The 69041-nt window shown below is 52.9% G+C and overlaps 2 protein-coding genes and 3 long non-coding RNA genes across 10 annotated transcripts in view; 3 read left to right on the top strand and 2 right to left on the bottom strand.

The window, feature by feature from the left end:
* Window positions 1-1573, bottom strand: part of LOC125281103 (uncharacterized) — an 18403-nt gene extending 16830 nt beyond the window's left edge. For both annotated transcript variants that reach the window (XR_008961286.1, XR_007188160.2), the window contains exon 1: window positions 1038-1573. This is a non-coding gene — a long non-coding RNA (uncharacterized LOC125281103). The remainder of the gene's footprint in view (window positions 1-1037) is intronic.
* Window positions 1574-15945: 14372 nt separating this feature from the next.
* Window positions 15946-22330, top strand: LOC130544733 (uncharacterized). Its single transcript, XM_057318119.1, has 2 exons — window positions 15946-16148; window positions 18223-22330. The coding sequence occupies exon 2, from the start codon at window positions 20916-20918 to the stop codon at window positions 22011-22013; it is 1098 nt and encodes a 365-aa protein (XP_057174102.1). The 5' UTR covers window positions 15946-16148; window positions 18223-20915; the 3' UTR covers window positions 22014-22330.
* A 694-nt stretch (window positions 22331-23024) lies between these two features.
* LOC125281020 (uncharacterized) lies at window positions 23025-39295 on the top strand. Of its 3 annotated transcripts, XR_008961267.1 has the most exons (4): window positions 23025-23358; window positions 23657-31559; window positions 32091-32236; window positions 33668-39295. It is a non-coding gene; the product is annotated as an uncharacterized LOC125281020 (long non-coding RNA). The 3 variants fall into 3 exon arrangements; XR_008961266.1 differs by having other exon boundaries at window positions 23025-23308; window positions 23657-32236; window positions 33668-34183; XR_008961265.1 differs by having other exon boundaries at window positions 23657-32236; window positions 33668-34183.
* Window positions 26443-36393, bottom strand: LOC123000286 (uncharacterized). Of its 3 annotated transcripts, none has more exons than XR_008961270.1 (4): window positions 36306-36393; window positions 34248-34314; window positions 33084-33712; window positions 26443-32136 (listed from the first exon to the last, which is right to left on the bottom strand). It is a non-coding gene; the product is annotated as an uncharacterized LOC123000286 (long non-coding RNA). The 3 variants fall into 3 exon arrangements; XR_008961268.1 differs by having other exon boundaries at window positions 34248-34513; window positions 36306-36392; XR_008961269.1 differs by having other exon boundaries at window positions 34248-35505; window positions 36306-36389.
* An 18652-nt stretch (window positions 39296-57947) lies between the features above and the next one.
* On the top strand, window positions 57948-61223 carry LOC130544750 (zinc finger protein 135-like). Its single transcript, XM_057318198.1, has 3 exons — window positions 57948-58176; window positions 58297-58472; window positions 60421-61223. The coding sequence occupies exons 1-3, from the start codon at window positions 57948-57950 to the stop codon at window positions 61162-61164; spliced, it is 1149 nt and encodes a 382-aa protein (XP_057174181.1). The 3' UTR covers window positions 61165-61223.
* The last annotated feature ends 7818 nt before the right edge of the window (window positions 61224-69041 follow it).

Below are 69041 nucleotides of genomic sequence, written 5' to 3'. Positions count from 1 at the left end.
CACACTTCCCGGCCATGCCAGCTCCCTTCGGCGTGCGCCAGCCTCTACCCACCTTGAGCGGGTGTCCTGTGGTGCCTGAGCCAATGCCCGGCGATTTCTCTGTGGGGACCCTGCCTCGTCTGTGTGGTATTTTTCTCTGAGTTCGGGACCTGTCTCTTGTCTTTGATGAAGTTCTTAATTGGAATGCAGTGGAATTCGCCTGCCTTTTTCCCTTTATGATGTCCCCGTGTGTGCCCTAACCAACCCTTCCTGGGCTTGAATGTGTAAAGATATTCAAAATCTTGCTTTTCACATACGAGCGCTTATCCATCTGGAAGCAATCTTCCATGTGTTTGGTTCAAGGTAGGGATCCAGTTTCACTTTTTAATGTGCGTGACCAGCTCCCCGGCACCGTTTGCTGACGTGCACTTGAGCCCCGTCAGGCGCCAGGGTTCCATCTGCTCGTGGGGCTGCTTCTGGGCTCTGTGTTCGCCCCGGTGGCCAGTGCCACGGCACCCTGGTCTCTACAGCTTGGTTATAGGTCTGACGCCCTGTAGGGCAAGCTTCCCTGCCTTGTATTTCACTCACTCAGTACACATTTATCGAGCATCTAGTACGTGTCCGGAAGTTTCTAGGTGCTGGAAAAATGTCCTTGAAAAACATCTACCTTCTTTAAGCCTACATTTGAATGGGTTGTAATATTGGGGAGGGGTGGGCTATAAGCTTAGTGATAGAAGGTTCTGGGGAAGAAAGAATCAGGCGCATGAAGAGGGGTGGGGGTGGAGGCTGCGGTTGAAAGGGACAGAGCCAGCAGAGGGGCCATCTCTGCACAGCTTTCCCGCTGACTCTGGCAGGGATGCGTGCCTCTCACTCAGCCTCCCCTTCTCCCTGTGCTGCAGAGGCCGGAGGGTGGTCCTGAGAGCACTACACCTCCTCCGAGCTTCCCATTCTGGCCCCAATGACCCCAGCCCCCTCCTGTGTGTTAACACTTAGTAAGCACCACTGTGTGCTGGGTGGTTCTAGCCGCTCTCTGTTCTCAGGGCCCACGGTGCACTTACCCTGGTGTCTCCAAACCCACCACTTTCCACGATTCTGCCTCTGTCAGAGGGGGTTGCCCAGATCCACACTGTTGGGGTGTGGATTGCAGCTGCAATGCTCCCTTGGGCTCAGCAGCCGCCCGTGAGCCTGGGAACTGCTGTGCAAGCGGGGTGTCTGGTGTCCTGCGCCCGAGGGCGAGAGTCGGGCCCAGCCTCAGCCCGCAGCTCTGCCAGCTCAACGCCAGATCCAGGAGCGGCTCTCCCTTCTCTTCCTTTTCCCCGTTCGGGTTCTGATCACTCGTCTGTTTATTCCACGTGTGGATTCTCCAATCTGCAGTTCTCTGGGCGGTGAGGGCCAGACCCTGCCAGCTGCTAGCCCTGCAGCAGAAGCCTCCCCGTGGCTGCAACGCTCCTAAGACTGGGAGCGAGGGTTCTTGGGACCCAAAGGCTGGGCCTTCAGTTCAGTCAGTGCACTTCTCAGCGTTCGCATTGTCCTACTGACAGCAGATCTGCACCACACTCCTTGTTCCTTTGCACGCAAGGTTGCTACTGCAGGAAGAAATGTTCTCAGTGGGTGGCCCCTGGGAAGCAGAGCCAAGTGCTGTTTCCTCAGCGACCCGTCAGTGGTGCCGGGGATGAAGGAGGCCCAGGCCTAGCGGGCACCCGGCCTCGCCTGGGGCCTTGGGGACACAGCCCAGAGACAGTTTCCCTTCCTGGGAGCAAAGCTGCTTTCCCCTTGAGCACAGTGTTTTCCCAATAGACGAATGGGTCAAGGTCATAAGCAGGTAGTTCAGAATTGTGAGAATCCAAAAGGCTAATAAGTATATGGAAAAAATGGTCTCACCTGTGATCAAAGAGACACAGAGCAAACCAGCTAGGCCTTTACGCCTTTAAAAAATGTTATTTATTTGAGAGAGAGCAAGAGAGCGTGCACACAAGCAGGGGGAGCAGCAGAGGGAGAGGGAGAAGCAGACTCCCTACCGAGCAGGGAGCCCGCTGTGGGGCTCGATCCCAGGACCCCGGGATCAGGACCTGAGCCGAAGGCAGACGCGTCACCGACTGAGCCCCTCAGGCGCCCCAAGGCCTTTCATCTTATACTGTGTGCTGGAGGTTGTGGTCACTGAGAGTCTGGTCCTGTGCCATTTTCAGGGAAGAAGTCTGACCGTGTCCTTGAGAAAGTGCACACCTTTGGACTTGTGCCTTCTACTCTGGATAAGGCATCTCGAAGAAAACAGAAGTGGACAAAACTTAGGCACCAACATGTTCTCACAGCCTTGTTTATAAGCAGAGAGATACGAGTTAGTGTGCCCAGTGCCAGAAGCACAGCCGAGTCGGTTCCTATGCCTCTGGCCATGGTTTCAGCTGCAAGGGAGCAGACGGCGTGTCTATGAATGATGGAACATAGGCAGCACATAACAACAGGTGGGATGCGGTCCGAAGATTAGGGAGGTGGCCGTGACAATAAAAAGCATGATGGGAAAATCCTGCCTGCGTTGGAGAGCGTTGCCAAGGGCAGGAGGGAAGCATCTGTATGTTGATGGGGTGGTGGCCAGAGCGCATGCATTCATCAAAATTCACAGAACTGCACTTAAGATCTGTACATTGTATTATGTATTATGTATTATTATGTATCTGTGTTACGTATGTTAATTATGCCTTACCAAAGTCAATTCAAAATATGTAGTGTAAAATTCCATGTGGAACTTCCTCCCACATTATAAAACATAGGAAAAAGGCAAAGGAAATATCCCTAAATACCCTAATGGTCCTTTGGGGATGGTGGGGCCTGGGGAAGTGGGTATTTTCTTCTTCAGACTTCAGTTTTCTGCATTGTTGTGGGTTGAATAATGCATCTCCTTCCAGACATGTCCATGTTCTAACACCTAGGCCTGTGACTGTGACCTTATTTGGAAAAGGATCTTTGCAGGAGTAAATAAGATCTTAAGATGAGAACATCTTGGGCCACTGGGTGGGTCCTAAACCGGATAACGAGTGTCCTCATGAGGGACAGAAGAGGAGAGACACAGAGGGGAAGCCATGTGATGAAGAAGATGGAGATGGAGTGATTCAGCCCAGGGACGCCTGGAGTCCCCAGTAGCCGGGAGAATCACAGAAAAACCCTTCCCTAGAGCATCTGGATGGAGGGGGGTCCTGCCAACACCTTCATGTCAAGCTTCTGGTCTCCAAACCTGGGAGAGGATGATTTCAGTTGTCTTAAGCCTCTCCGGTTTGTGGTCAGCTGTTAGAACAACCCTAGGAAATGAATACAGGCATGGAAAACCTCTACGCCCAGAAAAAAACGTTTACCTAAAATAATGAAAAGTAGAAAACTCTACAGAGGATAAGCCATGCCGTGTTCCAGGGGTCAGAGCACCTGGGGCTGCTGCCTGGCTGAGTGGGTGGACGCCGTCCCCTCTACCCTGAGCTGGCCCCACCTCCTGGGCTCCTGCCCTGCGTCCCTCCTTGGTTCCCCGTGTCTTCCCAACCCCTGCTGTCTTTCTCCCTGTCTTCCTTCCTTTTGTCTGCTTTCTCTTAACAGATTATGATACAGAATAAGATTAGCTTTAATGTAAAATGAAGGACAATTTGTGTGCCTCAGTCTTGGTTTTAAAGTTGCTCTGACCTCTGCTTCCCTTGTCTGCACTTCCGACCTTGGCCACATCTCTCCTCCTGGCCCCACCCACCGGGCCTGGCCCTCTGGTGCAGCCTCCACCCTCCAATGAAGACAACTGGCTTCAGGGACCGTTTTCTTCCTGCAACTGCTTTTCCCAAGGATCTCTGACTGCTCCTGTCTGTGGGATTGAAGCCCAGCTCCATATCCTGGTAATCACTGATTCCAACACATGTTCCCGAGATCCCTGAATCCTCATTTACTTCTCGCCTACGCAAACCACCGAAACCCATCCCCTCCCCATTCCCTGAATGTCCCCACTCCTGATCCCCACCTAACAGCCTCACTCCCTTGTTTCCCAAGCTGAATGCTGCCTGCTCTGACCCTGACCAGCATACTGGCTTCTCGGTCTGCTCCCGTCTGTCCCTCCAGTGCCCACCCACCTCCAGGCCAGAGCCAGACCATGGAGCCCGTGGGCTCCCCTCAAATCTTGCCCTCAGCTGCTCCAGGCCCCTAGTGCCCTGCACCTCCTGCGGCCCAGTTGGGGTTGGGCCGACCTGGGTTCAGGTCTTTCCTCAGGGTGCCCAGCTCAGCACACATGAGCTCTTACCACCAAGGGCGTTACTGTTTTGTTTTCTCACGTGTTAAGTATTTAATGTTTGTTGAATAAATGTTTGCTCTTTGGTACTAAGCGGAACAACACCAGTTTCTTTGTGAATGCTGGGGAGGCCACGAAGGAGGTGATATCAGGAGGGTTAGAAGGGCTGGACCACAGGGGGAGGGAGGGATGGCCCACAGGCCATTTACCCGTTCCCCCAATGTCACCTCCTGGCCTTCCTGCTAGGGCCTCGCTCTCACCACTCGGATGAGATGGTGTCTCTGCCTCAGCTCCTCTGGCCTGAGACTCAAGATGGGTGCACACGGTGGACAGCGGGAGCAGCAGGGAGCCCGTGATGCCTGCGGGTCAGGCCGAGTACGGTGGACTTCGCTGCGGGTGGCTCTCTGAGTCAGAGGCTGAGGTTCTGTTGGGTTTCTCTGTCTGCTGGGGACCCAGTTCAAGGTAGACATGGGGCCTCCAAGAAGATATGCTGGCCCATGGTCATCTTGTGTTATGCCAAGGGGGGAGGGTGTTTTTTTTTCAGAATGGAGGTTTTTGTGTTAATACCTCTCTGTATTTACCTACAGCCTAGGGCACACCATGAGCTCTCAAATACACCTGTGCCGTCAGAGACAGATGGACTAGGGTGGACACTGGGCCAGGCCAGGGCTGAGGTGCCTTCTGGGTGGGATGGGCCCTCTGCCCAATACACTGCCCGCTGTGCTCTAGGCCTGCAGTGAAGAAGGCTGGGAGAGCAGGGTCTGCCCATCCCCCTCTGCCTCAACCTCATTAACCCTATGGGCACAGGCTTCATCCAGAAGATGCGGGCCTGCCTTAGCTGGAGGCTCTGGAACTACCCGCAGAAGAAATGAAGAAGGAAGAATTCAGGGAATCCTCAGGCAGGACAGACCAAACTCTTAGAGTTGAAGCCCCCAGATGGTTGAAAGCATTGAGGCCCTTCCTGCTGGGTGCTGGGAGGGGCTGTTAGGGGCTGGGAGGGGCTGGGGGGCATCTTCCATCACACAGGTCTTCCTCTGCCACACTGTGTCCACATGAGGCTGACATGGACAGACCCAGGGAGCCAGGTTGGTGGAACCACGCTGGTTCCTGGACCGTGTGGGGGTGGGGGTGGTGGGTCGGAGCTTCAGTGAGTAGGCAGAAAGGGTCCCGAATTTGTCCTTTGCGAGCCAGGAGTCCTATTTACCTGAAATGAAAAAATGGTTTTAGAACAGTGGGTCAGGGCCCAGAGGGGGACCAGCTCTGGCTAGGTGTCCGGTTCTCTGTCTGTGTGTCTCGTCTGGCGTGGGTGTGCACTCAGGTCTCACCAGGGTTTAGAGTGTGCAAACCAGGACCCTGTCTCAAGTTTCGCCTGGTTGGCGTGGGCTCAGGCCTTCTGTGCTGGTCCCTCAGCCCCGCACTCAGGTGCCTGACAACGTCTCCCGCAGCAGCTCCCACTGGAGCATCACTGGCCTTTGCTCGCGGGCGGGGTTTGCCCTCTCTAGACACCTGTGAATCCCAGCAGCCTCAGCGTCCTCGCACCAAACCCAGAGGAGGACCTAACTCTTCCACACAAGAGGGTCAGGAGGGGCAACCTCCCACCACTCGGCCTACGAGGGCAGGTATAGGTGCACGCGGTGCCCAGGCTCGTCTCCCGCTGTCCAGGAGGCGAGGGAGGGAGGGCAGTCAGGCTGGCTGAGCAGGTTACATAACAGCTCACACGTGGGTTTACTTTGGCTGCTTAAAACCCTAAACCCTGTGCAAACGGCCCGCCCTCCTCTGGCCGTTGGAAACCCTCCCTGTTGGCTCCGCAGATGTGCTCATGGAGACGGTGCTGAAAGACACAGCTGCGGCTGGATGCCTCTGTGGCCGTGCCACGTGGGCTGTGACCTCCTGTCAGCTGAGCGAGGGTCCCTGGGGAGTCTTGGCAGCTTTGGGCCGCACAGATGCCTTGGAGCGAAGGCTGGGGGACGGGGGTGCGTGGGGCTCTGTCAGCTCTGCCTGCCTTCCCTGCCTGGTGGGACCACAGCTGACTCCTGCCTCTCTCCTACGTGGTGAGGGTCTCTCTATTGACCTGAAAGGTGTCTATTACTGTCACTATTTTCTGCATGGAGTATTGGGCTTCCTCCCAGCCGCCATACCACTCTATCTGCCTCTGCCCGTGGGTCCCCTCGCCATGGCATGGAATCAGCCAAACGAAGCCCACGGAAGGGCTGGTGCTTGATAACACACCAGTGCCCTCTATGTCCAGATACCTGAATTTCATAGGAAATATTGACATAATTCTGACAAAGGAATGAATCTCTAATGGTGAAATACCAGCTTGTGAGAGGGGACATTTCTGAATGCAGACCCTTCTATCGAAGAAGATATCAAATCTCACATAGGGCCAGGGCTGGGGTCCATATCCAGAGAGAATATATTTACAGAGCAGCCAAGGACTGGTCTTTCCATGTAGGTGGCTCATCAGAAAAGTCTCCTTTGGCTAGACAGTGACGTGAAGGCTTAGGACGCTCCTGCCAAGTGGTCTCTGTCCTCCGTGTTTGGGAGAGACCTCACCCGTCGTCATGTCCGGGGAGGAGTCTGCTACGGCTCCTGGTACAGCCTGCAGCCCACTGTCAAGACTGGAAAATCCCCTTGGTGGGGGGGCTGCTCTAGCAAAACCGGCAGCTGTGACAGCAGGCCGCCCAGTGCCCTGCCCAGTTCACAGGAAAACAGGGACGGGTCTGGGGGACACGGAGGGCCCCATCCAGCCTCACCGGGGCCAGCAGCTGGAAGTTCCCTGCTGCTTCTCACTCCGGAGGCAGTAACTCCGTGAGTTCAGGCGTGTGGCAAAGTCACGGGTCTTGATTTTTCCCGGTCACTCTGGATGTCAGCCATCACCATGGGGCCTCCAGGAACTCCCAGAGGCACTGCCTTCGCATCCTCCGTGGCCCCTGGCCCTTTCAGCCTATCTAGCCCATCCCTCCGTGGACCCACTTTTGAGAACAAAGGCCTGTGTGCTGTGGTACAGGACAACCCAGACCTCCGGGACACACGCGGGACACTTCGTGGCATAAGGAGGACCGTTTCCCTCGGGGCTCCGACTCTGAGTCCCCACTCCTGAGACGTCTGTGGAGGACAGGAGCTCCGTTGGTCACCGTGCTCCAGGCTTCAGGGGCACAGATGAGGAAACCGGGGCTTCTCCGGGTCACTGCGTGGTGGGGCGGAGGTTGGGCAGCAGGGCCCAGGCCGGCTGCCCAGGATGCAAGTGCAGCAGGAGCCTGCCGAAAGCCTGCACGTGAGCACAGAATCCCAGGTGTGGAGGGAACTCTGCTCCTGCAGCACAGGACAGCAGGCACGGAGGGTCTGGGTGGGATTGGTTTTCAGCTTTGCAGGACTGGGCACAGGAGTGACTTGGCAGGTGCTGGACCTGGCTTATTTTCCACTTGGCCCCTTTTTTGATAGAATTTATAATAGCTATTTGCCCAATTCCAAATGCAGTATGTAGCATGTACACTCTGAGTGAAGTAAAGATGTACTTTGTTTAAGAGGAAGTGCTCTGCGGAGAAGGTGGGCTGAGAAGGATATAACTGAGGCCCCCAGTTGGGCTCTGGGCTCCTGGCTGCTAGGACACCAGCATAGATGGGACCCTAGAGGCCAAGACTGCGCTGGCCTTAGACCCTCCCCTGGGGAAGAGCTCACAGCTACCCTTAGGCAGTTCATCTCTTAGTGGAGGGACCCTTTACACGCTCCCAAGTCATCCCCATGCTCAGAGCTATGGCCTTACCCCCCACCTCCCCTTTGGGACCTTGGGTTTCAGCTGTGGTGTCACCCAGTTGCTGGAGTCCCTGGTGGGAAAGGAATGGGCTGGGGGCTCTGGTTTGCCCAGAATTCCTTGTGCCTGCCCAGATGTGGTGTCCATTTGTGGGTCCCAGGGCTGAGCTGGGGTGCAGACCCTGGGTCCTCTACTCAGCCTGGCCACGCCTCATGGAGCTTTGGTGGGAATTAGGTTAGCAGACAAATGTGAAGAGCTTAGAACAGAGCCTGGCCCATGGTAAGCAGCCTTGTGTCAACATTTGCCGCCCGGATCAGGTTGTCCCTGGAGTGACCGACAGTCCAGGGATGGGGCAGGACCCATCGGACAGGAGACGCACATGTCTCAGGGAGAGGGGGCAGCACACCACACGGGAGGGCCTGGCGTCGCCCCGGCAGCGCTCACAGCCTTGTGCCCCTCCAGGCCACCTCGGATTATTATGGCCTCAGACAGGCAGGACTCAGCCAGGAGCTCCAGCTCCGGCCTCCTCTCTGCTACAGCACTGCTTCCTTCCAGGCTGGATGGCCGGGGGTGACTGCCCTCAGGTCCACGCCGGGAAGGCTGAGCGGGGCTCGGGGTGGGGGCTGAGAGGAGGCTTCTGCCTGCCCCTTCTGTCCACGTGTGTATGCTGTTTCCTGACAGAAACCCTTAACACAGCTATGCTGACTCGGAAGTATTTTTATTGTTGGACCCTTGGATTTCTTGTTTCTCTTTCTCTACATGGCCAAGGAGAGACGAGGTGGAATTTTCCAGATTCTTCCGGTGCAGCTCTCTTCGTCTCCTTCTTGCAAGGCTTTTAACTATTATTATTATTTAAACATGTTTAGCAACAGTCTGACAAGTGCCTCACGCAGCCTGCTGGTGCCTGGTGCTCAGCCCTGCTCTCCACCCTGGTTCCCCAGCCCGCCCTCGGTTCCGGCAGCCAGCAACCAGGCCGGGCGCAGGCCCGAGCGCCAGACTCATTATTTCATTTTGTCAGCATCGTGGAAAACATTTGCTTTCTGGGAGGTGACCCTACTTTCAAGCGCCAACCTTTGGAGAAAACAGGACATGAAAGCTGGTCTTGGCTTTGAGGCCCAGACAGGCCTGTGTCCTCACTTGCAGCTTGTGGCTCCATCTGGCTCAGGAGCCCCACGGGGCTCAAGTTCATCCAGAGGTTCCCTTTCTTCCGTAAGAGCCACGCCCAACTGGCCACTGAACGCGATGAGTCTGAGCTGACTGCCCCCTGCACACACTGTAGGTCACTGCCTGGCATGGCTTCCCCCCAGGGGCCCGGGGTCAGGACCCACCCTGATGACTGGACCGTGGGCAAGGGGACACAGGGAAGCAACGCTCCAGTGCAAAGCAGCTTGCTCCAACGCCTTGCCCGAACGGCTGGAGGTCAGACCAGGCAGACTCTGTCCTTCTGCCTGGGGAGGGCTCCTTCGCACTTGGGTCTGCCCAGGCTCCCCAGGGAAGGGTAGGGGGCACAGACCCTGGGACAGGCCACAGGGTGACTTCAGCCTGCTTGACAGGTCACTGAGGCTGCCGTGGCAGAATGCCTTGGTTTGCCAGTCCCACGACACCAGATAGAACCTTTTGAAGCGGTTTGACTGAATTTAACCGTTTTGTCATTTCAGTGAACGCAAGGCCTCTTTCATAATGCCAGAAACCGGATTCAACAAACACTGACATCTCCTGCAGAGACCTCACGTGGAGACACCAGCGTGGCCCCAGAGCTCCGGGGTACTCGCTGTTAGGGAGACAGACATGCAGTCGCGTCCCATAGACACAGGCCAGAGCTGGGACCCGCAGAGTCGCACCAGAAGGCCTGAGTCTGAACCCTGCCTCCCCCCCGATGGGCCTGGAGCCTGGAGCAGGTGTTCAGATCTCCGGTCTTCAGGTTTTCATTTGCAAAGTGAACTTAGGGATGGCGCCTCCTTTATTTACTCATTGGGATCCAATAGGGTGGTTGTGGAGGTGTTGCCACAGAATTAACTGATGAGACAGAGCAGGACAAGGAGTCTACAGCTTCTGACACCAGTTAGGGGCTGATACAGTGAACGCACAAGAAACTCCTTCTTGTCCGCAAGAAAAAGACGGAAACTCCAATGGAAAATGGGCAAATGGCATAAACAGGCAGTTTGCAGAAGGGCCGAAAGCAATGACTGAGCCTCAGACACGGCGGTTATCCAGGGCTTTGAACTAGGGCGCAGGGCGGGTGTGTGACCCCTGCGGCGGGAGCGCGTGCGCTGTGAGAATGGTCCGCCAGCGAGGGATGTGGCTCTGCCAGACCCAGAGTTACACACCACAGAGAGCCAAAGCCCCCATTTCTGCCCAAGGTGGAGAGCAGGGCTGGGTTTACTCCCCTCCTGAGAGAGTGACAGTGCAGTTGAGCCCTGTGTTGGTCCAGCCCAAGCAGGAGGGTCCAGCAAGACCAGGCCGAAGTTTGCAGGAAGGAGCACATTGGGCAGCTAGGGTGTCAGTGCAGGCCTCCCACAGCATCTGCGGGGAAGCAGAAAACAGCAGGAGCACAGATAGCACGACTCTGCTTCTCTTAGTTCAAAATGTGCATTCACAACGGCTGTCCACATTTTGCAGCAAGCACGTCAGAGCAGTTGACTTTGGGCAGGAAAGAGCAATGGGCCTGGGCAGTGGGACTAAAGGGCCTATGCAGTAGAGAGGCCAGTGCTGACCACCTTGTCTAGAACCAAGCATGGTGAGCTTGGGTACCCCTGCCCCGCAGAAAAAAAGAGAGGGGGGGGGAAGTGCCTGTCCTGGTGCGAACGGCAGAGTCAGGATGAGTGACAGGGACCTCCTGTGTTTCTGAGAGTCTGGAACTTAGACACTGACATGGAAAGGGGCCAGAGTCGGTACTGAGACAGGAAATTGGGCCATGAGGTTAAGGTCTTAGGAGGCATGTAGATGGATCTGGCCTGTCCCTGAGTGGAGGGCAGAGGTGAACGCAGTCAGTGCTGGCCGTGGCACAGTGCTTAGCCTGTGGTGCCCCGGGCAGGGGAGGTGGGGAACTGGAGCACTTTCAAGAGGGACTGGGGTGGGACTGGCTTGGGGCTGGTCCATGTGGGGTACAGAGAGGAGAGGGATGCCCTTGGTCTCTGAAGTTCTTATTCACATAACTGGATGACACTGCGAGGGGTCAGTTTCCAAAGGACAGAGATGGGTCTCATTTGTGTGCTGGGAGATATCGCTGGGGGTCGCTGCAAACCCTAAAGCATGGGGAGGCCCCTGGTCTTGTCTCTGACAGCTGTGGGTCCTGCCGACCCCCACTGGTCACCCGTCCTTACTTCGCTCATGCCACACCAAGGCTTGGGGCTTTGTTGAGATTCTGGAGCCAGGATGCCAAGCCTCCACTTCCCTAGGCCTGTGTGCAGATGCCCCCTTGGGGCCCCAAACATCCCAGCCCAGTGGGGCCCCTCCCTTCTTCAGGCACCCCAATGTGCATGCAGCCTTTACCCTTTTTGGCATCAGAGCCCAGACTCTCACCCTGCAGGGTCGCTTGAAGACAAACTAGCCTCTCGAGCTGGCCTGTGCTGAGGAGGGTTAACCTGGGTGTGGGGAGTGGGCCTGGTTTCCTGTGTGATGTGACCTTTATGGCATCCCTGGAGGACACTTGGGGGTCACCTGAAGGTGTGGAGAGCTGCCCTGACCTGCACATCTCCCAGTGGCGGTTGTCATCATCTGCCCCGTGCCCCAGGGCCAACATGGCATTCTAGCCTTTCCTGCACTGGGATGATTTCAAGATGTGGGTCCCTCCAAGAAGTGGTTGTTGACAAAAAACATCAGGAAGAAATGCACAAGGCCTGTGTGGCCCCAACGGAAGTCCATTCAGTTTGAGGGCCTTGGTCCATCCAGGCAGAGACAAGCCACCCCAAGCTGCGCAGGGAGTGTGAGTCCCGTGGGAATGGCTTTGCACTTCCGCTGGGAAGAGTCTCACAGCACGTGGTCCCTTGCCATCCAGCCCCCTTGTGCACACAGGGAGCAAGGACACCGGCTCCAGGCAGGACCAGGTGGGCCGCTGTGCTTGGCGAAGCGACCCTGCCCTCTGGGAAGGCCCCAGGCCGGGCCCTCAGGGAAGTGCCATGGTGAGAGAGGTGGGGGGTGTTCATCCACCATTTGGGCATGGGAACCCCGGGAAAAGGAAAAGCCTATAAATCTAAATCCTATCTGCTTCCCCTTGAATTTATGATAATTTGGACAAAAGTGAATTGGAGTTTATCTTTTGTGTTAGGCATTAGAAGCAGAGGGACTGATTTGCTATGCAAAATATGAATATTAAAATTGTGTTGCCGACATCAAAACTGATTAAAAGCTTGTTTTCCAAGCAGAGAGAAATGCTGGCTCAGCGGTGAGCACCATATGCTGGAAAAGAGAAGTTTCGTGTTTCTCCAAACGGTAATCGACGCTGCTGTTGCTCATTTGAGGTCAAGGGCTGGGTCTCCTCACACATGTCCTGACACTCGGCCTCCTCGTGTTTCAGGGCTGTCGTGTCCGCGTTCAGCTCCTGGGCGAGCTCGCGCTCCATCTCGGGTCGGCCTGGGCGGCGCTGGCTTCCGGGGTCTCCCCTTCTTTCAGCAAAGCGCCGCTGTGGCGACACCCGGGGCTGCGCAGGCTCCCCAGCATCCCGGCTGGCTCCGGCCAGGACGGAGTGTGACACGCCCGCCCGCACGTGGTCACGCCCACGGGCACCGGCCTCCCCGCTAGCAACGAAGGCGCCGTCTGCCTCCCACCGCTCTTCGCCGCCCACCGCCACCTCCGGAGGCTTCTCAGGAGCCACTGCCGTTCAGGCCGTCTGCCAGCAAGCGTGCGCTCCTCTCCGCCTCCGTGGCGTTCTGAGCCTCGCCGTCCTAGCGTTTCTGGTTCTCTCCCGCGGTATCGAGGCTCAGAGTGAAGTGACTGGCCCAGGGCCACACAGTCAGGAAGGGACTGAGCAGGATTTGAACCAGATCTGGTTCCAAACCCCAGACTTTCTTTTGCTTTCCACGAAGCCTTCCTCAGACTGGAAGTGGTGGCCACGGCTCCCAGAAGCGCCTCCCTTCCTAGGATGAGCCCTGTTCACAGGGCTGGCTCAGCAAATGTGTGGGACGCCGGGTTCCTGGCAGGTCAAGGGGGCGGAGGCCACAGAAGGTCTCCTGACAAGAGTAGGGGCAGAAGGCTCCTGGATCCAGGGTGGACACCCTCCTGCCCCATCCTGCTTCCCGTGGCCTGGCTAAGGTGGGCGTGGAATGAAAGCCCTCGCTGACAGAGATGCTGGTGTCTGTGGGCAGCGACTTTCCCCGCCCTGTGCATCCCGCTGCCCTCTTGGCACACCTCTGTTTATTGTCTCTGCATCAGCTCACACCCCTTCCCCTGGGCGTATTTCCTTCATAACAGGATGGCGGACACGGCCACGGCTCAGGGCTGTTCCAGTTGCCGAAAACACAGAGAGGAGCCCTGATGGCAAAACCCCCGGGTGGCAGAGGCACCCACTCATCAGAGTGGCCCCTGTTTTCAGGCGCCTTGGACAGCAGCCAGCAGCCGTTTGGGAATGTCATCCAGAGCAGACTGGCCTAGAGGCCGGGGTCTGTGCCGGGTTCCCCCACCCCCGATGCTGAGTCTCCAGTCTCCATTTTATTCATAATTGGTTGAAAAACGGCCTCGATGTTTAATCTTGCAAGTGCCAGGATTTCTGGGCTCCCTGCATTTCCTCTCAATTCTGCTGTAAGTTTGCCCATTCCTTTCTGAGCTCATTTTTCTCTTGAGATACTTTATCAAATGCAGTGGTAACAACTAATTTACCCTGGTGATATTTTGCTTGGAAAGCTCTTTGCCCGAAGCAGGACTGTGTTAGGTGTGTTTCCTGTTTCCTGGGTTTATTGCAGGAACCAGTCTCCCTGGTTTTGTCACAATTACGTAACACAGAGTTGTCGTTTTGCAGCTCCCTAAAACAGCTTCTCCATGAGCCCGTCAGCCAGGCCCATATGTTTCAGGCTTTATCGTGGCAGCATTTTGGTACCTAGCTCTGTGTGGTGAAGGACCCACCAATGCCCGTGGTTTAGAAGAAATGTTTGTTTCTCAATTACACGTTTGTGTCGACGGCAGAGTCTGCCTCAGGCCCCAGGTGGGGTTCAGGTCTGCTCCTTGTCTCTCCGGGACCCGGATGGAGAGCCACCAGCTCCCCTTGACATGTCCTTCTCGTGGAGCAGGCCAGGGGTACAAGAGGATGAGCAGAAGCACGTCTTGCATCTGAAACCTGTGTTCAGAACTGCTTCACCAGCCTTCTGCCGACACTCCACAAGCCGGGGCAGTGGGGCAGCCAGGGGGGAAGCCATCTGCCGCAGGATGGGCTGCAGGATGGGCTAAAGGGCGAAGGCTTAGCTCGAGATGAGGTTTTCCAAAGCCATGGCCTCAAGGTGGCCCCGTCCCTCTGGTCCTGAAGCCCTTGGTTTGCAGAGCCCAGGTGGAAGGATGGAGTGCAGGGCTGGGCCAGCCTGGCATCACCACTTACCTGCTCTCATGAACTGTCCCGGCAGGCTGCTCCTCAGAGGCCCCGAGCTGCAGCTCTCTCTGCTGTGGCATGGGAGGGGGGCATCCCCCTCGGGCACCCAGGATAGACAGATGGCCTGTCCTCGAAGTGCTTGCCTTGAGAGAGACACTGACAGACACCACATCTCAAGCCTTTGTTTCCCCTCCATCTGGGTGGGTGCAGGGGCACTGAATCCAGCACGGTCCTCGGTACTGAGTGCTAGTCATGGACGCACTCTCATGTCCCTCGCATCGCACATCTCAAGGGAGACACTGGATCTGGGCAAGCAGAGGGGCAGGTGGAAGGCTGCAGCCTGAGCAACCCAGCCTCAGGGAGCCAGAGAAGCGTCCAGCCAGCCACCCCCAGGCAGGCTGGGGTCTGGGTGTCAATGATGGCAGGAGGACATATCCCTGCCCTGTGGAGCTCACAGGCTCTAGAAACAACCAACAGCTCTTATTACTACACCTGCAGCTGCCTTCTCATGTCCTTGCTTGTTGTGCTGGACATTTCCATAAGCAGCATTCAGCACACTGTCTGTGGTAGGCTGACTTGGCCCCAGAAAGATGCATCCCTTTCTTAATTCCCAGAATCTGGATGGGACCTTACTTAGCAAATGGGTCTTTGCAGGTGTAATGAAGTTAAGGGTCTGGAGATGAGAACATCCTGGATTATCTGAGTCAGTGGCATGTGTCCTTACAAAAGAGGGGAGGAGATTTCAGATAGGAGAAGCCACATGGAGGCAGAGCAGGGGTGGGGGGTGCAGCCACAAGCCACGGAGTGCACCATTGGTTGGGCAACCTGTGTGCGTGTGTGTGCTGTGGCCATGTATGTATATGTGTGCAGGATGTGTGCTTGCAATGCTGTGTGTCCACGCGTGTTCTGAGGCTTGTGTGTGCACAAGGAGCAGTGTGTGTGTGCGCGTGTGATCACAGACAGTACCGTGTACGTGTGTGCATGCGTGTGCGTGTGTGTGCTGTGGCCATGTATGTATATGTGTGCAGGATGTGTGCTTGCAATGCTGTGTGTCCACGCGTGTTCTGAGGCTTGTGTGTGCACAAGGAGCAGTGTGTGTGTGCGCGTGTGATCACAGACAGTACCGTGTACGTGTGTGCATGCGTGTGCGTGTGTGTGCTGTGGCCATGTATGTATATGTGTGCAGGATGTGTGCTTGCAATGCTGTGTGTCCACGCGTGTTCTGAGGCTTGTGTGTGCACAAGGAGCAGTGTGTGTGTGCATGTGTGATCACAGACAGTACCGTGTACGTGTGTGCATGCGTGTGCGTGTGTGTGCTGTGGCCGTGTGTATATATGTGTGCAGGATGTGTGTCTTTGAGCTCCGGAATGAAAGCCAAGGGTGTGGCTGGACAGCCCTATGCTGGTACGTTGGAAGGAACCAGCAGAATATTCGACCACAGAGCCTCTCTGGAGAGACGAGTGCATGACTCCAGGACCCGCAGCAATCTCAGCAGAAGCCCACAGCGGAAACGGGGTTGTCCAGGAAAGACCCATAGTGGACGCTCGCGTCAGGTGGTGCGAGGCCCTGTGACATAGACGGGAGGCTCACAGAGTTCTTGAGAAGGTGACGTCAGCAGGAACACAGCATTTGGAACTGAGACGATAACATGAAAGGTGAAAGCAGATTTTTGAACTTCTCATAATTCTGCAGGCAGGAAGCAGGCAGATAAAACTGCTTAGCTGCAGACATGCTCCCCTTCATGAAAAGAGGAAGGGTAATCCAAGAGGGGGGCCGTGAGCCCAGAGGGCAGAGCAGGAACCAAAGACATGAATACACTCAGGCCTGGAAATGTAATATTTGCCTGCCGGGTTTTGAAATTGTTTGGAACTGGTGGCTCCCTTTTCTCTTTGTTTTCTCCCTTTTTGAATGGGAATGTCTCTAATCGTCAACATATGCCTGTTCCAACACTGTATTTTGGGAGCGGATAACTTGTTCTTGACTTGTACATGTTTATAGATGGAGAGGAAGTATGTATCAGAAGGGATTTCTTATTTGGGATTTGGGACTTTTGAATTGATTAGATTCAAATGAGGTTTTGGGGTTTTTTGGGGGGGATTTCGACTTGATATTGTAACGTGTAAGACTTCTAGGGATAGTGGGATGGGGTGAATGTATTTTACATGTGAGGGTTTGCATGGGAATCTTTGGAGGCCAGAGGGGAGACTGCGGTCAGGAGAAAAATAACTACCACAGATGTCCACGTCTTCGTCCCCCAAACCTGTGAATCTGCTTCTGTAGTCTGTGTCAGAGGGAGTTGTGCAGCTGTGATGAAATGAAGGACTTTGAGACTGCGAGACTGCCGGATTACCCAGGTGGGCCCAATGCAGTCTGAGAGTCCGCATAAGAGGGAGGGGAGATGTGAGGACGCAAGCAACGTCAGGGACAAGATGGCGGATTCGAAGGTGGGGGAGGGGAGGGGGACCGGGTCAATGCAAGCTGGGAAAGGCAAGGGAGTGCACTGTGGTCTCCGGAAGGAGGCCATCTTGTTGACACCTGATGTAGCCCGTGAAACCCATTTTGGACTTCTGATCTCCAGAACTGTAAGATGATGAAATTGTGTTGTTTTAAAGCATGAAAATTGTGGTAATTGATTACAGCAGCAATAGGAAACTAATACAGGAGCCATGCTGATGGGGAGACCCGCCAAGGCAACAGTGAGGCAGCACGACAGCTGCTGGTGATGGGGGCCGGGGGCCGGGAAGTGGGTGTCGCAGGAGCCCCAGGACCAGCACGGCTCCTGAATGGGGGGTACCACTCTGTACCCATGCTGCTGACCCTCCAGGACGAGGGCTGGAGATTGACCCCCTGGATTTAGCACAGTGACGGTCGTTGACTGAGTAAGAGCATTTTTGGTGGGCCAGGGGAGATAAAGGCCCGGCCGGAGAGTACTCAGGAGAGGTCAGGAGGAGAGGAGATGGAGCTGGCAGGACAGCTCTGAGGGGCTCATGGTTAGGACTGTAAGTCCGTCGTCGTGGCCGCGGGGCTGTGGGGGTGGGCCGGGGCAAGCGCTGCTAAGTGGCCCAGTGGAGGGGAGCAGGGGGAGAATTACCGGGGTCTCGTCCTCAAGAGACGGAGGGCCTCGCGAGCACGGCAGGGCCGGCTGCGGTGGTTGCTGGCGGGGGTGGCGTGTGGCAGAGTTACTCGCGGAAGCTGTCCGCTGATTGCCTGAGCGACAGCGGAAACAACCCTCTCGTTTTCACTTGTTAAATGTGCTGAGCGGGCTTGAGGAAGGCGTGCGCTCGGCCGAGCCCCGGAGCTCGGCAGGAAGCAATAGTAACACACGGTACATGCAGCTTCGATCCTGTTGGGTTGGAGAAATAATATACCGCCCAACTAGTTTGCTTTGAATTAGACAAACACCCCGAGCCTGCCTGCTGCTGGAGGGCCGGCCGAGGGCTGTTTGGAGTGGGGCTCTCCACAGCGCTGAGGTCAGCTCTGTTTGACATTCCTGACGTGTGAAGGGCGGGCTTAGAACAGCAGCGCAGGCCGATGGGCCTGAGCCCCCTGGAGCTGCTCCAGGGGCCCCGCTTGAGAAATGTTTCGGTCCTAGACATTCCACCCCAAGTTTAAACATCTGTTGGTGCTTGTGGAAAATAAGGTTGGGATTGTTTGGTCACAGCCCACGCAAGCTGCCACAGTGCTGTGTTTTTAAAGCATTGGTGATGGGTATTTCACACTTTGACTCAGGGGCAGCAGCCCTGGGGCTGACGGCTGTAAACAGGGTTCCACCTGCCACTCTGCGACCCCTCGCTCCTCAGACAGAAATCCCAGGAACCAGTAGCTCCATTCCCTTCTGTCATGTCCTTGGTAAGTTGTGTCGGTGTCTGTGTTCTCTGTGTGTTCAGATGTTTGGAGACCAGAAGCCCCCGAGCCTTCCTTTGTCCCTCTGTCTGTCTGCCTTTGAGAGCCCTTGGGTGGGTCTTCTAGTTTCTCTCGTTGCTTCTCATCAGAGCAGACCCTTCCACACGCCGTGCCTCTCTCACTGCATCTCCAGCGACCAAGACAGGGCATAGCTTTTTGTGTGTTTGTTTTTTTATGAAGCTGACTCCAATTTGGAGCCCTGTTTCCCCTGAGATAGTATAAAAGTGTATTTCAGGCACTTGGGGTGCCCCTGCCTGGTCTTGAGGGAATTTTGGATTCTGTGTCTTCCCTACCCTGGCCTCCCTCCTTCTCCTCTTCCTTGCTAGGGCCAGGAACCTGGAATGCTCTCCATGGTATCCTTCTCACTGAGGCCACTTGGCACCTGCTGGCCCAACCTGCCCTGGCCTGAGTTCGACAGGACAATCTGTGAACGGCCTCTTGATCGTGCTGTTGTCTCCCTGCTGGAAGGTGTCCTTATGGACAGGGGTCTGTGTCTGTTTTATGGATTAGGCACTAGCACGGTGCCTGGCCCACAGATAATAATAAGAAGTCACATAGCAAACTTGGCTCCTCACTGACAAATGGGTCATGGCATCATAAACATACATACACACTATACACATGGGTCACTTGGGAAGTAAGGAAACTAAGTCTGCATGAGCATTCATGGTCCTATGGACAGTGATCAGTAGGTCTGACACTCAAACGCAGGTCTGTTGGGTTTCAAAGCCCATGGTTTCAACCACTATGGAACCCTAACACACACACAACACAACCCATACACTATCTATCTCAACTTCTCTGTCTTTCTGTCTGTCTGTCTGTCCAGCCATCCACAACGTCTACACCCATACCTACACATCTCTCAAACTATCATCTAGCTACCCTATGATCTGTCCACCCATCTACCATACAATGAGGTACATAGACATACACACACACCCCTCAGTCCTTGAAGGTGCTTGCTTCCACCTGTCCTAAGCTGCCCCTGCCCCCATGTCTGCTCGAGCCCTCGGGATGGCCATCCCTGTCTGCCATGCCTTCCGGCTCCTTCTCGTGTTCCCTTTTTGATGGCTCCACTCACTCAGTGCCAGGAGGATGAGAATTTCACTTTGGAGCCCATCCCTGCCGGTCACCATCCCAGAGATGGTCCCCCCGAGCCATATAAAATACACCAACCCGTAAGGCCCCTTCACGACCCTGCTGAAGGTGGCCACTTATCTGCAAGGGGTGGATGGATGTAACTGAAGAGGATGAGACCCTTCTGATAACTTCACGTCCACGGCAAGGTTGAAGGTGGCAGTAACAGAAGTAAGGGGGCCAAGAAAGGAGTTTGCATCTCGGCCTCGCTGTGTTTGCCACAGCCCTCTGTGGGGCCTCTCTTTGTCTCTCTTGGGATGAAAGCATTGGGCCCTGATCCCGGGTCCCGACTCACTTGCATAGCACCAGCTGGTTGTGAGTCCTGGAACAGCTAGCTGGCCGACATGGTGGCACTTGGGGGACAGGGGTCTTCCAAGGGCAGCCACGGCGGAGGGGGGGGCTCCTTTGAATGGATTAAAACATTGGCACGTGACTTCTGTCACGTATTTGAGTTGTACTGAACTTCTGAAGTCAACCTCATTCCTTTTCTGGTGCAGAAACAGCCTTTGTGGAAAGCACAAATAAAGCCATTTTGTGTGTTTGATGTTAAGGCCTTAAGGTGAGCTTCTGGTCTGGGGGAGCTTCTGTCCTCCTTACTCTAGCTGGCCTTGACAGGGTGTTCCTGAAGCAGTATGCTTTCTGGAGAGAGGTCCTCAACAGTGGGCTAGGGGGACGGGGGGGTCCTGTGACCGAGGGATGTCCCCCCACCTCTGGTCATTTCCCTCCCTGTCCATCCTCCTTAAAATCTCTTCCACCTACAGAGGCGCATGGAGGTGCCAGATGCTGAGGCCGCAAGGGGGGAAAACCAGGCCCTGCTGGGACAGGAAGAGGAGAGGACAGGCTCCAGGGATAGCCATTCCTGGGGCCATAAGCCGGCTGGGGCACTTCCATGTGGCAAGGGTGGTGGGCAGTGGGGGCATAACACAGGGCAGCTGCCAGGGAGTTGAGTCCACAAAAGCCACCTACCCAAGTCCACCAGTGCCCAAGAGTTCCTGGGCAGCCTGACCTCAGTCAGAGGCCTCAGAGCCTCCAGGATGATCGAGTCGGAATTGGAACAGGTAGTCAAAACATACTGCCTCCTGAGGCCTGCGACACCCTGGCCCATCACACCGGCCACTTGGAGCGTCAGGGGGGGCCGGAGCCCTCTCTGGGACAGACACCGTGGTCAGTGTGGGTTTCGGACAGCAGTGTGGCCATGCCGGCTGCTTCAACAACATGGTCCCGGAAAGAGGCAAGTGGCACTTATGACTGTGTTTCCCAAATAGAAGGGGAGGTGAGACGACTAGGGTCAGCTCCACAGAGGGTGATGACAGACCCCCAGCATTTGTGACCGAGCTCAACTGTACAGTCACACCCAGGCCTGAGTGGGTCTAAGAAAGATGGAAAGTTATGGATCACATTTCCCCACCAGGCTGGTCCCAGACACCCAGCTGCAGAGTGGGACAGACCTGTGCTCACCAGCTGTGGGACCCTGGGCAGACCTCTGCCCCTCTGTGTGTCGGGATGGCAGCTATGGGTGGGATCCCGGCCTGGGAAGCGTCATGCACTGCACACGAGCCCTGGCCAGAATTGCTCAAAACTCCAACCACAACCCCCCACCTTTACCACTGTGCCCTGTGAGCCCACACAGTGCCGGCTGCTACACAGGACCTCGGAGCCCAGCCCTGGTGCGTGTATGCAAGCATGTATGTGTGTGCCCATACGTGTGTGTGCGTATGTGTGCGTCTGTGCACGTGTTAAAATGCTTCAGAGAACAAGCAGCCCAGGAATGCAGGGGTTGGACAGGACGTGGGCTATGCCTGGGGGTCCCTCCCCAGGGCTGTGTGGAGGCGGGTGGGGCTGAGGCTGCAGGAAGAGCCTACGGCCCCGGGAGTGTGTGGGGGATGCTGTTTCTCACATACTTTATTTCCTGTTTTAACACATGTGAATGTCCTGAAATAAAAAACTGTGAGGTCCCCATGAGAGTGAACAGGATTGCCGGGATTGAAACCATCTTCTTGTCCTGGAAACAGGGGTGCTCCCCCAGCCATGTGACTGCGTCCTTCCCTGTCTGCCCTTCATGGTCCAGTCCGGACAGCCCATCCTCTGTCAGCCCTGCCTCGGGGGGTGGAGACTCTGACGAGGGTCTTTCCCTAGCAGCCCCCCTGCGAAGTGCCCAGATCCCAGGCTCACTTGGCCTCCTCGCTGTCTGGTTCCCTGAACGTCTTCTCAGGACCTCTGGAGGAGCTGCCCCGGGAGCCCGGGACTTGGTGCTACCCAAGTCAGGAGGCAAAGGGTGGCAACAGAGGCCCTCATGCTTTAGGATTGGATTTCTTGACCAACATCACCCTTGGAGGAGTCCTGAGGATAGATACTCTCCTCAGAGGTTCCAAAGACAGCACTGGAGCTCCAGCTGGCTCCTTGTCAGCCAGGCCTTGCTCTGTGCTCTGGCAATTGGCATTCAGACCCTGGCTCCTGCACAGATGGGAAGGACCTGAGGCCCCCTGTGAGCTCTGTCTGTGCACGTCCCCAAACCCCCACGTAATGCTGGGAGGATCAGTTTCTGCCTGGAGCATGGCCTCGGCTGGAGCTGGGGGCTTCTGAGTTCAGGACGGAGTAGAGGCCAAAGAATGAGGAGGCCCACGGTGCACTTGAGGACCTCAGAGCAGGGGTGGCAGAGCATGGCCCACAGGTGCAGGGTAGGTGGGCAGGGCTGCAGCTACAACGGTAGAAGTTGGGGCAGGGGGCCGGGTTGTGCCTCACCCCCAAGGGCATTCTGGAGTCAGCACACTGTGCGTGGGCACTGCCATGGTGACAAGGGGTACCTTCTCTGGCACCACGCCCATCCCTGGGGCCTGGGTAGGCCTGGCAAGGTTCCCAAGCAGGGCCTGGGGGCCCCGTGGCCTCCTGAGGCCTCAGCTGCTTTCAAACATTGGCAGAGTCCAGTATCTGCCCCGCCCAACCCAGGTGATGGACATGACAGTGTGGCCAGGTCCAGCAGATCCAAGGGCACACCCTTTGGGATGAGGTTAAAAGCCACTTCCCAGTAAGCCTGCACCCCTCTCAGCCTGGGCACCTCTCGGATGAGCTGGGCATGACCACCATTCCATAGAGCCAGGAAGAGATCTGACTCAGGTGAGGCTGGAGGCCTTCTGGGGCTGGGCAGGGCATGGGAGAGGAGGGGGTTTTCTGGCTGCGGTATGAGATTTGAGGTCAAGGTCAGGGCACAAATCCCGAAAGACCCTCTAAATTTCAGGGGGTCATTCACCTTGGGCATGAGAAGCAAGGTTTGCAAGAATGGCTAGGCAAGTTGGGGAAACACCTGCTTCCTGGGTGGGGCAGGGTTGGGAGACCCCAGCCCTACTATAGATTGTGTCAGGGCTGCTGAAAAACTTGCCTGATTGTGGGTCACAAGCCCAGGGAGGATGGTGAGGCCCTTGTGAGGTGCAGGAAGAGCCTGGGTGGAGGGTTAGGGCATGGGCTGGGGTCCTGGGTGGGGGCCAGGTATGGCCTCAGGACAGAGACCCTGCCAGTCAGGGGTCTTTGTTTCTGCGTGGAGGCCGGCACCTTCCTCTAGGGACAGGGAACCTGAGATGGGCTCCAGGGTTGGAATTTAGGCAAGTTTGGGTTCAGCTGGAATGTCAGTTTGTTGTTCTTTGATGGAATTCAGGACCGTGGGCCAGTGTTGCCTGGCCTGGCAGGGCAGTCTGCCAGTGCGGGCTCCTCCCACAGGGCAGGGCTGGTCTGAGCCCGTGAGGAAGGAAGACTGAAGCTGCAGAAGCTCCAGCAGCTGGTGAATATGGAGGGACCCACGCGGCCTCAGAAAGGAATCTCGGTGGCCAGGTCCTCCAACACCCAGACCCTGCCTCATTCCCAGCAGGACACCCCCCCGCCCCCGGCCTGGGGCACCCCTGGCACTCGCTGCTTTGGGCTCCCCCAGTCCTCCCAGCCCCTCCCCCAGGCCCTGTGGTCACGCCATTGGAGGAAACTGGGGCCTATGTCTTTGGGACATGACCCCAGTTTGTGGTCATTCTTTGCAGACACACCCCTAGCTGGGGATGAGAGGTCGCCTTCAACCTTGGTTTGGGGTGGGAAATGGGCTCTGGTCTGTGTTAACCTAAATGGTATTTTACTCTTGAAGTTCCGGGACCGTATCTGAGGCCCGGCCAAATCCTGCCTGCCCTTGGAGGCTCTGAGATTTGGCTCATCTGAGAACACCAGGTAAGGTCGCCTGGGGTGCCCTGACTTGGGGGTGGACGGGAGGCCAGGTACCCCTCACTCACTGAGGCTGCTCTGCAGAGGGGTGGGCACCTGGCATCACCCAGTGGGAAGGACTGTGCCTTCTGCTGGGCAGGGCTGGGGTGGGCATGTGGGTGGGTGAGTGCCCCACTCTATGTCCCTGCCTGCTGGGTCACCTCTTCTGACACCCTCCCTCCCCTTGGGGATCCCCCTCCATCTTTGTCTGACCAGGTGTGGGCACATAGTGGGCTCTTCAGCAGCCCATCCAGGAATTCACGCCACGATTCCATGATCCGGGCAGTGGTGGTGTCATTCAAGGACTGGCCCAGGGCTGCTTGTGAGGGGCGGGGTGGGGGCAGTCTCATCTGCCCGGTGAGCAGGAGCAGGCCAGGCAGTAGACCCACAGTGGGAGAAAGGGAGGGAGGGAGGCTCAGGTGGGTGGGTCCTGGATGAGGGAGGCCCAGGCCATCAGGGCACTGGCACCCTTGGGGCCTCCAGCTGATGAGTGTGTGAAGGGGGCAGGTTCCCAGGCCACCAAGTTGTGGTGGCACCATGATGGTCCCGGTCAGCTTCCATGACGGCCAGAGGGAAGTAGCCTCCGTTTGTCCTTCTCAAACCTGGCTGTGCCATGAAGACCAGGCCTGGTCAATGCCATGAGAGGGGTAGTCATGTAGGCCCCTGAGCCCCAGGGGGATGTGTGGGGTGCTGTAGGCCCATGGGGGATGTGTGCGATCTGGCGAGGTGCTGGGCCGTAGAGGGTGTGGCTTTGACCCTGAACTGGGTGCCTTGGGAAGAAGCCAACACAGGAGATGCCATCTGGCCCAGGTGTTCACAGTGTCCCTGTGGCTTCCCCATGGAGAGTACCTTATGGGGGCCGCCAGGAGAGAGATGATAGGTAAGGGTGGAGGGAAGGGGCAGCTTCTGGAAGTGTTCAGAGGTCCAGGTTGGAAATAGAGGGAACAGGAGTACAGGGTGGCCCTGTAGCACCATGTCACACACCAGGGCCCCACACAGGGGTGGTCTCAGCAGGAGGGCCCAATGTGGCCAATTGTCCCATATCCACCCACCACTGAGCACTTGGCCCATGGCCTCATAAGCTCTTGGTGGGCAGAGGGTCCTTTCTGGGCTGATTGGGCCCCATGGTACTTGGGTGAGTGAGGAGGGACAGGCAGTACCCATGTGTAGGTCAGGAACCTGAGGCTGGAGGGAGGCTGGACGGCGGCCCCGCCCCCACACCCCACCACTAGCTCCACACGCCTTCCCTGGGGCCCAGAGGCACTGGGGCTGGAAAAGCACCTGGAACAAGTCCCACACTATTTCCCAGGGAAGGGGGGCTGCCCCTCCCCAGACCCTGCTCCCTGATTCATGAGACGGGAACCCTGCCCAGGCCGCCCACCCCTGTCCAGGATGGTCAGAGTGCAAAGCGCATTTCAGGCATCTGGATCGGATAACTGCCTGATAGCGTGTATAAATCAGAGACGGAAGTCTCCGGAAGGCAGAGCCACCACAGTTCATTCCAATGTGATGCATGCAGCAGGAGCCATGGCTCCCTGAGATTTAAAATCAGCCCAGAGAGAAGGGTCATGAAGCTGCCCACGCAAGCTCTGGCCCAGTGGTCACAGAGCCCTGCCCGTAGAGGGAGGAGCAAGTGACAGACCTCAGAGTGCCAGGGTGTGGGGGATGGGGGACCTGCTTGCAGAGCACAGCCGAGCCAGCACCCTGAGCCCTCACTGTGGCCGGGCTCCAAGCCAACCCCTAAGAGTCTGCTGCCCGCGTGGCCAGGCGGGTGTGTCTCTTCATCTGTCGCCTCCTCACTGTGTGAGCTCACCGAGTCTCTTACCCTCTCTGGGCCTCCATCTCCTTGTCAGGTCCTTGTGAGAGCTGAGCAGAGACCGCACGGAGGCCCTGGCTGGGGCAGTGAGGAGAGGGCAGCTCTCTGGGAAGGTCCAGGACATCAGGGACAGAGGACACACAGTGGCCAGATGGGTGGTCACAGGAAGGCTGGGGGGAGGAGATAGAGTGAGGCCCATCAGTGAAGGACTAGGATGGGAGCCAGGCCTGGAGGGGCCAGGTAGGGTGGGGGACCCTGAAACAAAACAGGAAGGAACGCCTGCCCTGATAGTGGGGTGCTACAGAGGGACACACAGCTCCCCAAGACCAGGATGGTCAGGTCCTACTGCCCTGTCTGCAGGAACTTGTCCCTGCTGCCCAACTTCCGTCTCCAGACTCAACAGTGGTCCCTTAGAGTCCAGGGCAGGCCACCACATCCCAGGCATGCCTCCATAGCCCCTCAGGGCAGCTGAATATGGGGTCTGCAGGTGGGGACGACCCCCCCTCCCAGGTGCCCAGCCCAAGGTGGACCTCCAGGCTCTCAGACAAGCTCTGAGTTCTCCATGATACCTGGTTTTCCCAGAAGGTGAAAGCTTGGGGCTTGTCCCCAAGGGGCTGTTCTCAGGACTTTGCTGTGTCCAGAAGTATGCCTTAAAACATCCCAACACAGACATCTTTACATGGGGCTGGGGTCTCAGGATATGTGCATTTAAATTTCCAGTAGAGGTTCCAAATCACTGCTTTATACCCTTGCACATGGTTTGTGAATATGCCCCTTTTCCTCACCTTACCAACACTGGATCTGGTCATCAAATGTTTTTCAACTCCTCATTTCTGTGATTAATGGAGACTGAATAATTTGTTGTGTTTATTAAGACATTTTATTGTATCTTTTGTTTTCCTTTGCTGCTTTTGTATTGGGTTGTTCGTTTCTTCTTACTGACTTGTGGGTGCTCTTTACATATGATAAATCTCAACACTTATGCTTACCTTGCAGATACTTGCTCCCAGTCTCTTGCTTAACATTTTAGCTTTCTAGTGGTGTTTTCTCCATCACATACAAGTCCTTGGATTTCTTATAGTCAAATCTGTCAGTTGTTTCCTTAAGGCTTAGATTTTGCATCTTGCCTGTTTTTCTGGGAGTGTGCACTTTTCTCTTCTCTTCCAGTTCTTTTATAATTATACTTTTTGCCTTTAATCTATCTGAGTTTATTTTGGGTATGGGGTGAGACAGAGTGGAACCATTTTTCCACATTAAATCCGAGATATCAGGAGCCCTGGAGGACACAAATTATAGCGTAGGGGCTTGGAGCACAGGCTCTGGAGCCGGGCTTCCTGGGCTGGAATCCATGCCCTGCCCCACACAGCGGGGGTGCTGGCCACTTACTGAGACTGTTCCAGCCTCAGTTTCCTCTTCTCCAAAAGGGTTCGTGTGCAGCGGGAACACGCACTTTTGTGTAAACCACTTGGGAAAGAGTCAGGTGGTCTGACAGAGCCTGCATCAGCTCCTGGGGTCTTCCCAGCCTCCAAGCAATTCCCAGACCCTGGAGTCGCACCTCTTCCTGCTTCCTTCAGAAGAGAGGAGGAGGGTGGGGTACTGCTTGGAAGGGAAGAAGATCGGCAACCTCCAGGTGAGTGAGACAAACTCCTGTGTGCCCTGTTGACCTCGGGATAGAGACATCCCCACTGCTGGTGGCTTCTGAGGAGAAAACAGTCGCAATGTGGTCGTGCCCAGCCATGTTCTGACAAGTCTGGAGAGGTCCTGAGATCTGGAAGTGCGTGTTAGTTCATGCGTCTGCTGAGGAGAGAGCATGGAGCTGGGAGAAGAAACGGGGCTGCTAGGTGTCCTTCGACTGATACCCCAGGGTCAAGCCTTCTCACCTGTGAAAGCCGGGGCAGGCAGCACAGGCATGCACCGAGAGGGGAAAGCGTCCCACAGGCTGGCACAGGTAATCGCTAGCCCTTGGGGGCTAAGCTCTGGGGGCTGGAAGCACACTCCCCTGGGCTCTGGCCCCTCACAGTCTGGCCGGACTCCCAGCTATGTGGCAGCCTCTAGCCCAGGTCCACTGGGGCTGCCCTGGGGCTGACCTTTGTGACCCTAACCCTAATCCTCCACATTTTGCATCTTGCCTCTTTCCCTGAGAACATGCTCTTTGCTCTCCAGACAGACTCTGGGACTGGCCCCTGCGCCTCTCTGCCTCCCTCCATCTCCTCTTCCCCTGCTGCTTCAGCTGCTTGCCATTTCCCTGCTCAGAGCTGCCCAGCAGCCCGGCACTTGCTGGTGAAAGACTGTGTAAGGAAGTCTGGGGCTAAGAAAGTGGTAAAAAAAAAAAAAAAGAAAAGAAAAAGAAAAAGAAAAAAAGTGGTTGTTAATTTGGGCTCAAATGAGTAAGGGGAGAGGTTAAGAAAAGTAAGAGAAGTGGAGTCCAGACTAAGAGTGGGAGCTAAGGGGCGCCTGGGTGGCACAGCGGTTAAGCGTCTGCCTTCGGCTCAGGGCGTGATCCCGGCGTTATGGGATGGAGCCCCACATCAGGCTCCTCCGCTATGAGCCTGCTTCTTCATCTCCCACTCCCCCTGCTGTGTTCCCTCTCTCGCTGGCTGTCTCTAAAAAAAAAAAGTGGGAGCTAAGCATGTGTGAGTTGTAGGGACTGAGTGAGGACCCTCACAGGCCACCATTGCTTGGAGCCAGGTCGACCTGGGCTGCTGGGGGACAGAGCTTGATCACGAAGCAGGAGCCACAGATCCAAACCACCTGGCGGGACCCCTTCCCTGAGCCTCTCCTTGTGTGAAAGAGGGGAGATGGGCTGGCTGCCCAGAGGGTCCTGAAGAGACCCTTGCCTCAAGGAGGGGCACTAAAGGTGGCCCTTGGCCCCGTGGTTACCCAGCAGCCCTGCCAGTCCCCACGGCCAGGGGTCCAAAGTGCAGAAACTTCACGGTCAGTGCTGGAAGGCTGGCAGCAGCAGCAGAGGGAATGCTCTTTCTCCAAATGGGCTTGTTGGGTCCCCCAGAAGGAGGTAATACTGAGTTTCCCCCTTTACGAAATGAGTGGCCTCGAGCCTGCCTGACATTTCCAACTTTATTAATTTTTGTCACACTGTGTTGCTGAGATGGGCTTCCCCTGCTGCTCTGTGGTGATTAATAGTGCTGAGCTGAGCACGGTTGCAACACTTTCCTGTAAAACGAACTAAAACAGAAGTTGATGTCTTCCTCATATATGAAATACATAAATCAGTTAAAAATAGTTCCCTGAGCGGATGTGATGATGTCGTGGCTGTCACAGGAAGCACATGAATCAGGCTCATCCCCACGAACAGGAAAGTGGAGGCAGAGTCCATGTCTTTGGGCCCCTCCTCAGGGGACTCAGGGAGGCCCTCTGGCTCCACCTCGCACCTGGCCCAGGCAGGGGCCGCCGGAAGGATGGCACAAACCTGGCCGGCTGTGCTCCTACCTGCATAGCTCCTTGCTGGGTGCTTAGTTCCTGGTTTGGACCTCCTTACCAACCATAGGAGCAGCCCTAAGACGCACGTACAAGGGCCTTGCCAGTCCACCCGGCCCAGGGACACCCCTCCCTGGGGACCCAGCGCAGCTGGTGGACATTCAGGCTGGTCCTCCCGGTGGGCTGTTAACAGCTGTGGGGCCCACGCCTGCCGGGCCATCACCTTGGGCACAGCAAGGCCTCTGGCTTCCTGGTGAAGGTGAACACCCATGTGGCCACACTAGTGCCACACGGAAATTTCACACCCGTCCTATGGAGACACTGGAGACCCAGGGTGTCGGCACTGCCGATGGCAAAGCACTATCCGAGCCCCTCAGAGCCCCCACTGCAGCACCGGAAGCTGCAGAGAAGCAGGGGCTGAGGCCGTGGTAGCCTCTGGAGGCCGGGTGACCCAGAACGTGGTCCCAGGTTACCAGGAGGAAGACTACAGGGTGTGCGCCAGGGTCCTCAAGGGGCACTAGGGACGAGGCTGGTGAGTATTGTCACAGCACAAGCCCAAGGGCCCTTAGCACCAACTGACCACAGGTCCCTCCCGTGTTGGGTGGGGGGGTCAAGGTGGGCGAGCCCAGGGAGGGTTAAGGCCACCCAACAGCAGCCGGTTAGCTGCAGGGCAGGCAGGCAATCACTGTCTCAAGAGTCTAAGTCAGTGTTGAATGTGAACCTCAGAAAAACTCAGCTCAGAGTGGACTAAAAGGTCCCTAAGGGGACACATAAACCAGGCCAGCAAGCACTGATGAAGTCCGACTATTTTCCACCCTTGCCACCCCCCCCACCCCCCGTTGCCTGGGGTGGGGCACCTGCCTGGAGGACATAAGCTGGGCTGGACCTCCTCCCAAGCCCCAGCCTGAACAGGAAGGATGAGGCTCCCTGCTGGCCTCTCAGTCTGAGGCCCTTGGCTGTGGAGGCTGGTGGGGGTCCAGCTCATCCCAGGCATCTCTCCCGGACATCCGGGTCAGCTCAGTGGGAAGGCGCAGAGGAGGTGGGCCAGCCCGAGTTGGGCCACTCTGCCTGGGGAAGGGGGGGCGAGGAGAAGGATCCTTGGCTGTGGCGGAAGCGTGTTTGGGAACATGCCCTTCCCAAGAAATCCCTAAAAAAAACACCTTGGGGTGTCCTTAGAAAGTAGCCTAGAGACTCAAAAGCAATTTTCTTTTCATATTTTGGATCTAATAAAAGGTATTCCCCGCACCCCCCCCCCCCCAGTTTCAACATTTTCATAGATCCTTAAAAAAGCAAAAACCTTAAGAGCTTTGTGCTCTGACTTTAGGGTCTGATGGCTAAAGGAACAAGGAATATCCAGACCTGCCCTCCTGGAGAGAGGTCCTCAGAGCGAGGGAGAAGAGCCTGCCCTTGTTTGCTTGGCCTGGCCTGGACGTGAACCAGGAGAAAGAGCAGCCCAGGCTCTGCATGCTCAGCACAATCGCTCTTACACATGAGCACACGCGTGTGTACACATGCACACCCGCCTGTGTGCACATATGCACATCTGCGGGTCTGCACACACGTGCACACACAGCCTTGCCTAGGGCACGTGTGTGGGCACACACAGCGGGGTCTCCCTGGGAGGAGCGACGGCTGTGCCTCCAGCTCCCGCTCCTGGGGTCCCCCACCCCATCCCACCGCTCCTGCTCCCAGTGCTCCCTGGGGTCCAGGCCGGCTGTGGCCCCCCCGGGGCGAGGCAGGGTATGCCTGTCAGCGGGCAGCTGGTCCTGAGTCAGTCAGACCCTTCTCCTCTGCCCCCACCTCCAGGTGCAGACTTCTTTCTGTCCTCTCACCCCTTGTGCCATGAGGCACCCTCCCCAGTACCCAGAACTGGATCCATTGGATGGGTTGCCGATGTCCAGTTTCTCACCCTTGATCTCCTCTCACGCTCCTCCCTGGGTCTTTGAGTGCAAACATCTTGAATGGTCTGAGCTCAGGGAAGGGCACCTGTGCTTGGCCCCTGGATGTAGAGGGCATCTTCAGGGACATAGGGTGTTACTGCTCTAAATATTCCAAGCCCAGGTAGCTGCATCTACCCAGAGACTCTGGATGAGTGAGGGCTTTTGGGGTACACACACAGTTTGGCTGACTGGGGACAATCCCTTGGTCAGTTGGTGTTTGGATGGTGCCAGTGTCCCCCCAGCATCTGTGATGGGTTGAAAAGCATTGCGAGGGGGTCACATCTCCTCCAGTCCCTCCTGCTGTGTAGTGTTGGGCAGGGCAAGTGCTGGGACCTGCTCCTGGCAAGCTCTCCCTATTGCATACTTGTTAGGCCCCTCCTGGGCCTGGTGTCAGCAAAGAGCCTTTCTGACCTGGCAATGGAAATGTGTGTTTGAGCTTGGCAAAGTGGCTTGCTCTTTTCAAATCTTTGACTAAACTGCAAATGAGCACGGAGCTTCATGAAGCATGTAAATGTCATCCACTCCTGCCCCATACTTCACAGCTCTCTCCTGTCCCTGCTTGTCCATGATGCCCGTCTGGCCGTGGACTTCACCATATGGTAAGTATATGGATGGATGGCTTTCTTTTTAAAAAGTCTTAATGGCATAGCACAGCATCTGAGCACACTTATCAACCATGGAATGCTTCCCCAGGCTTTTGGCTCCCAGCCGACAGCTCACGGAGAGGCCTCGCAGCTCAGAACCCAGTCCCAGGCACCACCACCTGGGGAGGGTTTTTAAGCAGCACCAACTTTGCTTGGTAAAATGAGACTGCAGGCTGCACAGTCATGAGAGAGCAAGGGGGGCCCTTTCTTCCTTGGCATCTATTCCTCCATAGTTTCCAGATTGCCAGACCCACACCTGCCCATGCCAGGTGGGCCTCTTCCTGTGTGTCCTCAGGGACCAGCTCGGTCGCTGCCCCAAAGTCAAACCTTTATCACCTAGATCCTTGCAGCACTGACTGTTTCTGTGCCAATCTGCAGATGCACAAAAGGACGAAAGTTCAGGGCAGAGACTTCTTAGGGTGTACAACCCTGCCCGGCTCCAGGAAGGACGAGCTCACACCAGGCCCTGTGCTGCGCATTTGACAGGTCCTGGGGCATCATGTCCGATCCTCTGAAGGCACCCATCCTGCAGCTGAAGAAACAGGAATAGAAGTGGAGGAACTCGTCTAAGGCCGCACAGCAGGGAATACGATGGCACAGAAGCCTTCAGAGTCAGGACAGGCCCAGCCAAAGTAAGCTTGGCACTGCTCATGCTGCCTGACCATCCTATAAGGGCAGGACCCGCCTGGCTCCTGGTTAGGGGCTATGAGATAGCATCACGGTCCCCAGCCCACCCAGAGTGGCCAGGAGCATCACAGTAGGTGAAGTGGATGGGCAAGGCTGGGATGACCCTTGCCCCAACTGTAACTCCCCCACTGCTGCCTCCAGAAGCTGGAACTCCACCGAGAGACAGTTTTCCTGATGGAAGAGATCCTCTCCAGGCTACCTGGGCAGACCCCCAACCCTCAACCTCTTAGGAGAATGCTGCCCCTCCTCCACCTCTCCCCTATCCCTCCTCCTGCCCTTCCTCCATCTCCCCCGCTGCCCCCTCCATCCCTCCCCATCCCTCCTCCTGCCCTTCCTCCATCTCCCCTGCTGCCCCCTCCATCCCTCCCCTATCCCTCCTCCTGCCCTTCCTCCATCTCCCCCGCTGTCCCCTCCATCCCTCCCCATCCCTCCTCCTGCCCTTCCTCCATCTCCCCCGCTGCCCCCTCCATCCCTCCCCTATCCCTCCTCCTGCCCTTCCTCCATCTCCCCCGCTGTCCCCTCCATCCCTCCCCTATCCCTCCTCCTGCCCTTCCTCCATCTCCCCCGCTGCCCCCTCCATCCCTCCCCTATCCCTCCTCCTGCCCTTCCTCCATCTCCCCCGCTGCCCCCTCCATCCCTCCCCTATCCCTCCTCCTGCCCTTCCTCCATCTCCCCCGCTGCCCCCTCCATCCCTCCCCTATCCCTCCTCCTGCCCTTCCTCCATCTCCCCCGCTGCCCCCTCCATCCCTCCCCATCCCTCCCCTTGCCCCTCCTCCATCCCTCTGGCAGTACTTGCTGCTTCCAGCATCTTCTCTCTGGCTGTGCAGGAGGGCAGTGACTGGAGCCTGCAGAGGTGACCTGTAGGTGTTCTGTTTCTGTATGGAGTGGCTGCAACTCTCAGAGGCACCTTTTGCAAATTGAGGAAGGGCCCCTGGGTGGCCCACAAGTGAGCATGACTTTGGGCCCTGCCACCAACAGGGCCATTCAGTCAAAGCACACGTTCTTCCTCTAGTCTCTTTAGCTGGAGCTAGATTAGGGCTGGGCATGGGAATGGCTATTTGTCAGCAAAGAGGGCTTGGACTCAGGGCAGTGGCAGGTCAAGGCAGTGCTGGTAGGGAGGCTGCAGGGGGGGTGGCCGGCCCCTCCCCTGCTATCGCAGAGCTCTCGGGAACTTCACAGCCCAGAAGGAGCAGGGCTCACTGTGCTGACCCCAGCCTCCTCTGCAGGGCCCTAGACGCCTGGAGGGTAGCCAGGGACCCCCAAAGCCAGAGCAGCCTGGGCGTGGGGGTGGTATCCTGCTTTCAGCACAGGGGGCTAGAAGCTCTTGGTGTAGGGTCTGCAGGGTACACCTGGACATCTCATTCTGTCTTCAACAGGGTGCAGCTTGTTCCTGCTGAGTTCTCGTGGAGCCATGGCATTGACTAGAAAGCAGAGGGTGCATTTCTCACCAATATCCCCACCCGTGCTCCTGTAAGAAGGGGTAGGCCCGCAGCACTGACTTCTGTTGGCCTGATGGAGATGGTGTCCGTGCTGAGCGTCATTTTGGGCTCCCTGAGCAGACACTGGCTGGGGGCGGGGGCGGTGTGAGGGGGAGGGGAAGGTAGATCTTCCCATAGGCCAGGGGTGGCTTCCTAGGTCCTGGGAACACAGAGCCCTGTTCCAATGGGGCAGCAGTTTTCTCATCAGTACAGAGGAGGGGGTGCACTGTGGGCTCAAACACTCCTTCCTGCATTCCCCAGAGAGCAGCTTCCCCAATGCCACCTGGTTGAGGTGAGGTACCTCGAGCTGGGCCGGCAGGCAGGATGTGTAGCCGGAGCCACTGGAGAGAACCCCCCCCCCCCAAGAGGGTATAGGTGATGGTCTGGGCAGGGCAAGGGTCTGGGCAGGGAGAGGTGTGAGTGAGGGGATCTGGGTTGGGTGGAGGTCTGGGGGGGGGGGTGCTGTTCTCCCACTCACGTTCTGCGCAGAGCTCTGGACCCTCTCCTGGAATGACCAGACAGGCAAGTTTGGGCTCAGCACTGTCCTGAGAGCAGATGAAGTCTGAGATCTGAGGAGGCAGTCCCATTGTGGGCATACGGGGTGCCCACGGCCTCCTTGCTACCCACCAGGCACATTTGGGGGCGGCCTGGGGCACCCTCAAGTTTCACTTTCTGGGCGTGCCGGCGGGACTCGGTCTTGCTCAGGTTTCTGCTCTTGGCCTCCTATCCTCATCAAGCCTGGTTCTGTGAACACACATCCAGGGTCCTCTCTCATAGCAGGGTCTACCTGGAACTTCTTTCCCTCACCTTTCTTCCGTTCTATATTTTCAAACATCTCTCATTACAGGCTGACCAGTGCCTGCAGCTCTGATCTGCTGTCCTACACAGTTTGCAGGGACACCATCTGTGTGTTAGGGTATCAGGAATCCCAGGAGGGGCCAGCCGCCTTGTTGGGCTCCATGGCCCCTTGATCTTGTGTCTGTGGCCTCCAGCTCCTTCTCTCTCATCCCTTGAGAGGCAAGTGCCCACCGCTCCTGTGCTTTACCAAGAGACGCCCGGAGGGTTTGGTGTGTCAGAATATGGTATTGTCTGTCTGGCTCCTTAGGGAGGGAGGCTGAGTCAGCTGCTGCTAGTGCCCATCCTGTCCTAATCACCTGTGGGGGTGCTCTGCAGGCTCCATCCTCCATTCCCTGTGTTTCTCAAAGGCTGCGAGGTGCTGGGAGCACCCTGGTAAGGGCAGCTGGTGGCAACGTGTCCTGGGGAGGTCAGGCGAGGCAGCTAAGGAACAGAATGTGCGTGCTGGGCCAGGCACACCCGCAGCATGTCTGGCCTCCAGGGGCTGTGGGTGGGTGGGGTACAACTCAGAGCTTTCTGGAGCTGAGTCACGCTCTGGCTCCAGGAAGCCTGGCCACATGACCTCCAAACTGAGGCAGCTTGGCTTTCTGCTGAATGTGAGCAAAGTTACTGCTGCTTCTGAAAGCAGAGGGGAGGGGAGGAATTTCGCTTGCAAGGGGCTCCAGCCAGGGCTGTGTGGGTGGGGGTCCCACTGGTTGAACGCCCAGGCTGCTGCCTCTCGATCACTACTGCAGTGCCGCCTGCTGGCTGCGGGGAGCCTCGGTGTGGCCAGGCACCAGCCCTGGGTGGCTCCCCAGACCCAGGGCTTGCAAATCCCCAGGATGGGTTCAGACGACAGGTCGGGTGTAGGCTGCCAAGGCCAGGAATCTGGCCACCAATTTCTAGAGAGTCAGGAAAGACAGAAGCAAAGGTTTGGTGCCAGGTGCTGGGCTCCATCCCAAACCTACTTTTGCAAGTGGACAGGTGCTGGAGAGCTGGATGCTGAGCCCTGGTGACCTGTCCAGCTCTCCATCTGCCCTCCCCTAGCCCCTTCCCTTTGCAGGAAGCATCCTCCCATGGGTTTTGTGAGCCATGACACATAGGTTCCCACCGGGTGGTCCAGTCAATGCTACAGACACTCCAGGAGCTCAGAGGAAGGGGTGAGTGGCCTGAGCTCCAGTCTCATGGAGTGACCCTCAGTAGGACCTTCAGTGACCAGGCTGCAGAGCATGGAAAATAAATACTTTGAGGAAACTGTTACAAATTTGTGTGGCTTCTAAGTGTAGGCTTTGACGACCACTCAAGTCGGTGCATTTCTTTTTCACCGAGCTGCTCAATGTCTCTGCCTCTGATCTTTTCTGGCCCTTCTGCCTGGACCCCTGTCACTCCCTGCATCCCCGCCTGCTCCACAAGCCCCCTCAGACCCGGGTGACAGTGGCCACCCCTGCACTGGGGGCCTTCCTGGGTCTTGCTCCTTCATCCTGTTCTTCAGGAGCTTGGTGTAGTTGTCTAGAAAAGCTAACTCTAACTGAAACCAACAGTGTGAAAGTAACACTTCACCTAAAAAAATATAGACATTTGAGCCTGATCTCCGACCTCCAGGTCTCTGCCACAAGTGGACAGTCTGCAGAGTCGGTTTCTACCCCTTACTTTAGCCACTTACTTCCTCAACCCAGCCCCAGCGAGAGCGTTTCCCCCTTACCTGGAATTCCTCTTGGAGGTAAAAAAATCCCAAATTTCACTCTCTGCTGCAGACTGGCTTCTTTGCTCTGACACTTGCTGGTTACTCAGGTCAGTGGTTGGTGTATAAGCCTCTCTTGCCAGCTGGTCTCCCAGAGAGAGCCCCCTCACCCACCCCCGGAAGGCCAGGAGGTGCCTCCTACTCCTGGAAGCACTCTGTTGTAGAGCAGAGGGAACAGAAGCCCTTGGAGCGGGCAAGACAAAGCCCCATCTAACACAGTTCCTTTGTCTTTTCTCTTCCAGCTCCCCTCCTCTCTCTCACTCACTCACACGCCCACGACTACAAAACATGCCATGTGACGATGTGACTTTAAAGCCTGTTGGCTTAGCCATGCTCACAGACACGTGATAGATACCCGATTGATACAGAGATAGATGGATGGATGGATGGATGGATGGATGGATGGATAGAGGACAGACAGATGGATAGATAATAGATGGATGGATAGAGGACAGATAGATGACAGATAGACGGGAGGATAGAGATCATTGGCCGCTGAGCCAGGCCTGAACCTGTAGTGTGGGAATGGGGACAGATGTGAGGGCCCCACAAGTCCTTGAACTCACCCCCAGTAAACAGGGTGTTGGGCCTGAGAGCCGACAGCGCCCTTTTCCCTGAGATGAGGGCCCAGGAGGAGAAAGAGGAGGCACTTTGGTGCCTCTTTTGTGGCTGACAGCTGCTGGGGCCTGAACAAAACAAACGTTATTCTGATGGTTCTGTGGACGCCCCATGTGGCCCCCACACACCCACCTGCAAGGAAGAGTGTCTCCTCCTTCCCCCTCCACCCCTCCCTCTCCTCCTCTTTCAGAATTAACTCCCTTTTGTCAGCATCTGCCTGCTTCACTCTCCTTCCCGAACTCTTCCCCAACCTTTCTCAATCTGCAAGAGAGATAAGATAAAGAACACAGTAAAGTAAATGTCGTACACCAGTACTGACACCACGTGCTACAAGGAACTCTTGACGAGCTGGGTGTCTCTGGTATTGAGTACTGGATTGTAGCAGGATTTTCGAGAGATGCTATCTCTGGTTTGGGTCACCTGCCTGGTATGCAGCCCCCAACAGGAGGCTTTCCCGGGGGATCTGGCACGGGGCGGGAAGTGCTTAGGCAGCCAGGGCCCCAGCCCTGCCAAGGCTTCATGGTCTCTGAGGGGGTGCAAGGCTGCCCTGAGCTCTTCTGTCAGGGCCTTCTCCTCCCAGGAGAGCCTGGGGCTGGACGTCCCTCGAGGGAGCCTGGAGCAGTTGATGCCTGAAGCAGACGCAGGGGGCCGCTCCCCATTCTCTCCCTGTGTTCACAAGGGGTGGGAGGCTCCAAGGATGCGGGTGTTCTCTTGTACTTCCCTTTCTTTCTTCCAAGTGAGCATGTGAGGTCTTTGAAACCCTCATTTCCCACTTCCCAGCCCTCACTGACTTTGTCCCTTCCAGGCTCCAATCCTTTGTCCTGCAAATTCACCCAGATCCCTCCTCCTCACCCTGCCTATCACCCTTCACAGCCTTATGAAAGATAGATCCCGCCAGAAGCCAGTCCTAAACCACAGGCTGCTCCCCTGATGCCCAGGAAAATCTGACTCTGGGCAGCGTGGCTCAGTCCTGCCGGCCTGACGTGGCACAAGGAAACAAGTCTCCAGTTGACCCCTCTTGTGGGAATCACTGAGTCAGGACCAGGATTTTCCATAAGTGGGCTGTGTGCCCTGGGAGAGCCTTTCTGTCTCCATAACGTGCCCTCAGCCTCTGACCCAGGACTTTTCTATCCAAAGCCTTGAGTTCTTTTACTCTCCATAGAGAGTCCTGGAAGGAAGTGTTCCAAATGCATCCCAAACGTTCGCTGGGGGGGGGTCAGAGGAGGCTGCCCTGGGGCAGGCCCCCCAGGAGCACCCAGCTCTCCCCCGCTGCCAGCCAGCCCAGGCACAGCGGCCTGAGTGGAACCCTCTGGGAGCGTGCCCTGGGCTGTCGTGAACACACCCTCGGTGCCCGTGACCAGGGTGTTCTGTGGGGAACGAGGTTGGGCTTTACCGTAAAGTTGCTGTTGTCATTTTAGAAATTAGTTGTTTAATTAACATTCAGTCAAATCACAGTCCTTTGGTGTAAAGTTCTGTGAATTCAACACAGTTATAGATTCATGTAACAACATTTTGGGTACAAAACAGCTGCCTCTCCTCAAAAATAATTTGTAGAGTCACACCATCCCCCACCTAACCCTTGGCAACATCCCCACGGTGTTTTTTCTGCACATGGACTCACACGGCGTTGGACCTTTGCGATGGGCCCCAGCCACTGGTCGGGACGGAGACCCTCAGGGTGCTGGGGCATACCAACTGCTCAGCCCGTGATTCGAGGCAAGCACCCCCGTTGGTTTATGTGCTGACTTGACTGAAGGGTATTTGGGTTGTCTCCAGTTCTGGGTGTATCGGATCCACGGACGTTTGTGTGCAGATTTCTGTGTGAACGTGGGTCCACACGCAGAAGCGCGAGCGCTGAGCTGTCTGCGAAGGCGGCCGGGCACTCTGCGTTCTCCCCAGCTGTGAACGAGAATTCCTGTGCCGTGCTCCTGCCAGCGCTCAGTGCGACCACGGGTCGCTGCAGCCACGTGGGTGGGTGGTGACTGGAAGCCTCTTCCACCTGCTCAAGGCCTTGCCCCAGGTCCTAACTGGGTGATTTGTCTTTTTACTATTGGTTTCTGAGAGTTCCTTATGTATTCTGGGTACAATTCCTTGGTCAGATATGTAATTTGGAAATATTTTCTCCTAGTTTTTGTCTTCTGTTTCCATTCTCTTCACATTGTCTTTTGTAAAGTTTGTAATTTTGATGAAATCAGTCTGCGACTTCATTTATGGATTGTGCTTTCGATGTCACGGCTAGGAACTCCGCCTAACCCGAGTTCGTGAAGATTTTCTGTTTTCTTCTAAAGGTTTTATCACTTTACATTTAAATCTCTGATCCATTTTGCCCCCAATTCTCATGTAAAGTGTGAGGTTTAAGTCAAGGTTCATTTTTTGCATGTTGATGTCCGGTTTTTTCTCTTATCATTGAGAGATACAGACAGTAGTTAATGGCTTCCCCTATTTAAAACCCCCCAGTGGCGTTCCAGGTGCTCTAGACGAGAGTCCTCACCTGCAAGGTCGGGCTCCCCCTCCTCCGAGAGCTCCCCTCCCTGCTCAGGCGCAGACCCCAGCCTGTCTCTTGTGCAGGGCCCAGCCTCTTCAAACTGTGCTTTCTGTACAGACCGGCCTCTGCCCGGCTGCCCCCTGCCAGTCTCTCTCACTAGGGTCTAACCCATGAAGCAAGGGACGCCTGCTGTTTGCTCTCACAAATACTGTTGCCGGAGGGTTAGTGAGGACTTCCCAGCGTCTAAGGCGAGGGGAGTGTGCAGGGTGGACTGAGGGGGTCTGGGGCTCCACTACCAGACTGCATCCTGACTGAGGGGAAGGGGAAAAGGTGGGCCAGTGTGAATATTTTTCCAGGTTATTTTTGCCAGCGCTGGCGTGGGATTGGAGAGGCAAGGTAGGCGGAAGGGGGTCAGTAGGAGCAGGACAGAGGGTGAAGTCATGGAAGGGAGAAAGGAGGCGCAAGATGGGGATGACCTTGAAGGGGTGGGTGGCTGATGACCCTCTGTGGGGGCCGGGGTGGCTGGGGTGAAGGGTCAGCATGTGAGCACAGCTGAGGCACAGAGAGTGACCTCAAGAGGCTCTGTCTGCCGCCCCTCCCTCTTTTCTCTGTCTTCCTTGCCTCCCCACCCCCACCTTGCCCCTTTCCCCGTCGCTCTGGTCTGCTCCGTTCTCCTTTCCAGGCCAGACTTCAGACTCCACGGGGCAGCAGAAACCACTCTGTGTCTCTGTGTCTCCCTTGTGAACTGGGCCGATGGGCACCCCAAGCCCCAACGCTCAACAGTGACTCCCACGAGACCATAGGCTCTTGCCATGAGGCGCTGGGCCAGAGCAGGGGGGTGGAGGACCCAAGGCCAGGGCAGCTCCATCCACCTCACTCAACCAGAGCTCACTCCTGGAGGCAGGGCCAGTTCAGCCGCCATGACTGAAGGCTCCACTGCACTGTTTCAGAGGGATGTTGAGGGATTGGTGAGCCCGTGCTTCAGACCTTAAACACCTTCCCTGGGTCTGTGTGCCGCAGAAACACATCAGAGGTCAGTCAGGTGAGGGGCTGGCTTTGTCTACAAGGTCCAGAAACCCAGCGGAAAACACCAGAGGCCACATCAGTGAAAAGTAATTTGTGTCAGTCACATTTCTGAGTGACACAAGCCACAGATTTCCTGCATCTGCTTTTAAAGTCTAGAACCCGGAACTGGATAAACCCCAGCAAAGGAAAAACAGCCTGGTCCCTGCTGCAACAGTGAGAGGGAAGCAAGGAAAACGGGAGAGGTGGAGGGGAGAGAGGCTGAGCAAGCCCTTCCGGGAACTGGGGCCGGTGGTGGGTCCTAAGGGACCCCAGGCTTCACCCAGAACAACCCTGCCTGGGGAGCTACTCCTCCTGTCCAGATGGGCTTGTCCCGACCCGGCCTGGTGCTGCCTCTCGCTGCTTCCACGTCTAGCCGACGGTGTTTCTGGATGTCTGCCATTGCTGCGGTGTGCTGCCTGTCCTGGGAGTTCACCCACTGGATCTCAGCTGTGTGGGCAGTGTGGACGTCTTCCCTCTGGGCCCCTATTGTCCGCCTCCCCAGCTTGTGCCACTTTCTAGGGTCAGTAGGGAGATGCGCCTCACTACCACATGTGCGGTTTTAACTGATTCTTTTTTTTTTTTTCTGGGTTAGGCATAATTATAAGGACAGAAAACAGAACAGTGGTTGTCAGGGGTTGACGAAGGGAAGTTTTAGGGTCATGAAATTGTTCTGTGTGGTTCTGTGATGGCGGTACATGACTCCACACACTTGAGAAACCCCAAAGGACACCACAAAGGGTAACCCTGCATATGTGAACAAGACCAAGGGCAGCTGAGGTGTGGGGGTTCCCCAGGCAGGTGCAGGCTGAGTGGGGCCTGGAGTATTAGGTGGAGGACCCACCCTCGTGGAGAGAGCCAACATAAAGGAGCTGACCTGGGCAACTTCGCAGAACACCTGTACACAAACACTGAACTCTGGTGGGTAAATTTATGTCCCACAGGTTGGCAGCTCTGAACCACTTCACATGTAGTGAGGGTCTCACAAGTAAACACACTGGAGAGAACAGGAGCGGGCTTCTCACAGCTGGACGAGGGGGTTTCGGGTAAGTGTGGGGAGAAGGCCAGAAGGAACACTCGGGCACTCAGCTGTAATTGCTCAGGTCAGTATGGACTCACGCTTTCCTCACAGAGAGGCCGAGAGATAAAAAGTCAACGTCGATGTGCGTGTGCACGTGGGTTAGTACCATACCCGAATTTTCTAGCTTTGCCCTCTGAGATGCCTGGAAGCACAAAACACCCCACTGGCAGCAAGAATACTTTATGCCCAGAACTTAGTTTCTAAACAGCACCTTCAGTAGAAGGACACAGGTTCCTCGGAGAAATGCCTGACACTAGGGCTAAGGCAGAGAAAATGAGGGTGAGCCTGGAGGGTCTCGCAGGCCTAGAAAGTAAGGACATGCCAAAAAATAATAATAAAAAGATTAAAAAGTACTGGACTATAACCCAAAAAATACAATACATTTATTTGTGCCACTACAAATACATGGTTGGACAAATAGAAACTAGGAGAAAGGGGCTCATCTTTCTTACAGACAGATTGCAAATAATAAGTGTTGAAAGAAACGAAAAATGTAGAGGGGAAATAGAAATCCTGTAAAGTAGAACAGCAATGTAGAAGGGAAACAGAAAACGACCGTCAGACCCCTGTCGTAATAATGCCACAGATCCACAAATGAATGTTAAAATTAGTTTGCAAAACTTTAGGAGAAACCGGATATTTGCATAGGCTCAAAGAATCTCCCCTAAATATCATTAATTTATGTAGAAGGATTTCTTTTTTAATTTTTAAAAAAGATTTTATTTATTTATTTGAGAGAGAGGGAGCCCATGAGCAGGCGGAGGGACAGAGGCAGAGGAAGAAGCAGACTCCCCGCTGAGCAGGGAGTCCTACGCGGGGCTCGATCCCAGGACCCTGAGATCATGACCTGAGCCCAACTCTGACCCTTAACCGACTGAGCCCCCCTGATGGTCCTTCCTCTAGGGGACAGAGCCCAGTCACCACCGCCCACACGTGTGTGCGCTACACTTCGTGACTTGCTTCTGACGGACGGAACGGGAACAGCAGAGCGGCTTCTCGGTGGGGAGCCAGGCGGCAAAGGTCAGCATCTCTGTGGTAAGTCGTGATAGTATCACACGTCCCGGCGCGATGTATGAGAAGGGCCCTTCGTCTCTGCGGTATTCTTCCCCAAATCCATAATCCCAATCGAAACAGGAGAAAACATCAGGTATTTCCACAAAGTACCTGAGCAGTTCTCTTCAAAGTTGTCAAAGGTTGAAAAACCAAGAAAGAATGAGAGACGGTCACAGACTGAAGGAGGAATGGACGCGAGGGCTCCAGGAAACATTGTGTCCTACGCCTGTTAGCGTCGCTGCGTCCTGTGTGGGAGGGCTGTGTGCGCATGTGTGAGTGTGCGCCTCTGTGTGTGGAGCTGGGCGTGTGGGCGTGCATAAGCGTGTGTGATTTGTGTGTGCCGGTGCGTTAGGAGATGCGTGAGCCAGACTGTAAGGCTGATATAGACTCAAAGCCCCAGTAATTCCAGTGACCCATTTCAGTTTATGAACGCTAAACCCTCCTCACCCTGGTGACCAGTTCAGCAGGCTAGGGAGTGCCTGGGGTGTGCCTTACTGCGGAATTGTGTGGCGTGGGCAGAGCTCATTTGTCAGAGTGCCTCCAGCTGCAGTGACCAATTCCCAGCCCACACTGGGCAGATGTGGACCACCTCTGTGCTGGCCAAGAGGACTCTGAGGGGCCTCGAGGACGCTGCCCCCTTTCTCACCTGCGAAGCCTCGCCTCAGAACCATAGCCCTTCCACTACCCGATGTTACTGAGGGCCACAGTCCTTCCTGCAAAACCCTTGGGAACAGAGGCATTTTGGAATTCAGAATGTTTGTTGAATTTGGAGGAAGGAGGAGAGGATGGCTGTTGGAGCCTAGAGTCCTTCCCAATGTGTGGACACTAGAGGGTCAGTTTTTTGTCCCCACACCCCAGGTCTCCTTCAGCAACTCGTCTGCAAATCAAGCTCCATGGCCGCACAGGCACCCCACTCTTCTCTGGAGTGCATCTGAGGCTCTGCAGGGCGTCCTTAGAGCAACATCTGTGCAGCTGGCACTGGCCATGCCACACCCCCCAGCTCAGCACCAGTGATGCCCCTCCCCACCCATCCCTGCCCTGCAGCACCCAGTGGAGGCAGCTGGGGAATTCGACAACAGCCTTCCACTTAGGGCCCCTGCCCCAGGGTGCAGGCACACCAGCAGTGACCTGTGCACACTCACACCCTCACGTGCCTACAGCAGCCCAGCATCCAAGAATGAAAGTGTGGCTGGTTGTTTTAACCAAGCCTCCCGCATGAGGTACTCTGAGGAGCACCAGGCGTCTGGGAGGTGTCTGCCCTCCCAGGGCTCCCATCTGGTGGGCCTCAGCAGCAACAAGCCCAGCTGAGCCATAGGGGGGTCTGCAGAACAGCCACGGTTGACGTGAGCTTAGTGCTGGCCGTGCTCAGCTCCAAACCTCCACCTGTTTCCACATAAGAAAACTGAGGGGAAGGTCAGTTGGCCTCAGTTCCAGACGTGCCTGATGCCAAGGCCCGGGCTGCCTTTACACTGCCTGAACTGACCTGGCTCAGCTTTGAATGTGGGTTGAGCAATGGCAGAGATAGAGAGGATGTCAGGACCCCGGGCTGCAAAGGTGGGTGGGATGGCCAATCCCACCTGCCACTGGAAGGTGAATGGGCCCAGGCGTTCTGGAGAGCAAGTCAGCAACACACTGCAAGGGAATCAGAAACACCTACCCTTCGATGGAGCCCCTCCACTTCTGGGGCTTTATCTGAAGGATTCTAATGTGTATGGAAAGAGTTGGGCAGAGGTACTTCCTTTAACATTCTTTACGATAAAGAAAAAGTTGGGCACGATAACTTCTGTTTATGTGAAGCAAAAGGCCTATTGAATAAGTAAGTCATGGCACACCCCAGGACCGTGTCCTACTCCAAGGCAATCCAACACTGCACAGAGATTCAGGAACGTGGAGGCGGCCAGGGCTGTCTCTCTGAGCCTGGGCTTCATCCTCTGTAAGTCAGGAGCAGGTGAGCTCAGCTCGGCGAAGGGCCTGGCACCAGGTACAGGTGGGTGCTCGTGAAGGAGCTGACATCACTGACCCTCACTCCATGAAGATGCGTGGGAGAGCTGCCCACACCTGCACGCGAAGCCTGTTCTCACCAAAACGCACAGAGCACATCAGAGGGAACATTCCCATCAGTTATTAGATGGCACCTGCCTCTGGTAGCAAGGATGAGCCATTCTGTTACTTGGGCAGGCACATGTGTGCACTTGCGTGTGTTGTGCGTGCATATGTATGTGTTCCCGTGTGCGAGTGTTGCGTGCAGGTGTACGTGTGCTTGTGCGTGCGTGGACCCTTTCTGACCAGGGTCGTGGTCACCGCGTTTAGATGCCACTGCTCTGTGCATCCTGACTCCTGGCTCCCTCATGCTCGCCAGGTTCCTGGTTCTCAGCTCCTGTTCCGCTGCGAGAAGCAGTGTGGACATCCGGTGGCAGTGAGTCCCGCCGTGTGAAGCTCTCCAGCCAGGGGCTCCGAGCTCCCCGCTCCTGCAGCGCTGAGCCTGGCCTTGGTGCATGAGCAGGGGGCTTGCTCCAGATGGCGCTAAGGGCAAACACATATCCGAATCTTTAGAATGGCTTTTTCCTATAAAATAATTCAGTAGTGAAACACCACATCAGAAAACAATAGCTGCTGGTGGGAAGCTCTTGGAGCGGTGTGTCCCTCTACAAGGCTCCACCTTGTCCCTGGGCGTCTCTGCACTCCTTCCTGGGAGCTGCGTCTCAGCCTCCAGACGCGCGATGCCAGCATCTGTGTGACAGTGGGCCTCACCCCCTCCTCCTTTGCGGGCTCCTTGCCGTTTGGCCCTTTCTGTGGGCTCTACACAGACACGGCTTTTACATGCCACCGTACTAACCTCACAAATTCTAGAAAGAGGCGGAATGTCCTATTTTTAAACAACCTACATTACTGAACTCTTTGTACATTTTCTACTTTTGATTGTAGTAATGGCATAATCTAACGTCTTTATTTGAAATTGATATTTTAATGCAGAAACAGATGTCGCAGCATTTTCTTAACAGGCCGACTCGCTCCCACCTTGTTGGCGTCCACCCTTCCTCGGGATTTGTGCCACTCGACGTAGGAGTCTGGGGTGATTGAAACGCTCCTTCCACTTGGCCACTAGCTGTGTCTCTGCAAGCAGGTGGCGCCAACGGTGTGCAGTAGACGCTGCTGCTCCCTGGCCCTCTCTCACGTTTGTTAGGGGATCTGCTGGCTGGCTCGTTGACTCACCAGAGCTGCAGTGTTCTTGTCCCTTTCGTCTTCTCTCCTTGTGCTGCTGTTTCCGTGCCTCTGTGTCACGTCACACGTGGAGTAGATCGATGGGCGTGTGTGTGTGAGTGCGTGCACACGTCTGGGAGCTACGGCCAGAGAGGGGAGGGTGGGAGAGGGCGGCCCTGTCCCTTCCTGTCTAAACACCAACCGTAGGCTGCCCTGCTTCCGTCCTCGTGAGGCTGTTTGCCTTTAGCCTACCTCATCACTTACTTGGGAAGCTGGCAGCTTGCAGCTCCAGGTGCCCTTCTGTTTGTGGTTTGCTGAGCTGCCCTGGTCCTCCCTGCAGAACGTGGGAGGAGAGACCCACTATCCCCTCCTGAGTCAGACCTGAGGCTGGTGTGAAAGGGCACCCCGACCCCTCATGCGTCTTCCTCACCGGCTTCCTCACAGTCGTTCTCCTTTGAACTCTCTCCCTGAACGGTTAAACCACACTCTGAACAGAAAACTGTTTTGAAAACTGTCTTGCACTTGCATCTGACAGAGCCCTTCTGGGGGTCACCCCACTTCCGAGTGGGCAAGGGAAGCTCAGCTCTGGCTGTCCTGGCTGGTGAGGACTGCAGCCTGTGGGATGCAAGGGTTCTCTGCTCATCACTCATTGAGTAAGTTTCCTTAGGAGCACACTAGGGGTGCTGACTTAAACGGGCAAGTCCTTTCTTTCTTGTGGACATTTAGGGACTATTCCCTTGTCTTTTCATCGCTAAGTCCCTCAGGGCAACTTACGTGAGTAAAGTGCAGTGTTCATTAACTCAAACAGCACTTCCTGGCACCTACTCGGGGCTGCTATTAGACGTCCTCCGGGGATTCCGACCGCTGCATGCGCCTGGACAAGCGATGGTTTGTGTGTGTGAGTGTGTGCACACGTCTTTCCAGTTTCAGGCAGGAGCTGCGACCCCATCGGGGCTGTCAGCGGCTGCTGTCCCTGCTCTGTAAACACAGATCGCCAGGTTGGCTCCGTCACCCTCAGCCGCAGGGTTCTCAGCGACCTGCAGCATGAAGAATCGTCTTTCTACCGTCTGGAGTTTAGGCCTGGAGTTTCCGACACCTACACTTTAGGTCTGAGCGTGCTACAAGGCCCAGCAGGTATCCAGACCCTTATTCTACAAGTCGATAAATACACAAGTCACCAGAGATTTGCTTCTATCGTGATTCCTAATGATTAATCTGCATTCTTTTCTTGTGAGAGTAGGTTAGCTGGGTGGGCCAGGGTGTAAATGCTCTTGCAACCCCTGACCGCTGCCCAACAGGCCGCTGAAATTGGAGGCTTGGGACGTTCACAAGACCTAACAATGCCTGTGCTAAGAGGCCTCAAGAGGAGAGCAGCCTTTTGCCTTTGCACACGTCAGTTGCCACGAGTCCCCTCTTTCTGCATCAGAGGTGGGAGATCTGACCCTCCACTTATTTTTCCATGGGACTTGTACCAAGAGGTGATATTTCCACATTTGCCTAAAGTTCAAAAAGCACACCTGGCATCTAAGGACTTTGCCTGCTGCTACCCCACGGAAGTCCTTCACGCTGCTGCCACCGGAGGGTGTCTGTCCGGGGACATCAGCCCTTTGTTTCAAGGTTCGTGCATGTGTCTGTGGCCCTCTTGGGGCCAGACGCACCACTGGAGTGCCAGTCATTGAGAGCAGCAAGCAGACAGGGGCTGGGTGTTCTCCTGCACGGCCGGGCACTCATGGCACTTTCCCTCGCAGCCCTTGGTAAGGAAATTATTCACCAAACACTTGCTGGAAAGTGCAAGAAAGACTTTATTCAAGACTTTGGCAATAGTGGGGAGAGACTGAATTCAAGCCCTGAAATAACAGGGAGCAGTGGGGATTCATACCCAATGGGCAGGAGAGGATGGGAATGGAGAATTAGGGAGAGGAGGTTGGTCAGGGTTGGGGTGGGGGATTCCTTGCTAAGACAGCTCAGCAGACCGAGAATGTGGCCTAGGTAGGAAGAGAGTGTGAGAGAGCCTGACCAGAGTTTGGCCCTTGCCCCAAGAGGGCACCCTTGTCACCCACACAGTGACCTGTTTTATAGGGAGTTAAGTGGAGGTAACTGATTAAATAGGTAACTACTGTCAAAAACAGACCTCTGTGCTTTGGAGCCAAAATACAATACGAAGACAGAGTTTGGGATAAAGAGGACCAGGAGCTTCATCGCTCCGCCAGGCAAAGGAGGCTGCAGCGGACTCCGGCCTCCAAAGGACTGCACCACCACCCCGCCCGCCCCGAGGAAGGGGCTGGGGGCTTTACAGGGAGATCCAGCAATTGTGTATGAGCTGCCCTCTTCGTTAGTTGTTTTCAGGGTGCTACCGGGTTCCTGAAACAAAAGCTAAGAAGGGAAGAGGGGAGGTTTGTGGAAAGGACAAAAAAGGTTACTTTAAAATCGAGCCTTGTTGAAGGGTTAGCGCAGCCATTGGAATTTGGTTCAACTTTATGCTTTATGCTTTTTATTTTTAGTGCTTTTTTCCCCCCTAAGACAGGTCAAGGAACCTGCCACAGAGGACATGCCGTGTCCTGTGTGTGTGGCTTGGTGCCTCAGTCTCTCCGACTTCCTCCATCCTGAGCCCTGTCTCCCCATCTCTGGCCCCTGCTCTGCTACTTGGGGGGCATGTGAGCTACTGTCTTCTATACCCCCTCTCTGCCAATGCCTTCTTTTCTGCCCCCCTTCCTGTTCCAGCACAGAGCTCCCGCCCGAGTCCCCTCTGCCCTGACGGACCGCAGCCCCGAACAGATCTATTGGTCACGTTGTGCGGCATTGTAGAACACACATATGGTCCACGTGTGCCTGCTTCTGAAGGACGTGAGCACCAGGCTACATCTTGTCTTCTTTCTCAACAGGAGAATCCAGACAACAAATTAATTTGCCCTTCACGGATTGTGTCCTACTGGAATCTTTCCACAGAAAAGTGTTCCTGGAGGAGGCTGAGCCCTGCAAGGCACTGCAGACAGAAGCTCTCAGATAACAGGTGGGGGACAGTTTCCTGGAGGAAAGCCCCCCGAGGGAAGGCCTGTGAACCCCCCTTACAGGCCAGAAGCAAAGCTGGAACTGTGCCTCAGGACCAAGCCAGTTTTTCCTGCTTGTCCCGTTTGGGTGGCCCAGGAGGCAGCCAGAAACTCAGTATGTCAGAGCGGGGAGGGCCAGGGCGGGCAAAGGGGAGAAGGGAGACAGTAGACCCCACAGGGTACCATTCTCTGAGGCCCTCAGGGGCAGAGACACGGGGGCGGGGAGCAGACAAGAGGAGGCAGGACAAGCTTCAGCTCTGTGCCTTGAGCAGGACAGCCCAGCACCAGGCTCCCAATGCTTCCTCACAGGGTCTCTTGGCTCCTCCTCAGTCTCCTGTACCACAGGTACCCACTCCCCCACTTCTGGATGTTGAGGTGTCCCCAGGCTCGCTGCCTTGGGTGGTCTCCCCCACCCCCAGCTCCTCTCCCAGGACATCCAAAACAAAGCCCTCCAGCCACCCCTGAAATCTCTGTTTTCCAGATGCTTAGGGCAAAATCCCGGCATCATCTCAATGCAGCTTTTCCTCAGGAGCCCCACATCCACCCTTGAATTCCTGATGGCCCGGAGTTTACAGCATATTCCCAATCCACCACCTGCCCTCTGCTGGTGGAAGCCACGTCACCGGGACCGGCATTACCGTAGTCTCCCAACAGTCTCTGCTGTCCTCCTGCCTGCCCACGGTCTTTTCTTCTCCAACCAGCCAAAAAGATTATTTTGAAAAGACCAGGTCATGGTGTTCCTCTCTCATATCTCGTTTCTAATGAAACCCAAAGTCTTCACCGTGCTTCCCCATGTGCAGTGGCCCTTTGTCCTCACCATCCTTGCTGTCCTCCAGATACTCTGGGCTCTGGCTCCCCTCAACCATGCACCCCTACCTCAGGACCTTTGTACACCCTGTTCATCTGCTGGAACGCTCTTCCCCCGGCACGGGCGTAGCCGGCCCTCACTTCATTCACACCTCTGCTCGCGTCTCATTCTCTTGTCCATGATCTGTCTCTGCAAAAACCAAAGCTCTTGGGACACAGGGGCCTTGTCTTCCCAGCACCTGGAGTGGTGGTTAGCACACAGGTGGTGCTCAGTAACATGAGTTATGAATAAATTAGTGAATGGCCAGGACCTCAGGGTGGAGATGCTGCCAGCCTCAAAGTTAGGAGCCTGTGTCCCTAACCCTCTGTTCTGCACAGGCCACCCGGCTGCTCCCTCAGGAACCAGACCTTTGTACATGAAGCCCCACCTGCCCTCTTCACAGACCCTCTTTTCTTTCACTCAAATCCCTCTTTGACCTCATGGCAAGGCGCCCTTCATGGTCCAGGCATGCCCCAGCAAGGCCCTTGGCCAGAGGCTCCTGCAACACGCTGTGTCTGGAAGGAAGGACTGGGCAGCTCTGCAAAGAAGCTGGTGTTAGACCAGCAGTTCGGGGTAGAGTTCCACGCACTGGAGCTCTTTTCCGAAAGTGTGTGTGGGGAAGAGATTGCTACTTTTCTATGTGAAAAAGATAATCACTGTGGATGGTTGAAGTTTCCTGATATTTATAATACAATTTTATGTATTTAGTTTTGTCCTTTTTTTTATAGGAAATCTTTTGTTGCACATTCGAATTTTTGGTTGCACTTGTATATGTTAACCCTAACCATAATTGGTCATTTTAAATAACTAAGTAGGTCTGAAAATTAGTCACAAGTGATATGTTAAATACTTTCTCAATTTAATTCTAAAACCTCCAAAATTGACATTAAATACACCCCAGACCCTTAATTCTTTTAAATAACTTTACTATTAATTTGTAACGAATAACAGATATTAAAGAAAACACTGTTTAAGACAAAAACCAAAAAAACAAAACAAAAGAAAAAAGGAAGGGGGTCTTCCCTGCTGCACCTGGCTCCCCTACACATGCTGGGGGGGCCTCGATCAGGTAGCAACAAATTCCCTCATCTGCCTGGGCCTCACTGTGGGAGGTGCAACCTCCCCCCCATGGGAATGACTGCCCTCAGGTGTTCAATTCCCCACCTCTGCCCTGGTGACTTGCTGTGTGACTTGCTGGAATTGTGCAGAGAGCAAAACTTTCCTCTGCTGCAAGTGTGGACAGTGTGTGCTGAGGGGTTGCTCCTGCCAGCCTGGTGCCTGCATGCCTGAGTGCGGTGAGCAGATTTCTGTAGCCCTGAGACGGGCACTGTCCAGGCCGCTGGGGCTAGCTGTGTTGCTTCTGCACAAACGGTACAACTAGGCATTTCATGATTGTCCCCCCACTACACCCCCAAGTGACAACTTTGTGGAGCAGGAGTCTGCCAGGGAGTTTGTTCTTTTTGCTGTGTGATGGGCACAGTTCCAGGAGGGGTGTGGTGCGGGGAAAGAAAGGGACTCCTATTTCTGGCCCATCGCCCACTGTGCGCTAGGCGCTGTATGTGTTAATGTTTTTGCCTGTCAGGGATCCTGATCCCCTTTGAGGCCAAGAGTTCTGGTCCAAAGCCTTCCCTGATGAAGCTTCTAGCACGAGAAACAGAACAGCGCAAGCCAGTAAATCACAGCAACACACAGAACCCAGAGTTAATTTGCTGAAACACAGAAGAGACGCACAGAAGGAAGAGTTAATTTGCTGAAACACAGAAGAGATGCACAGAAGGAAGAGTTAATTTGCTCTCCTCTGCTGCCACCCAGCGCCCTACGGAGAGTCTGACCAGAACTGCATCAGTTTCTTTCAGCCTCAGCTCACATTTTTGGGGTCAAGTAATCCTTTGGGCATCTGCTTAAATGTGGCCCAAGTTTTTGAAAGCAGCCATGACAAGTTCCAGGAAAGACCCTCTTTTCAGAAGACCGAGGAACCTAAGTTTTAGATCGGGAGTGGTGTCTGCACTCCAAGCCTTGAATTCCTGAGGCTCAAGGGTGAGGGGCAAACACCTCCCTACTGAAGGCTCCTGCAGCTGGGATGTGGCCAGAGGGTTACAAAGCTGCCTGGGTGGGACCAGAACAGAAATCCAAGCACAGATTCCTGATTCTATAAAAACAGAAGAGATATAGTGGGGTCATTTCATATCTATGGGAGAAGGGGCCGAAGGCTTGATAAACAGCTTTGGGAGAAATGATTGCTACTTCAGCTTTTGCTCTTTAACAAAACACTCCGAAGCTTATGGGCTTAACACAGTCATTTAGGTGCTCATGGATCTGTGGGTGGACAATTTGGTCTGGCTCAATAGGACAGTGATTTTGTGGTTTCACCTGAGCTCACCTATCTGTTAGTTGGCTAAATGACAACGGCAACATGATCACATTGCCCCAGCAAGTGGTAGGTTGACTCACATTTCTCCAGCATGCAGCAGCTTGGTTCTGGCTCCTTTAAATGATAGCTGGTCTCTAAAAGCAGCAAGAGAGATCAAGTTTTTATGAACAAACACTTTTCAGCCTCAGTCCATCACATTTGTAATATCTCATTGGCCAAAGCAAGTCGCATGGCTTAGCCCAGATTCAGGGGTGGAAATATGGACCCCATCTCTTCAGGAGAGGAGGGAAAAGGTACATGAGAGGTTTGGGAACAATTTGTGGGCATATATTTTTTGCCATCTACCCACCTAGCCTTTTGAGAAAGGAATTACTTTAGAAACTTGCCTCAAATAGGGCATTCACTAAAATGTACCCCCAGTTGGAGTAAAGTTTAAATATAAAAAATAAGACTGTGACTGTATTGGTCAATATTTCTCTGCCATTGGAGGAGAAAAGGCCCTTGTGGCACAAAATTAAAGTCAGAAACCATAAAGAAAAAGTTATTTTTGACACACATTCATAACAATTTAAATTATTCATGAACAAAATTAAAAGTCAAAATGTAAATTGTAAAATTATTTGCAATATTTGTCCCAGAATGAAAAGTCTAAACCCTTTGTATGTAAGGGTTTGTGCCCTAAAGAGATGGCAGGTGACATGGTCCAAATTTGATGAGGGACCCAGAAAACCATTGCTGGCACTTTGTATGTTTTCTAAATGAATAAGCAGCCAACGACATGTGAAAATATGTTCAAATAACTTGTACTTAAAGAAAAAAAGTAAAGACAAATTATAGCAACAAGACTGCATTTTCACTGACTGAACTGGCAGAGTTTTGCTCTTGTTGTTATTACCTATGAATGGTGGTGCCCAGGATTGTTGGGACTCCAAACCAGGTTCCTCTGGGGGACAGAGGTCTCCTTGGTCCAACCTGCAGGTTCACTCCTTCATCTAATGTTTGTTGAGCACCTACTATATGCCAGACACAGCCTAGTCTCTGGAGCCCCCACTGAGAAGTAGGCATTTGTGCAAAGGCCTGGAAGAGCAGAGCCAGCTGGGCAGCTGTGTGTGGAGAGCGGTTCCCAGGCAGAGGGAACAGCCAGAGCCTGAGGGGCTCCCCAGGGGCAGCTAATTCAGTTGGGAGGAGTCCAGAGGAGATGGGGTGGTGAGGTCTCTGCAGGACTGGAGGGCTCACAGGAGCACGTTGGCTCCTCCACTGAGTACTGTGGGAATAGAAGGGGAGCGTGTGACTTGAGTGTGAGCAGATCGTCCCAGCTGTGTGTGAGAATGGACTGAGGTGCCAGCAAGAGGCTTCTGCAACCACCCTGGAGAAGGGAAGTGGGCCCTGGGGGTGATGGAGGAGATAGAACAAAGTGATCCAGCAGGATGTGGATCAGGGCTCACATGGCAGGACTTCCTGATAGACTAGGTGTGAGGTGGAGAGAAAGAGCAGGTAGCTCCAGGATTGTGGCCTGAGCTCCTGAAAAGATGCAGCTGCCCTCCATGAGATGTAAGATCAGAGGAGTAGCTCATGGAGATTGTCAGGAGCTCAGTTCTGCCCATGAATGTTCAAGAGGACATATTGAGTGGCAAGTGGACCCACGAGCTGAGGTCAGGGGAGAGATCAGCCTGGGGATGTAAAGTTGGGGTTGTTAACTTACAGATGAAGCCATAGGCTGGATAGAGCCCAGGAGAATGAGGTGGACAAAGAAGAGAAGGGGCCCAGGAGCAACCTACTGTTGAGAAGGAAGGAACTGCTGATTAGAGCTGGTTGGGACACTGTCAGTGGGCGTGAAATAATAACAAAAATATGTGTTGGTCTCTATCCCTGGTTCCTGACCATAGGGTCCTCAATCCCTTAGAATTTCCTGAAGGATAAGAGTATCCTTTGTCCTAATGAGGCAGTTCCTGGTGGCTCCTAGATGGTGGCTGGCCACCAGAAAGACCAAGCCATGATTGGAAGCTTAGAAGTTTTAGCCTCACCCCCCATTCTCTTGAGAAGGCTAAAACTGGAGTTAATGATCAAGCATGCCTACTTGACAAAGCCTCGGTAAAATGCTAAAAGCGCAGGGTTCTGAGAGCTTCCATGTTGGTGAGCACATCCACACTGGGAGGGTAACATGTCCCACCTTCACAGGGACAGAAGCTTCTGAGCTCAGGATCCTCCCAGATCTTGCAATGTGTATCTCTTCTTCTGGGTGTTCATCTATACCCTGTATCATATCCTTAAATAAACTGGTAAATTTAAGTAAGTGTTTCCCTAAGTTCTGTGATCTGCTCTAACAAAGTAATCATACCTGACAAGAAGGGCTATGGGAACCTCTGATTTGTAGCAAAGCAGACAGAAGGTAGTGGTAACCTGGGGACCTACTACTTGCCATTGGTGTCTGGAGGAGGGTGGGAGCACTCTTGTAGGATGGAGCCCTTAACCTGTGGTATCTGACCGCTATCTCTAGGTAGTGTCAGAATTGAGTTAAATTGTAGGACACCCAGCTGGTACCACAGAGAATTGCTTGGTGGATGTGTGGGAGAAATTCCCCCACATTGTAATTGGATCCTATAACCAATTTGCCAGGAAAGTAGGGTATGGGGCAGTCTTCCCCGGGAGTCCTCTTTTCTGGGTTTGTGGCTCTGCTTCTGCATGCCTCCACTTACCTCCCCAGGACATCTGTGCTCTTGCTACAGCACACAACAAACTTTAACTGAAGTTTGGGAGGATGGCAGGAAGTGTGTACCCACCAGGAAATTCAAGGGTCCTGGGACTCCCTTCTGGATCTGGAGGCTCCTGGTCCTTGCACCTGCTGACCTGTCCTGCCACAGTGCCTGTAGGCCAACTGTGTATCCTCATGGCTGCCGGTAATTGCTGTTCTGTCTGTTGTAGATAAGAAGGTCGAGGTTCAGAGAAAATTTCTGAGGAGCCACGGTTCTACAGAAGGGAAGTGCAGAACCAACATTCAAACGGGATTTGGTCTCACTTCAAAATCTGAAGTCTTTTCTGAACCCCATCTGTCCCTTGTTTGGCAGAGTTGGGGGAGCAGTGAATGGTAGTGTAGAATATATTTCCGGGGGGAGGGGGGAGGGTTGGTTCCCCATGCTGTGCCGCCTGGGTGTGGAGACTGCCCACAGGTTGGAGGTTACAGAGGAAGGGCTGCAGTGTGAGTGTATGATTGGTTCCAGTCGTGTGTCCCTGCCTAGGATGCAGGGAGAGAACTCCTGGCAGGAGCTGTCCCTGGAGAGGTGGGAGTGAAGGCAGTGACATCTGTGTGGCTATTTGGCAGGAGGGGTGACAACTGATGACCATGTTTGCTAGCATTCCTACCCGTTTTGGAGCTATGGGGACTCAAATTATATGATTTTATGAGGCTGTTGGAGGAACGAATGGTTACAGAGGCCAAGAGGGCTGGTAGGGCAAATAACACCAGCCCCGTCTCCATCAGTTTTTTGCTTCTCCACCATCAGAGAGGGGAGGTATATGCCACACTAAGCACGACTATGGTACACGAGAGAGGAACACTCCCACCCATAATGTGGCTGACACCATCCGGGGTATCCCCCAACCCTGCAGCAAAGTGGACGGTGACATCTCTGTCCCGCCCCTGCACACAGTCAGAATGTGGCTCTCTCCCCCACCCTTGCACCTGGCTCCTGTCCTCCTCTTAGCCTTAAAGGGAACTTAGCTCTAAGAGTCCAGGTGGTTTTTTATGTGAGAGAAGGTTTTGTGAGATGATAAAATGGGATATATTGCATTGCAATCCCTTCTGAAAACCAGTTTTCAAGCTTTGTTTCTCCTCTAATTCCTCCTTCAGCCCTAGTTACCTCACTAAAATTATACTAGGCTTTTTTGGGGGTGGAAATCAGCAAACTAATTCTAACATGCATATGGAAAGGCAAAGGGCTAAGAAAGGCCATGATATGTTTTAAAAGGAACAAGAATAGGAGAAATTACCCTATCAGATATCAGGACTTATAGTAAAGCCTGATAAAGACAGTATCTTATTGGTTCATGGAGAAATAAAGAGACCAAGGGTCAGCAAACATTGGCCTGCCCACGGACTGAGTCTGGCCTACTCTCTGCCTTTCTGTGGGTCACAAACCAAGACTGGTTTTTACATTTTTAAATGGTTGAAAATAATAAAAAGAAGAATATTTCATGACACATGAAAATTACACGACATTCAAATGTCAGTGGCCATAAGTAGTCTTACTGAGTGGACTGTTAAGGAAGCCATGTCCACTTGTTTATGTACTTCCTACGGCTGCTTTCACGCTCAGCGGCAGAGTGGAGTAGCTGTGTTAGAGACCGTGTGGTCTGCAAAGTCTGAAATAATTCACATCTGGCCCTTTCAGAAAAAGTTTGCTGACTCCCGAAAGAGACCAATGAAACAGAATCAAGAAACCTGCCTTATGACAAAGATGGCATTGGAAAGATTAACATTGTAACACACAATCCTAGGTAAGTTGTATCTCCACAAAGAAACCTAATCTTTACCTCACAACATATGCACAAAAAAGTTATTTTTTAGTGGGATTTAAAATCTAAATGTAAAGGGTAAAACAATGAAACTTCTAGTAGATGATATAGGATAAAATCTTCATCATCTTGGATTAGAAAAAGATGTCTTATATAGGGCATAGAAATCACCACCCGTAAAGTAAAAGATGAATCAATAGATTCCATTAACACTGAGAACTCTAATCCACCAAAACACACCATAAGGACAGTGAGAAGTCAAGTCACACTGTGGGAAAAAATATTTGCAAAGCAAATGATAGGGCTCATATCCAGAATATATAAAGAACCCCTATAAATCAAGTCGGAAATCCAAATGGTCAGAAAATACATGAAAAAGTGTTGAGCTTTGTTATCAGGGAAACGAAAATAAAAACCCAAATGATATAGCATTACACACCTCTCAGAATGACTACTATTGGAAAGACTGAGAAGCTCAAGTGTTAGTGAGAAGGCACATGCTATCATCCAGCAATTCCACTCCTAGATACATGCCCAGTGAAAATGCTTACATATGTACACCCAAAAGCGTGTTCAAGAATGTTCAAGGCATCACTACTTGGAATAACCAAAAACCTATCATGCAAATGTCCACGAACATAAAATGCTTAAAAATATTGTGGCATATTTTTACAATAGAACACAGCTCTGCAACACAAAGGGCCAAACTGATATATGCAACAACATATATCCTAATGAGTCTAATAGTTGTGTTGAGTGAAAGAAGTCAAACAAACAAACAAACAAACAAACAAAGCATGTTCCGATTCCATCTCCACAAAGTTCAAAAGCAGGCGAAATGAACCTACGGAGTTGGAAGGCAGAATGGTTACCTTTGATTGGGGTGGTAATTAGGAAGGGGTCTTTTGGAGCTATGGTAATATTCCATTTTTTGATTCAGGTGGTAGTGAATAGAGGTGTGTTCATTTTGAGATAATTCACCAAGCTGTGCATTTATGATACGTGCACAGCCGACCTCTAGATGGTTTTTGCAATTTCTGCTGAGAAATGTCACGTGTGACGTGCAATCACAATAATTCCTTAGTGTTATCTACTCTGCCCGATGGTCTCATATTGCTTGTTACCGAAGGACCGTAGAGTCCTCTACCGTCTGTACATTTTTTATACTGTCCTTCCCCCCAGGGCCTGTGCGGTCCGGCGCCGCGAGGCCGCAGGCTGAGCACGCCTGTGTTCGGTAGCAGAAAGCGGTCGGCACCTCGAACCCAGGACCCACGCTTCCGCAGCGACTACTGGCGCGGGAAGAGGTAGCCGGCGGCGGCAGTAACCATGGAGATTCCGGTGTGCGGCCCTGATTGGCTGAGACACTCCGGGCCCCACCTCTTCCGTTCAGCCCAGCGGGAGGGGTACGGAGAGGCCGAGATTTCCCGGGGACTTCTGGGAAAAGGAAAGTCCTTGAGAAAGGAAGCCGAAGTGACGCACCCCGAGGCATTCTGGGAGTGGCAGTTCGTCGTCGGGTGCTTTCGGATACTGCGGCCCAGTAGCCCGGGAGTTGCGGGTTGGTCGCCGCCGTCCCGGGAGGGCTGAGTGGAACCTGGTTTCTCGTGAGGTCGGTGCGGCACGGGGACGCAGCGCAGAGAGCCCGGCCCTGCTCTCGTACCTGCGCTCCGGCCGGGAGCCGCGGGCTCTCCGAGCTGTGGCCGGTCGGGAGCGGGACCCCCGCGTCCCTCGGAGGCCGCGAAGGGCCGCAGCACCCCCAGCGCGGAGGAAGTGGGAGGCGGAAGGAGAAAAGAGCTCTTAGAGGGGCGCCTGAACGGAGCCCGCGTCTCCGTGCTGTCCGCGACGGCAGCTTGGGTGCGGCGGGCCAGATTTAAATCTAGGGCCTGCCCCCCGCGGCCCCCAGCTGGCGAATCTCTGCTAAAATGTTTGCTTGGAGACCCCAAATTTGACTTGAAACCGTTGTGTCTGTGGAGGGCTTGTGGAGGACTTGCCTTTCTCCTTACCCGGTAACTCACACTTTGCAGGGTTTTCTTAACACTTGCTGAAAATTGGAGTAGGTAGATGTTTGTTTAGTTAAGGAAGCGAAGTAGTGGCTTCCGCAATTTAAGTGACTGCTCATTTGCGATTCTGAGAGGGTTCTTCTATTTGTTAAAAAGGAAAGAGGAACGTTCTGCATTGCCTTCCCTCAGCATTTCTCTTTGTACCAGAACATCTCCCGCTTGTTAGTATTTCCACCCAAACGTTGACTCTGATCTGAGACCACTTTAGAAGACCGCGCTGCCTTTCCCAGACACTCCAGTAACACCTCTCTCCAAGTCTCCCGGTGTGTCTTCTCTGGTGTCTGTTTTTTCTTCTCTGTTGCCTGGAGCATTCGGTAAGTCTTTGCCCTCCAACAGAAGGACTGTTGGGAGACTCAGATTAAATGCTTTAAAAGTTGGTAGTACTGGGCTCTAGAAATGTCAAAATATTACATTTAAGTAACAACAGTATTGACTTTGTTGTATATTCCACCCCCCCCCCCCCATGAGCACGACTCTCAGTTTCTAAAATTAGTCTTTGCCCAGGAAAGTGTTTTGGAGATCCTGTGAGATATTGAGGTCTCTGGGGCGCACGTTCGGGTGAGGGATAAATCTGTATGTGCGACTTAAGGGTGATCGTTCAGGAGGAGTGGAATCTTCAAGTGTTGTCCAGGGAGCTCTCCTTAATGCCTTAAATTCCGCTATTCCGGTGTTCAGCTTTTCGACCTATTCATTGGCTACTCCTTTCTGCATTGCTTTTCCAGGTGCTGTTTTTACATTCCTCAGTAGCTTCTCTCTATGGCCTGTCACTCTGGCATTTCTTCTTGTTGCTCATTTTTCTGCTATTGCTGTGTGTCACCTTCATTATTTGGGTATGACTGGGTACTTGTCCATTCTGTCATTTAAGTTCTGTTTAGCCTCTAGATTACTCTGGTAGTGTAGTGGGCAAAGCCTAAGTTCTATTTCTCACTGTCCTATTAATAATCTCTGTATCTTTAAATGACATAATTTCTGCAGTTCTAAACTTGTTCATCTTTGAAATGAGGTTAAGCCTTTATATCCTTAAAGCATTTTTTCCAGCTTTAAGAGTCTTTGTAACAATTCCAGTCAGGCCATTCTCTTTCCTACCACTCCTACCTCTACTTATCTCTACTCCACTGACTCTTATTATTTTCCCAGATTATGAGAGTGTGTATTCTAATATGCATTTGTTTTAGTGAAGTTGTTTTCTTTCTCCTGAGTGGTGTTTCCCTTATCCCAACACAGACAACATATTGTAATTTTTATTCTTTTCAGATTTGAAGGCCAGAGCAGTTACCACAGAGAAGACCATTAGAATATACTTATGAGTGGGCAGCTCCATCACTGTCATCATGGAAAGCCTCAGAAGGGATGCGTCCCAAGAATATTTATTTGGGGAAGTCTGTGAATGTGGGGCCAGAGTAGAAAAGCAAAGGGAAGAGTCTGTAAGCAACCTTTCAAACAAATGCCTTGCTCAAAATACTGTTTTTCAGCAAGTGGTAGTTGCCCATGAGGAAATAACCTTTCAGGAAATTGGGCATAATTTCAGTGAATTTGGGAGAAGTTTTGATCTAAAGTCTAAACTTATTCCACAGCCTATTACTCATTTAGAAGAAAAATCACTTATATTTGATCCATTTGGGAAAAGTATCAAATGGAACTTGTCTTCAATTAAAAGACAAAGAAATTCTAAAAAGAAAACTTATAACTGTAGTGAATGTGGAAAAAATTTCAGTGACTGTTCAAACTTTTTCCGTCATCAGAGAATTCATACTGGTGAGAAACCTTATAAATGTGACGTCTGTGGAAAAGCATTTAGTCAGAGTTCATCTCTTACTGAACATCAGAGAACTCATACTGGAGAAAAACCCTATAAATATAAAGTCTGTGGAAAAGCGTTCACTGTAAATTCATCTCTTACTCAACACCAGAGAATTCATACTGGGGAAAAACCTTATAAATGTGATGAATGTGGGAAAGCCTTCAGTGACTACTCATCATTTATTCAACATCAAAGAATTCATAGTGGAGAGAAACCCTATGAATGTATTGTTTGTGGGAAGTCCTTCACTGATACCTCATCTCTTACACAACATCAGAGAATTCACACTGGAGTGAAACCCTATAAATGTAAGGATTGTGGGAAGGCATTCAGAAGAAGTACACACCTTACCCAGCATCAGAGAACTCATACTGGGGAAAAGCCTTATAAATGTAATGAATGTGGAAAAGCTTTCACTGCCCAACCAACGTTTACCCAACATCAAAGGATTCACACTGGGAAAAACCGTATACATGCTGTGAATGTGGGAAAGGCTTCCCTGGAAACTCATCCCTTACTAAACATCAGCGAATTCATACTGGAGAGAAACCCTATGAATGTAATGAATGTGGTAAAGCTTTTAGCCAGAGAACTCATGTTATTCAACATCAGAAAATTCATACTGGAGAGAAGCCCTTTAAATGTAATAAATGTGGAAAAGCATTTGGTAACAGCTCTGTCCTGATCAGACACCAGCAGCTCCACATTTTAGAGTTACGCTAATGATGTTATAATTTCATAGACTACTTCATCCTTTCATGACCTACTCTTACTTTTTGATCATAGGTCTCTTACCATGTTGCCCACTCCTCTGTTTATTTTTATTTATTTATTTTTTATTTTTTTTATTTTAAAGATTTTATTTATTTATTTGACAGAGAGACAGCCAGCGAGAGACGGAACACAAGCCGGGGGAGTGGGAGAGGAAGAAGCAGGCTCCCAGGGGAGGAGCCTGATGTGGGGCTCGATCCCAGAACGCCGGGATCACGCCCTGAGCCGAAGGCAGACGCTCAACGACTGCGCCCCCCAGGCGCCCCCCACTCCTCTGTTTAAAGTTATAATGTATAGGAAGGTTGTACTCCTGGGAGAAAGTAAAACATAACATACTATTTCTAATTTCAGTCCTCACACCAAAGCTGTTGTAAGCAGCAGTTTCAATAGAGTATAGCAACTTCCATATATCTGTCTGGGAGCTGTGTGGTTGATACTGCCATCTCCCTGGGAGTCTCCTCTAAGTCTTAATCCATTTTATAAAACACCTAAAATGAAAGGCTGTTTTCTGTCACCAGAGGCTTCCGAATCAAATTCAGGTCCTAATTTATCTTTTATTTCAGGGATTCCTCAATGTTAAAACAATTATGGGAGTCTTTAATATATTCAGCCATATTTCCCAGATACACTGGCCCAAAGTGCCATTGGTTCGTCAGTCCGAGATGAAATATGAATAACAGAATACAGTGTCATGGGAATTGTTCCACAGTGGCAATTTGGTTTATTTATCCACCGTTCTTTCACCCTGATCATCTAAAAGATTGGACCACTGAGAAAGTTCATTGGTCTTTTAGGACTCCAAAACAAGTCTTAACGACTGCCTGCATCTTCCAGTCTTCCAGAATCCACTGTATTTTTCATACATGCCTTTCTGTTCAAGGGTGACCTTACCATTCATTTATGTTCAATCCTGCCATCATGCATTAGTCAGAGATTAAGAAATTTATCATTCATACACATTTCAACTCAGCATCAACTTGGCTGACTTGGATTCTTGTTAGACTGGGTCCAAAGCTCAAACCTGGGATCTAGTTTCCCACTTCTAGACTCTATAACTCATAGTGGCTTTTCATCACTGGTAATCAACCTACCCTCTGCCTTGGTACATTCTTGGGGCAGAATTCGAGGTAGAAATGGCATGAAAAACCATTGTTCCTCAGCATGAGCAGAGAAAGCCCAAGTGGAACTGGGAACTAGCTACCTTCAAAATATCATTAGGCCTTTAGACTCACTGTTGGGGCAGTTGCTACCTAAACTAGTTGTGCTGACCTATTTTGTACTTCGGGAACCTGTTTTGCTTGACTGTATCCTCATTTGGTATTTACCACTTCTACTTCAGTCTTTCTGGTCATTTTGTGTCTGGTTCCTCCTATTGATTTTCCATTCTTAGTTAATGGAAATTAACTAAGTCTTAATCTTAGGTGTGTTCCCAGTAGATATTGCTATTAGATTTCTAGCTATTCTCTGGCCTCTAACCATTAATATTTTCAACATGACTCCTTCTTAGTGTTTTTTATTGCCCTAGTTTACGCTTATGATTCCTCAACACTATACCTCGATTATAGTACTTGTTACATTGTATTAGAGTTGGGTGCTTGTCTTAGTAGACTGTAAGCCCCTTTGAAGGGCAGGGACCTGGTTTAATTCATCTTTGTATCTGGGCTCCAGCAGCCTGAATGACCCAGAGTTGCTGCTCAATAAAACCTTTTTGAATATATGATATACATTCCTAATCACCATTTCCACAACCCAAATGAACACATTTTTACTGGAAAGTTTTTGATGTTGTAGAAGCTCCTTGGGCCACGTGTCTGTGCATATCTTGGCTGTCTGTGCGTACTTTGTATGGTATGTCTATGAGATATGTCAGTGTGCAGTAGTATAATACAATGGTTCAGAGCTTGGGGTCTGAAGTCAAAATGGTGAGGTCTGAGGCTCATTGCTGGCATTTACAGGTGGCTCATGGTACTTCCTTACACTGTGGTTTCCTGATTTATGTAATTGGGATAACTGTATATACCTTATAGGATTGTATTACATGAAGTAATGCATTTAAAGAACTCAGCACAGTGCCCGTTCCATAGGAATTATCAGCTTGTCTTGTTTGGACCCTGTATACCTTCTTGGTGACTGATCTGTGTCCTAGTCTAGATCCAGAATATCAACTGATCTCTCTCTTTTCCATTCTCAATATTCTCCCTTCTCTCTATGGTATATTGTCATTACTGACAAAGGAATGTTGATGTCTCCAATTGTAATCATTGATTTATATATTTCTCCTTTCAGTTCTGGGAGTTTCTGTCTCATACGGTTTGACAGTTTTGTTACACACATATACATTTAGATTGTTATGCCTTCTTGGAAGACTGACCCTCTTATTATTTAGTGCCCCTTATCTCTTAATGTCTTCCTTGTTCTGAATATCTGCTTTGTCTGAAATTAATAGATTTATGCCAGCTTATTTTTTGGTTAGTGTTAGCATGGTAGATCTTTCTCCATCCCTTTACTTATAACTATGAATTGTTGTGTTTAAAGTGGATTCCTTGTAGTTCACAATGTTGGATCATATTCCTTTATCCATTTTCACAATCTGTTTTTTAATTGGTATATTTAAAGATATTATTGATCTAATCAGATTAATATGTATCATATTTGTTACTGATGTCCATTCTTTGCAGTTCTGTGATTCCATCTTTTTTTGCCTTCTCTAGTTTTTTTTTTTTTAAGATTTTATTTATTTGAAAGAGAGAGAAAGATAGTGAGAGAGAGCACAAGCGGGGGGTGGGGAGAGAAAGAAGCAGGCTTCCCACCAAGCAGGGAGCCCGATGTGGGGCTCGATACCAGGACCCTGGGATCATGACCTGAGCCAAAGGCAGACACTTAACCAACTGAGCCACCCAGGTGCCCCTGCCTTCTCTAGTTTTAACTGAGCATTTAATGAGTCCATTTTATCCCTCCCTTAAATGTCTTTTATTTTTTTTTTAAACATTTACTTATTTTAAGAGAGAGGGAGTGTGAGCTGGGATGGGGGAGGGGAAGGGAGAGAGAGAGAGACTCTTGAGCAGACTCCACGCTGAGCCTGGAGCCTGACACGGGGCTTGATCCCAGGATCCTAAGATCATGACCTGAGCCAAAATCAAGAGTTGGCCGCCCAGCCAAATGAGTCACCCAGGCATTCTCTCCCTTTAAATGTCTTTAAAAAATATTTTAGTGGTTGCCTGTGAACTTGCAATATACATTTTAAACGAAGCCCACCTTTAAATGAAACGATACTATGTGACATGGAGTGCAGGTACCTTATACCAGAGTTTTCCACCCCTTGTGGCATTGCTCTCCTGCATTTTACAGATGCTGTAATCACCCAACTTCTTGCTGTCACTGACCCTACAAATAAGCAGTTTGAGATTAACACCAACAAATAACAGATTCTTTTACCTTCACTTAGTTTCTGCATTGGTGTTCTTCATTTCTTATGGAGATCTAAATTTCTGAAGTAAATAAGACCCCTTTTAATACTTTTTAGGACAGGTCTGGCAACTAATGACATCAGTTTTTGTCTGAGACAGTGTTTCTCGATCACTTTTGAAGGATAATTTCACTGTATATGGTTTTCCTTTCAACACATTACATATTTCATTCCACTATCTTCTTGCTCACTTGCATGGTTTCTGATGAGAAGTCCACTGTAATTCTTGTCTTTATTCCTGCATAGGTGTGTTGTATTTCTCTGGCTTCTTTCAAGATTTTCTCTTTGTCTTTTTAAAATATTATTATGATATACCTATAATTGTTGTGCTTGGTGTTTATCCTCATTCTCTGAGTTTCCTGGACATATGGTTTGGTGTTTGTTGTTCATCTTGGAAAGTTCTTAGCTATTATTACTTCAAATATTTATTCTGTTCCGTTTTCTCTTTCTCCTGCTATTCCAAGTCCATGTATAGTTAATTTTTTCATGTTGGTCCACAGTTTTTGGGCGTTCTGGATTTCTTTTTTTATTTCTCATTGTATTTCAGCTTGGGAATTTCTGTTGACATATTTTCCAACTGTATTGATTCTTTCCTTGGCCAAGTTGAGTATCCTGAAGAGCCTGTTGCAAGATGTCTTCATTTCTGTTAGTGCATTTTTTCATTTCTAGCAAATATTTTTGATATTTTTCAGAGGTTGCAGGACTCTATTTACAGTACCCATCTTTTCTTGCACATTAATTTTTCCAGCAGAGCTCTTAACATATTAATCTTAGTTATTTTAAATTTCCTTTCTGATAATGGCAATATCTGCTTTTTATCTACGTCTGGTTCTTTATAGTGCCTTGTCCCTTCACAGTGTGTTTTTACCTTTTGGCATGTCTGTGGTGTCCTTATTTTTGTCCCTTGTTTATAGGTTTTTCTACAGTGTGTGTCCTAGAGCTATTTTATTTGCAATCCACTGTTAGTATATTGGAGCCCTGTTGGTGTGGTGGTAAGCTACAGGAGAGGGTGAGGCTGAGGGCAAGGGTTAGGGTTAGGGTTAGGGCTTAGGATTGGGATCAGGGTCAAGTTCAGGGTTGGGTGCAGGGCCAGGGTTAGGGTTAGGTTTACAGCTAGGGTTAGGGAATCCAGACTATCTTTCAAGAAGAGAAATCCAGGGTTATTGATTGCTGTAGCAGCTGGGGACCCCATGAGGCTGCCAGTCCAAATATAGTCTGACCTTGTAAGTCTGTAGTCGCTGGGGCGTATACCTCGACCCTCTGGGGTATATACAGGTTGGTTTGAGACTAGCCCTGGTTCCACATACTTGTAGGCTGCTGGGTACCCTTAGTGAGCCAAAGCAGTTTGTAGAGATGTGTAAGAGATCAATGGACCTGGAACAGGGCAGCGGTAGGGAGAGGCCATATTCCAGGAACAGGCTATTTGGTACACCTGCTGTCTGCCTAATTCCAGACTCACCTACTCAAATAGTACATATTGCCCCTGAAGGAAGAGCCAGAGAAAACTGCATGGCCTTGCCATTATGGGGCTCCTTAGACTTGCTGGGGTATCTTCCAATAGAACAGCTGGGAGTATTGATTTCTGTGCAAGTCAGGATCCCCAGCATGCAGTCAGTCCAAATGTGCCACCGTAGAGTGATTTTCAGGGTGCGCTCCCTACTTTCAAAAGGTCATACACTTTGTTGTGATAGACCTAACTCCATTGGCTTGTAGGGCCCTGGGCACGCAAGGCTGGTTGGTCAGTGCATACTGCACACATGCACGTCCCACACAGTTTGATTTAGCCAGGAATCCTTAGAGCGAGAAGTTCAGGAGAAGCCTGGTCTCAGGAGCAGACTGCTGAGGGTATGCAGAGTCCACCCATTTTCAAGCCTGAACCAACACAAATATACCTATTTCCTTTGAAGCTGAGCTGGAGGAGAGTGGACTTCCTTGCTGGGGTGCAGCTGGATTGACTGCTCTTGTTAACTTCCTGAGAGACACCCGGGGGTGGGGGTGGGGTGGGAGCCTTGAGCGCTGAAGACGCTGGGGATTTAAACAGGCATCCAGGCCAAATTGGGACTGATTTTCATGAGTTTAAAGCTGCTGCCACAGAAATATTTGCAGGGTTTTGATCCCTATGGTCAGGTGGCTAGGCAGGTTGTTTTGGGACCTACTGGCCCTCCACAGGCCTGGAAGGCCTCAGCTGCCCGTGGCAGGCTGATGAGATGCATACTGTGTATACACAAGCTACAGAGGTCCAGGTAGCAACCTGGAATGGGGCAAGTATCTTGAGAAGCTGGGTCTCAGGAGTGGGCTGTTGGGGGTACAAGACACCTGACTATTCCAAACCCTGCCTTACACAAAATGCATATTCTCTCAAAGGTACAGCTGGAGGAGGTTGGACTGCTTTGTGAGGACACAGCCTGTTGGGCTGCATGAGTAACCCTCACTAAGACACCTGGGAGCTTTAATTACTGGTAAACCCTGGACCAGGACTGAGCTTGGACCATTGAAAGATGGGTCTCAGAAAGATTTTTGGGTGGTGATTTCCCACTGGCCTGGAGGCTATGCAGATAGTTTGGAACCAACCCAAGCTCCACAGGCGTGGCGGATACCCACTGTGCGCACGCGCGCGCACACACACACACACACCCCGCCCGGTTCAAGGCAAATGTCTGGAGAGGCTGTTTCACAGGAATGGGTTACTGGGGTACACGACAACTGCCTATTTCCAGCACAAATCTACAAAAATATGTGTGAACTCATTGAAGACAGAGCTGGAGGAATCTGAGGCCTTGCAAAGACTAATTCCAGCATGCTGATCATGGTACCTTCAATAAGACCTGGGAGCCTTTGTTGCTGCAGGAGCTCAGGACTTCAGCATGGAGTAAACACACGTGGGCACTTATTGTCACCATCTCATGGCTGCAGCAGTGCGGATCCCAGGGATGGGAATGATAGAAGCTTGAGAAATGCAGCTGTATTGGGGCTAGGGTTAGGGTTAGGGGTTAGAATTGGGGGTTAGGGTTAGGGGTTAGAATTGGGGGTTAGGGTTAGGGTTAGGGGTTAGAATTGGGGGTTAGGGTTAGGGGTTAGAATTGGGGGTTAGGGTTGGGGGTTAGAATTGGAGGTTAGGGTTAGGGTTAAGGTGAGAGCGAGGGGTTAGAGGTTAGGGGTTAGAGTAATAGTGAGGGTTAGGGGTGATCATGAGGTTTACGGGTGAGGGTTAGCGGTTACAGGTTACAGACTAGGATGAGGTTTGGGGTAGGGGTAGTTAATGTTAGTGTTAGGCTTGGGCATAGGGTTAGGATCCAGGAGCATGGAGGGTTCAATCTCTCGGTTGTGTGGAGACCTCCCTGGAGGTCTGAATTTTGGGCGTGGGTTAGGGTTAGGGTCAGGTTAAGGTTTTGTGTCAGGAGGGGGCTGCATGTGTCATTTGGCCTCAGTTTTCATTCAGTATCCTTTGCACTAGTCTCATTTGGTATTTCCAATGGTATAATTTCCATATTGTGTCAGAGCCATGACTGGGTTAGGCTCCAGGAGCTGGAGCGTCCTATCTGCCAGCAGTTAGGATGTTGCCAGGAGGCCTGAGTTGAGGGCAATGGTTAGGGTGAGGGTTAGGGTTAGAGTTAGTGTTCAGGCAGGGGCTAATAGTGTGGGTTGGCTTAGGGTTTCATTCAGAATCATCCTGCTGTAGTCCCATCCGGTCTTCTGTTGGCACAATTTCTTCCTATGCTAATGGCTGCTTTTTCTGGAGTTGGTCAGGTGTCAAATCCCTTGTTTTTCAGACCTATGGTTTGGCCCTGGGTTGTGCCAGAGCCATGACTAGGGTTTGGGTTAGACCCCAGGAGTTGGAGGGCCCTATCTGCTGGCAGTGTGGAGACCTTCCCAGAGGGCTGAGTTGAGGGTGAGGGTTAGGGTGAGGGTCAAGCTTAGGGATTTTGTTCAGGGAGGGGCTGAATATGTGGGTTGACTTAGGTTTTCATTCAGAATCCTTCTACGGTAGCTCCATTCCTGTCTTTGAAATGGCACAATATCCTTCTATGTGCTTGGCTGAATATTCTGGTGTTGGTCTGGTGTCCCCAATCCTCTGTTTTTCAGAAGTAGGCTTTGGAACTGGTAGTGCCAGAGCCTTGACTAGAGTTAGGGTTAGGGCCCAGGAGCTTGGAGAGTCCTATCTGGCAGCAGTGTTGAGTCCTCCCCAGAGGGCTGATTAGATGGGGAGGGATAGGGTGAGGATCAGTCTTAGGGTCTGTGTTCAGGGGGGCACTGAATGTGTGGGTTAGGGTCCCAGTGCTGAGGACCGAGAGTGTAGGGACCCGGGGGCCCAGGGGCGGGGGACC

Source organism: Ursus arctos, unplaced genomic scaffold (genome assembly GCF_023065955.2).
Source record: "Ursus arctos isolate Adak ecotype North America unplaced genomic scaffold, UrsArc2.0 scaffold_24, whole genome shotgun sequence".
Lineage (NCBI taxonomy): Eukaryota > Metazoa > Chordata > Mammalia > Carnivora > Ursidae > Ursus > Ursus arctos.
Note: the sequence above shows the minus strand (reverse complement) of the source record. Positions and strands in the feature narration are given on the sequence as shown.

What these genes read in the sequence shown, in the direction of transcription:
- LOC130544733 (XM_057318119.1), top strand. Translation starts at nt 20,916, where the DNA reads ATGGAAAGTTATGGATCACATTTCCCCACCAGGCTGGTCCCAGACACC.
- LOC130544750 (XM_057318198.1), top strand. Translation starts at nt 57,948, where the DNA reads ATGGAGATTCCGGTGTGCGGCCCTGATTGGCTGAGACACTCCGGGCCC. An exon ending in CAGTAGCCCGGGAGTTGCGG is followed by an intron (nt 58,177 to 58,296) that starts GTTGGTCGCCGC and finishes TCCGGCCGGGAG; the next exon opens with CCGCGGGCTCTCCGAGCTGT. An exon ending in TGTCCGCGACGGCAGCTTGG is followed by an intron (nt 58,473 to 60,420) that starts GTGCGGCGGGCC and finishes TTCCGTCATCAG; the next exon opens with AGAATTCATACTGGTGAGAA.